Source organism: Astyanax mexicanus, chromosome 18 (assembly GCF_023375975.1).
Source record: "Astyanax mexicanus isolate ESR-SI-001 chromosome 18, AstMex3_surface, whole genome shotgun sequence".
Classification (NCBI taxonomy): domain Eukaryota; kingdom Metazoa; phylum Chordata; class Actinopteri; order Characiformes; family Acestrorhamphidae; genus Astyanax; species Astyanax mexicanus.
In genome coordinates this window covers 2,467,980-2,518,616 of record NC_064425.1, presented here as the reverse complement: position 1 = coordinate 2,518,616, position 50,637 = coordinate 2,467,980, and the positions used below count along the sequence as shown (strand labels likewise).

General features: G+C 36.1%; 2 protein-coding genes across 2 annotated transcripts; one reads left to right on the top strand and one right to left on the bottom strand.

Moving 5' to 3' along the window:
- Positions 1-4,781: 4,781 nt before the first annotated feature.
- Positions 4,782-49,477, top strand: hepacama (hepatic and glial cell adhesion molecule a). The gene is made up of 7 exons (XM_022675133.2): positions 4,782-5,051; positions 22,013-22,351; positions 23,547-23,828; positions 42,080-42,173; positions 44,016-44,071; positions 45,323-45,399; positions 46,314-49,477. Exons 1-7 carry the CDS (start codon positions 4,967-4,969, stop codon positions 46,641-46,643), a joined length of 1,263 nt encoding a protein of 420 aa, XP_022530854.2. The 5' UTR covers positions 4,782-4,966; the 3' UTR covers positions 46,644-49,477.
- On the bottom strand, positions 25,178-30,967 carry LOC125782614 (A-kinase anchor protein 1, mitochondrial-like). Its single transcript, XM_049467212.1, has 2 exons — positions 30,830-30,967; positions 25,178-26,638 (listed from the first exon to the last, which is right to left on the bottom strand). Exon 2 carries the CDS (start codon positions 26,564-26,566, stop codon positions 25,343-25,345), a length of 1,224 nt encoding a protein of 407 aa, XP_049323169.1. The 5' UTR covers positions 26,567-26,638; positions 30,830-30,967; the 3' UTR covers positions 25,178-25,342.
- Positions 49,478-50,637: the final 1,160 nt, after the last annotated feature.

Genomic DNA, 50,637 nt, shown 5'->3' with positions numbered 1-50,637 from the left:
AAACCATGGCTAGATCTTTCTCTCTCTCTTTCTCTCTCTCTGCTATCCATCGTGTTCTCCCCATAGACCACTGCTGACAGCAGCCCTGTCTGGCATCATCTCTCCTCCACGCACCGACCACTCTCAAACACACTTAAAAATACACTGTTTTCTCCGAGATCTCCACAGAACATCACCTTCACTCCCACTGCAGCTGTACAGTGAGTGAATGTAAACAGTGTAGAGAGTACATTCTGTTTAAATCAGATACAGTGTCAGGAACAGACAGTACAGACTGACAGATTAGAGTTATATTCAGCACATGCTGTGTGACAGACACCTCTATTACAGCCTTTAAAAGTTGTGCGTCGACTTTGTTGCATGAAAAAAAAAGCATTGTATAGCTTTTACCAGCAGTAATTCCTACAGTCTTATTCCCTCTAGTGGACGTTTTGGTCTCTTACACAGCAGATGAACCCAAATGAACTCAGTAGTGAGCAAATATGATGCTTTTCTTATATTTTATTTATTTATTTGAGCACAAATCAAAGAAACCATATATTAAATATACTATATATTGAATGCTTCACTATATTTGTTCAGTTTGTTTTTATGATGACATGGACTAAGAGATTACATGCAATAAAAATGAATCGAGCACTGTTAGATATATTATTTTTATTATCTTTTTTAATATCTAATAACCAAACATCTTCTTCTCACCTTTTCATCTACTATTTAGTTTCTATTTATTCACTGTTAGTCCTTGTGCAATAATGCTGGTCACACCCTATCATAATCATGACTCCTCTGACCTTATCTTAGTATTTTTTAGTATTTTTATATTTTTGTATATATATAGATTTATTATTATTTGTTTATATATTTTCCTGTCCTGTTTCTCTATCCTTTCCTCTATGATGCTGTATCATTGCAAATTTTCCCATTGTGAGATCAATAAAGGATTATACTATATTATCAATCAAAAGATGTTACGTTGTAGTAAAACATCTACAGATAAAATACAGATTCTGTACTTTAGTATGGTAAAACTTTTAGTTTACTTCAGGGAATATACAGCTCTGGAAAAAAAAATAAGAGACCACCTAAAAATGAGGAGTTTCTTTGATTTTATCAAATTGAAAACCTCTGGAATATAATCAAGAGGAAGATGGATGATCACAAACCATCAAACCAAACTGAACTGCTGGAATCTTTGTACCTGGAGTGGCATCCCAAAGTTATCCAAAAGAGGTGTGTAAGACTGGTGGAGGAGAGCAGTGATTAAAAACCAGGGTTATTCCACCAAATATTGATTTCTGAACTTAACTTGTTTTCTTTCTGCATTGAGGTCTGAAAGCTCTGCATTTTTTTTTTGTTATTTTAGCCATTTCTCATTTTCTGCAAATAAATGCTCAATTAAAAATCAGCTATTCCACTGAACAAAAAAATAACTTAAAAATTAACCAGTGAAACAACTGCAAACACAGATCGTCCAATTAGCCCAAGAGCAGGTCGTTGGATGTCTGAAGAAGTCTTCAGTAATCCAGAAAAATCATCACAGGACTTACAGGTCTCGGAGAAGATTTCTCCAGTTGACACCAAAGTGCATGCACACAAGTTTCAAATTAGTTCATATTAGTTTATATCAGAGACTGTAAAAAAAGATGGACGCCGTGTCGCTAGTCTGCGCAGTAGAGACCAGAGGAGGGAGAAAGACTGTGGAGAGCTCCTACTCATTTGAATAAACCCGCCCCTGAGGGCTGCCTCGAGGTCACAGGCTGACGGTCTGTTATTGGTCCCGCCCATAACCAGCCCTTTTACAATAACCACACCATTTTTGAATAGAGCTGAATAACGTTTTAAAAAATGAATTCTGTGGGGATATAAAAATTTGACAATATAAGCCGAGGTAACACTAGCTGCTGCATTTAAATAAATGAGGTAAAATTACAGTATATTAGAAAAAAACGTGATTGAAAGTTGTCTGTTTTGCCACTGAAACCTATGGGGATGGGTGGGGTTACACGGCTTTCTGAAACCGAACAGCAGGGGGCGCCCGACCTGTGGTGGCTTCACTTTTGAGAGACGATGCTCTGTCCAGCTATACACAGTCTATGGTTTATATTAAGTAGGTTAAAAAAGATTAAGGTCTTCATGGGTTGTCCTATGTGTTTCTCACGTGACTTCTCTTCATGACTGTCCATCTCTGTTTTTATGGATTTCTTTTTTGTCAAACTAAATGTAATAGTTGGAATTCTACCCCTGCTGACCTTCCTCCTGCGGTTTCTGTGACTTTATTTGATTGAGATCTTCACAAAATGAAAAAAACACAGAGGGAGACTTTTATCCTGAGTAGAAAAGCCAAGGCTTATTGTGTGTGTGTGTGTGTGTGTGGCCAGTGTGAAGGTGAAGGGGGGGGGGGGGTCTGCATTGCTCTCAGATCTCCACTAAAGCCTTGATTCTCTGAATAGAGGCCTCTTTAGCTACGCATGAGCCGCACACTCAGTAAAAGGCTGTTTTTGCACTCGACTCTCGCGCCGTTCTCTTACACAGTTCTACATTTCTCTCTTCATTGAGCTGCTGCTGAAACTGTAGTATTGGTTAAGCTGCATTTTGCCATTTCCACACACTATTCCACACACTTTCTCAGACTGAACGTCAGGCCAATGTCAGAAACAACAACAAGAACTGGAATTGCAGCACAGTGACATCAGCTCTCAGACAGACATCATGTGATGGCAGTGGAAACAAGTGTTAGCCACATGTCTTATGTCGCACGGAAAAAGTGGAAAAATGATGCAACTTACATTCAATTAAGCAGTAAAAACTGGAGCTGAGACACAATGAAGGGAGTTGCTTTGATGCCTAATACTGATATCTTGCCTATGAGCTGTAATAATGAAGGTGAGATATAAGAACTATATAAATCGCAATTATAAAAGGAGAAAACCAGTGTAAAATTGACTTTTGTTGTAGTAAAACATGATAAAGAGTACTAAACTTTGTTAAATAGCCCACCTCTGCTCTCCTGCAGCTTTCTGAGATCCAGTCATTTTGTGCTTTTTGCCCAGCACTCTTTACAAATCACTTTTTACACCGTTATTCAGGCTCAAAGTAGCTCAACACCTCATTTGTAGAATCCAGAGAGTCCTGGCATTTAAAGCAAGGCATTAAGAGCTTTAAAACTGCGCAAGAAACGTATTAAAAACACTGTTTACAACCTCTGTAGTGCCCGGATATGTAGATAACGCTACAGGTTGTAAACAGTGGTTTTTAATGAACTTCTTCAACACTTTTAAAGTTCTTAATGCCTTGTTGTCAGAGCACTCTGGATCTCTGGAATATAATCAAGAGAAAAATTGATGATCACAAGCCATCAAACCACCAAGCTGAACTGCTTGAATTTTTGCACCAGGAGTAAAGCAGCATAAAGTTATCCAAAAGCAGTGTGTAAGACTGGTGGAGGAGAACATGATGCCAAGATGCATGAAAACTGTGATTAAGAAACACAGTTATATATATATATATATATATATATATATACAAACCAACATACTGTGACGACTTGGACCAAAGAATAAAGGTAACTTGCTCTTATTGCCTACAACACAGGGGCCTGGCATATACACATATGCATATACTTGTGCATATGCAAGTATATAGTGTCAGGAGCCTTATGGGAAAGCTGTATGAATCAACACGAAGTGAGAAAAATGCTCTAAGAAACTGAACTGTCTCTACTAAGGGGTCTTCAGGGCAAGAACTCAGGCCCACTTACAGAAGATAAAAGCTACATGAAAGAAAGCTAACTCCAGCATTCTTTCAGTTCACATAACAGATCTCCTCATAACAAGAGTCCTGGATGAATAGACCTGCTGTTAGTGAAAAACACCCCCCCCCCCCTTACTAATAAACCCCCCAAATCTGCCCCATCTTTACTGCAGCAGCCCTGCCCAGTCCCCCTCTTAAACAATGTTTTTCACATTTAACTTTAAATGTGGAATGAAATGAAAACAAGGAATGTAAAAAAAAAATACAGCTCTGGAAAAAACATGAAGAGAGCACTTCAGTTTCTGAATCAGTTTCTCTGATTTTGCTATTTATAGGTTTATGTTTGAGTAAAAAGAACATTGTTGTTTTATTCTTTAAACTACAGACAACATTTCTCCCAAATTCCAAATAAAAATATTGTTCAGAAATCAATATTTGTTGGAATAACCCTGGTTTTTAATCACATTTTTTTTCATGCATCTTGGCATCATGTTCTCCTCCACCAGTCTTACACACTGCTTTTGGATAACTTTATGCTGCTTTACTCCTGGTGCAAAAATTCAAGCAGTTCAGTTTGGTTTGATGGCTTGTGATCATCCATCTTCCTCTTGATTATATATTAACAAACTTAACTTAAACTTAAAGTTAAGATGAATGAATTTAAAATTGTATATACAGTATTTACAAAATGATGACTTGATTGAGTTAAGTTAAGCCAATAAATATATTTTTTTCAGTGCATCTCATAGGAAAAATAGACTTCCTAATGCATTTACAGTTTATATGAAGTGCTCTGAGGTTTGACAGATGAGACACTGCTTAATTTCTCTTGTTTAAAAAAGTGAAAAGTGCTGGAAACAGTGGGCAGCCCAGTGGAAGAGCCGCACCACAAAGTGTGGTGTCACACTGGCTCATCCTGTCTCAGCTCAGTAGTGACTTATTCAGAAAGGACAACTCACACACAAACGTCATTGGATGAAGACAAACACACATAGAGGCGCCCCTGAAAAAAGATGAGCACTGTGCAGAACCTTAAGCACACACACACACACACACACACACAGTCAGAGCTGCTCGGGCAGGGGTCCTGAGAGTGGGGTTCAGAGCAGGCACAGTCCGGTCTGGCAGGAAGGGTTGTGTGTTCTCAGCGACGTGCCTGGAGTAGCCAAATCATGCTGGTTGCGGGGGAGAGAAGCCCAGCGCTGCTCGCAAGATGAAGAAGAGGCAGCCTTCCTCCAAAGAGGCGGCCGTTTCTTCACTTTTCCAAAAACTCGGCCTCCTCATCTTCTTCCTGGCAGGTAAGTCAAGAGCAACAAAAAAACATCCTCAATACTTCAGCAGGAGGAGGATAGAAAAGAGAGAAAAGGAGGAAAAATACAGGACAGTTCTGCTTTAACTGTGTGTGATTCTGTTTGCACTTTTTCTGATAATAATAAAATTAAACTTTCCACTTTAAATTACAGTTTTCTACAAAACTGTGAGCTGTCTTCAGATTCAGATTACTTTATTTGTGGGGTCAATTCACAGATACATGTGCGCTATTAGATGTAATGTTCCAGCATCAGTGCTTTTAACCTCCTAGGACCTGGCATCCACATGTGTGGACATCACATTTTGGATTGTCTAGACCAAAACATTCAATTTTGCTCTACAATGTCCTGGTGTCCTCATATGAGGCCATTATAGGGCTGCACAATTGGTCTTGCTCTCTCTGGGTGGGTACAGTAGATGGCGTTCTTTCTCCTATTGAGTGGGTTGGGTAATTGGCCTTTTAAACTGGGGTGAAAAAAATAGAAATAAAATTATTTAAAAAAACACCTTTAAAACTAATTTATTCACATGAGGTCTGCCCTGAGATATTATAACATGAGATACCAGAACATGCATATTGGTGAAGCGGAAGTACAGTAGATGGGCGTGCACTTCTGCAAATCTATTATTCTTAATAGGATTTTTTTTTTTTAGCAAAGTTAAAGTTAAGAGGATTATCTGATAATAATAAACATGAAATTTTCACTTTAAATTACGGTTTACTGCAAAACTGTGAGCTGTTTTCAGATTCAGATTCAGATTATTTTATTTGTCCCAGAGCAGCCATTCAAAGGGCATAGAGAATAGCACACAACAGAGAATTGCACACAACTTCCTTCAGAAAGTAACTCACACAGTATACACAAACACATTCACAGAGACGGTGCATGTGCACTATTAGATCAATGTACCAGGGTCAGTTCTTTTAACCTCCTAGGACCTTGATTGACTAGACATTTTAGATTGTCTAGACCACAACACTACATTTTGCTCTACAAAAGCCTGGTGTCCTCTTATGAGGCCATTACAAGGCTGCACAGTTGTCCTTGCTCTCTCTGGGTGGGTACAGTAGATGGCGCTCTTTCCCCTCATCACTCCTAGGGTGATGTGGATCAGCACAAGGCTGCATCTGTGAGCTGATGTATCAGAACCGAGTCGCTGCACTTTCCTCCGAGCGTTAGCGCTGTGATGCTACTCGACAATGCTGCATCAGAGTGGATTGGGTAACTGGCCTTGTAAATTGGTGAGAAAATAGGAAAAAAATTGGAAATAAAATTATAAAAAAAACACTTTAAAAACGAATTTGTTCACATGAGTGCCCTGAGATAGAATAACATGAGATACCTGAACATGCATATTGGTCAAGCAGAAGTCCAGTAGATGGGCATGCATTTTTGAAATAGGAAAAATCGTATTATTATTTAGTTTAATTTAGTTTTAGCGAAGTTTATAAGAAAACTGTGCATCCATAATAAAAAAAAAGAGGGACAGAACCTCTAGGTCTTGGGCATGAACTAAAATGAATAGGAGTGAATGAGAGGAGTTAGGAATGAAATAACGACCAACAGATGAGTGCAGGTCAGTGTAGTTGTGTACTAGAGATTTAGAGAGTTACCTGTAGTGAAGAACAAAAGAGACAAAAATAAATGAGAGTGAATGGGAGTAAAGAGGGATAGAAATAAAGCGACAAATAAAGAATAGTGTGGATTAAAACCACTTTTAAAACAGGTCTTGCACTTTTGCAACTCTTTTTTTTCCTTAATAGGAAAAATCTTAGGATTTTAGCAAAGTTGTGTCAGTTTTTTGAAAGAGGAACTATATTCTCGGCTGTTATTGGCTAATCTTCTGTTCTAAATGTTCTGAATGTGAGTTGAGTTCAGAAAGGATGGTAAATACAGTGTGATGGTCTTCTGATCTGTTGGTCAGATGGAGTAGTTGGCATGTATTTTTGTGCAGAAAATACATTAAGCAGAGAGCATATATCTGAAGCCTGGCTCTGACCACTACCGTTGTGCCATTGTGCTTAGCGTTGATTAGCAGAATCAGTGGGCCCCACTGTCTACCACCCCCCAATCACACAAGAGCGTGGCTCTCTCCCAGCTGCCCCCCATTGGAGGAGAGCAGGCCCACAATCCTGGCCTTTGTTAGCTCATCTTGGCACGCCGTGAAGGCTGAGGACTGTTACCAGGGTGATCGAGACATGCCACGCTGACTCGCTTCACACAGTCCTGCCATGACGGGGTAGAGGAATGGCCTTTTTTATCTGCTGCAACGTGCAGAAGCCTCGGCTACGCGCTGCACTTACTTCTTCTAATCCAGGGGTATTTCATTAGAGTTCAGTACAGTCCAGTTAATTCCCTCCAGTCCAGTTAAAATTTCCTCTGATTCAGTGCTCTCTCTCTCTCTCTCTCTCTCTCTCTATATATATATATATATATATATATATATATATATATTTTTTTTATATTAGAACTGGAAAATCGTAAATCGTAATCATAATTGAGAATTGCTCATATATTTGAAGAATATTGGGATAAAAAATTATAATAAATAAATATTAGAACTGGAAAATCGTAAATCGTAATCATAATTTTAAAAAAAGCTCATATATTTAAAAAAAATATTGAGATTTTTTTTTATATCGCCCAGCTCTAATAGGCACTAGAGTAGTAGAGTAGAGTCGAGTACTAAAGATTTTATTTTTTCGAAAAGTAGTTCAAATCCATTTCAGATATCAAATACATATTATAGCCCTAAGTCTTCCTTGTGTCTCTGATATGTGGTTGGGAGTTGCAAGACAAATTCTAAGACAAAGTAGTTATCTGAATTGGTGATATTTGGTTGAAATAAATCTTTAAATCTGTAAGTAGTTATCTGAATTGGTAATATTTGGTTGAAATAAATCTTTAAATCTGTAAGTAGTTATCTGAATTGGTGATATTTGGGTGAAATAAGCCTTTAAATCTGTAAGTAGTTATCTAAAGTGATGATATTTGGGTGAAATAAGCCTTTAAATCTGTAAGTAGTTAGCTAAAGTGTTGATATTACGTTAAGGAGCAGTAAGTCAATCAATTCGCTAGGTGGCAGTGTCGCGAAAACATAGGGTCCTAGAACTGCGGTCCTGAAACTACTGTGGTCCTAAAACGGCAATTTCCGGGTCTGCTGATATATACTATTGAATTTTTCTCCTGAACAGGTAAGCTAACAGGCTATAGCTAATTCAATCAGGTAATTTATCACCACCATCACCACAAACTATACATGAAAAAGTGCTGAGGTTCTGAAGTGTGCGATTATTTCACTCACGGGAAAATTGACTGTTAAATTCAGGCTTGCGTGTATTTATATTTAAATGAATTTGACCTGAATTCACCTAAATGCAGTCCGATAAATGCAAACGCAGACAGGTAAGGTTAAATTAAGATAATATATAATAATATAATGTTATAATATATTGCTGTAATTTAAAAGATATTTTAAAGCATTGTAAACTGACTGTCTTGTATTTTATAGTTTTATTAAAAAAGAGTATACAATAACAGTTGGCACTCCTAAAATTGAAACTAAATAATTAAATAAATCTCCCCCAAGCAATAATTGTAAACCCATATATTTTCATATTTTTGTGTTATACTTTGTATATATTGGAACAATACAAAACAACGCAGAACAAAAAAGCAAATTTGACATAATTTCACACAAAACTACAGACAAAATGGGCTGGACAAAATTACTGGCACATTTTAAAAAAGTGAATAAAGAACTTTGTTTTTTTAAGCATATGATGCTTGTTTAACCTCACTTGTAGCAAGTGAGGGCAATATACAAATCAAACCTGAAACTACAGTTTTTGGAGTTTTGTGTGTTTTTACATACTTTATGCCTTTTTGTCCAATACAAACACATGAAATGAACATTTTATTCAATATAAATGAACAGATCACAGTTATAAGGCAAATCCATGTCAGAAAATTGTAGAAAAAACATGCTTATGCACACAGTATTTGTTAATTATTATATTGAGGATTGTTCTGTATTGGCACTAAAAATCATCTGAATTAATTTAATCAAATTAACAGAAAAATATTTTGTAGAAGGATTGGCTTCTAAACTACTTTTAAACTCAATAAAAAATTGCACTCACTCATTTAGCCATAAATATGTATAATTTTAAAATGTAATTAATTTATCATGATTTCTGTCTTCTTTTTCTCTTTTAGTGACTGACTTTTATTAATGTTTTATTTTATTAATGAATATTAATGTTAGTTATGTATTACATACATAGTTATTTAATTTATAAGTTATAACTAGCTAACCTAGCTTTAATTTATGTTATAAATAACTAGCTAACCTAGCTTTAATTTATAAGTTATAAATAACTAGCTAACCTAGCTTTAATTTATACATTATGACTAGCTAACCAAGCTTAAATCTTCAAGTTATGACTATCTAACTTAGCTTTAATTTATAAGTTATATCTAAGCTAACCTAGCTTTAATTTTAAGTTATGACTAGCTAACCTAGCTTTAATTTATAAGTTGTAACTAGCTAAACTAGCATTAATTTATAAGTTATAACTAGCTAACCTAGCTTCAATTTATAAGTTGTAACTAGCTAAACTAGCATTAATTTATAAGTTATAAATAACTCGCTAACCTAGCTTTAATTTATAAGTTATAACTAGCTAACCTAGCTTTAATTTATAAGTTATAAATAACTAGCTAACCTAGCTTTAATTTATAAGTTATGACTAGCTAACCTAGCTTTAATTTATAAGTTGTAACTAGCTAAACTAGCATTAATTTATAAGTTATAAATAACTCGCTAACCTAGCTTTAATTTATAAGTTATAACTAGCTAACCTAGCTTTAATTTATAAGTTATAAATAACTAGCTAACCTAGCTTTAATTTATACGTTATGACTAGCTAACCAAGCTTAAATTTATAAGTTATAACTAGCTAACCTAGCTTTAATTTATAAGTTATAAATAACTAGCTAACCAAGCTTAAATTTATAAGTTGTAACTAGCTAAACTAGCATTAATTTATAAGTTATAAATAACTATCTAACTTAGCTTTAATTTATAAGTTATATCTAAGCTAACCTAGCTTAAATTTATAAGTTATAACTAACTAACCTAGCTTTAATTTATGTTATAAATAACTAGCTAACCTAGCTTTAATTTATAAGTTAAAATAACTAGCTAACCTAGCTTTAATTTATAAGTTACGACTAGCTAACATAGCTTTAATTTATAAGTTATAACTAGTGTTGTAGAAATGAAAAATGAAAGGTGGGTTCGCTCCCACCTCTCGCCTTGGGCTACAACTCCCTTACGCGTTCGTTGAATAGAGGAGTCTAGACAGATGGAGTGAAGTTAGAAGCAAAACAAGTATTTATTACTGAATTCAGGAGAACATACAAACACGGTTACGACCGTCCAGCATACGTTCTGAACCTCTAATGATCTGACTCCATGTATATACCAAAAATGACGCGATATCTGCCGATGAGGCGTTGCTAAAAATCATCTTATGTCAGCATGCATGGCGTTACGTGTTAGAGCTCAAGATTCGCTAGTGTATGGCCTTGAGAATGAGTAGCCAGACAGCACGGCTTTGTTCAGTAATTAGACAGTGTTGCACTCCCCGTGCGCATGCCCTCCTCAATTTGACAGGTGGAGGTCTTCACGCGCACAGAGAGAAAGACCGTATTGTTTGTCCAAAAGTCTCTGTATTAAGCGAGGTCATGCAAAATGCACTATCTGCTGATTTTGTAGCTGTTAGTGAGAAAAACATGCAATCACACAATGGGTTTCAGTGAGGTGTCAGTGGCTCGTGATTGTCAGCCATATAATAGGTCTATACGTTTATGTATCATGTGGGTTAGTTGTCAGCCTAAGGCCTGTGTTTAGTCACATGCTTGTTAAAAACAATGCTTCACTATATACGTGAAGAATATGGTGGTTAATGGTTAGTTTTCTATCTAAAATGTGTGTAGTAATAAAATGGTCAATATGGTGTTAATATAAATGTGTGTAATAATAAAGTGATCAAATGTGGTGTAAGTATTGGTTAATGCATACAAAATACAGGGTTTCACAGATGATTATGTAATTTTAGATACAAGATAAGTAATCATGATTGTGAGATACTTGTCAATATATTCAAGGTAAAACAAGGTTTCTTCGTAAGATTTCCCACAATTCCCCCTTTCGACGTATCAAACAGATACGTCGACAAACCGTAATTCCTCCAAATCATGTATTTACATATGTTCAACACTTGAAAACATGTGTATGAACATTTTACTAAAATGTGAGAGCGAAAACCTGTCGCGGCAGCCTTCCAACCTATTTTGACAGGAAAAATTCTCTCACAGCCCCTCTGCCACCCAGGCGGCTAATGAGATGAACTCTATCAAAGGAGGAAGTGACATCATAACCTTAAAGTCATCCCCAGACTAGGTGATTTCCAGCATTTCCTCTTGCTCTTCCTCACACTCCAGTATAGGTCGGTTTATCTGTAGCTCTAACTTTGATCCATCCCACAGGGTCATTACCACTTACATCCACCCGGACCCCTATGAAAAATGATTTTTCCCCATTAGGATCAGATTGCCACTCTAATGCAATGGTTATCAGAGTATTTATCGGACCATTATCCCTTCGTATGTTAATACTATTCCAGTTCTCCCGCTCACGAGTCGCCCAGCGTTCGCTTGGATCCCAATTAACATGCGTTGACCTAATTACGGTTTCCCACTTGTTACAAGGTCTGGCCTTGTAAGCTGTTTGGTCGGTGTTATGAGTGATTCTCATGAAGCTGCAGGGAACATGTTCATGACAATTTTTTTTTTAAATCAGTACTTAATTCACAAAAACTCCGATATTGTGTGTAAAGCAAATAGGTAGTACTGTATGGATCAATTGTTCATATAAAATTATTTTTATATAAATTAAATAAAAAATATATGGAAATTCACATTACCGTTATGTGTCCGTACCCCTTCTTTCTAATTTTAAGTTAAACCATATTAAAAGTACTAAGCATATCGAATCAATAAAATAGATTAAAGTCATTTAAAATATCACCATTTATACATAATATAAATATTTTTGGTGTTGAACAAAAAATGTACTTGATTTTAAACAAAATAACTGTGTCCGAACAATTTTTCTCATTACCGTTTCATGATTTTACCCCCCTAAAAAATTACACTGTGCCTTGAAATTGATCAGCTATCCCATGATGCATCACGTCAGAGACAAGCTTCAAAATGGAGATAAGATCAGTTGGTCACTATTCTCTCCCTTTGAGAAATCTGTGTTAATATTACTAAAACTGTCCTCAATTACACTGTGTATTATCATTACCGTTATGGTTTAATACTCATTCTTTGACAGCTGGCAAAGTTATAGGTTGTTAGCATATTAGCATTTTAAGTTATTTGTGAAATTAGCTAAGAGCATCTCATTACCGTTTAGTTGTGTTTTCATTCCCGTTATGGATCTAAAATGTTAATTGTTTTAAATGTTTCACATCTTATCATAACTTTTCTTCATTTTACTATAGTATACCCCTCACCTGTTGTCCCCATGAGGTTTTGATCAAACATATTCTAAATAATTTTCATTAATTAAAAAAGTAAAAGATATTTTACAAATGTTGTATCGGTAATGAGAGTTGCTTAACTATAAATAAATAAATAAAAAGATCAAAGTAAGTGTCAAGGACTGTGCTGTTAAGTTGATGGGATTTTGTTGTGGAACTATTAATCAAAAATTAATCATCAAAAAATGTTTTGAACCGGTTGATCTAGCTTCGTCATTTACTGTAACGGTAATGAGAATTATTCTGGATCATATAAGATTCAAATGATAATAAAATTCTATTTTAAAAAATATATGAAAAAATAAACAATATAGTAAAATACACATTCTATTTTAGCTTCTCAACTTGAAAAAAATGCTGCAATGAGGTGAAAAACCTTTTTATGTTAATGTGAAGGTCTTCGTCAGAATCCCCCTTATGGTTACACTTAAGATTATCATCACGGGACCAACACAAGTACACCGCTTCCCCCTTGGACCCCTGCTTACCACAAGTAACCACGTCGCATAAGTTCACTGTCCATATTGTCATCTCACCCCAATATTAGTCTAATTCTATACCTCCCAAGCGCCTGATGCATTTTGAGTTAGGCTGATTGATGGTTGATCGTTTGGTTCTATTAAGCTGTGTGGGCTGGTCTTTAGCTGTTGCGTTTGTCGGGTGTACGGTTGCTGATGTGTTTACAATTGTTCCCTCTACCGTTGTTAGTTGTTCTTGTTTTGAGACAATGGTCAGTGTTATTATCATTATACCCACGAGGGCAACTGTTATTATTATCTGGAGCCATATTGGAATAACCAGAGGAAATGCTGGTTCGTTATAGTGTCCGTACTTTGACCTGTCCCACCCCCTTTTTCCGTACCAAGCAAGCCATTATTAAACCATAAATGTGTTTTCCCTCTAAGTTTCCCAGTATTTAGTAAACTTATTATCTATAGCTCTATATGTGTAAGTGTTAAGGTTACAGAGTGTATATATATATATTTTTTTTTTACAATTTCGTTTTTTCAAGAGTCTTTCGGCCACCTGTAAAGGAAAGCAATGTTCAGTACAACCTGTAAAGAAAAAATAATGTGTTCCCCCCCTAATTTAGCAAATCACAGTTTATAACCCTATATGTGTAAATGTTAAAGTTGCAATGCGTGTTGTTCGTTTCTTCTTTCTTCTTGTTTCACGGTTCTGAAGGTAGACTACCTTGATGTCTGCAATATCAATGAATGAAAAGTATGAGTTGGTGTGTGATAAGACTATGTGTGTTTTTTAATGAGATGTGTTTAAGAGTCTCTGTATGTAGTGTACTTTGACGCAATCGAAACGTTGTTGAATGAGTCACTCCCTCAATTCCTCTCCTCGGTCACAGCCATGCTGTGTGCTGTCTGCTGCTGTGCTCTGAGAAATCTTTTCTCTGCTGTGGCCAGGCCAGGCCCGTGCTGCGGGGGCTCTGCTGCCCCTCCTTCCTGCTTCTGGTGCTGCGGGGTGAGTGTGCTACCCCTCCTTCCTGCTGCGGGCCTCCATCTGGGTCAGACGATTCAGCTGCTGTGCTCACCGCTCCCTCTGGCTCTCTAAGCGATCTCTGTTGTTGCACAGCTGTAGAACCCTCGCCTGTCAGTTGATCTGCATACGTTGTTCTCTCAGTCACCTGGAGAGGCTCAATCCAGCCAGGCTCGTTCCCCTTTCGTGCGTAGTGGCGGAGGAGCCCTCACTCTGTGTCTGTACTGGTCCACCTTTGCACCACGTTCTCCTTCTCCCCCTGTGTAAACAGATCTGAAACGAAACTTTTGTATTTGTTATAATCATGTTTAAGGTTCACTATTCATTTTGGAAGTTTTTAAGGCGTCCTCCGTGTCTCCTTTCTGCAAGTTAAAATACATGGTTAAAATACATTTATCACACTTGACTTGAGCTCTAATTTCCCCTTGGAAGTTAATTATTTCATGTTTAAATTTTGTCTGTGCACAGATTTAAGCCCAATTTTTGTTTTCTTACCTTCCTCAGTTGTCCTGATTTTCAGTTATACTCAATCATGATCTTTAATGTCAAAAGCGCTTTAAATCCCTAACTTTTAGGAATTTTCAATTTTAAATTGCAACCTTTAATTATCATCACCATTAATTACTTGCTTTTACCTTCATTTTGTTCACATCCCTTTCCCTTTTAGTGTAACTGCTTCCCTGTCACACCAACCAATCTCTTATATCCAAATTAGATCTTACAAACACTTCCAATTTGCACGCCTAAGTTTATCACCAGACACACACTATGTCTCATGCATGCACACACACAAACTTAAACACGTCCTCTCTCACAAACACTAACCAAGTTAAAGATCACACACCTCAACTCTGCAGCATCATTGTACAGACCATATTTTACTGCTTCACAGCACAAAACTGCTGCTTTAAACGCACCTGCTGTTAAGCCTCCCACTTAAAGCTTCCTTTAGATCTTCTCATATTGTATTGGTAATACTATATAGATAATAGATAAGAAACAGACACCTGGAAATACATCTGAATCATGTTTTTTATATAGATCGTAATGATCAGCTGCTCTATTTTCCCCTCCATATCCACACTGATTAATAGAATATCAGGGCCCAAAGTTTTAAACTCAAACAAACTACACATAATGTGGCTTCTGTCTCAGGAATGGTTCCATATTGATGTACTGGGCTTTCTTGGGTTACTTTTGCTTGGACTTCAGAATTACTGTTTGTGGCTATATTATTTTACCTGCCACTTTAATTTTCTGTGGTGTGTTATTTTACCAAGAAATTATGTTTCTGACTTTTTCAATTCCCAAGATTTTATTAAGCCTTGATTTCTAGTTTTAGTTGATTTTATTAAGTGCTTTAAGAATTGGGATAAGTGGAACGTGATTATTTTTCTCTGTATCAATCGTTCCATTATAAACAATAATATTCGCAATATTAATAAACACAGATGTTATGCTTTGCTTTGTCCACGTTATTTTAGCAAATAAAATCCAAACAATGCTTTTACATTTCCTGATAAATATTTTCAATATGTATTTATGCATATACAATGCACAGCAAATTGCTTTTCACAATTATCAACAATACCTCTATTTCCTTAAACGATTTATCAAGCCTCACACATTGTTTTTCTTGTTCAAAAAAATGGCTTACATGTTGAATAGTGAAAGTTAATTTTGTGTCTACATTTCATATTTTAAAGTTAGGATTGAGTTTGTCTTAAAAGCTAAAACTTTTACAATATTGCTGAAAGTAATTGCTCATCCGCATAGTGGTTGTTTTAAAACCATACTTTAAAAAGATAAACAAGCTAAAAGTTTAAAAAAAAAATGCTCTACGTCTATAAAATAATGATTGGTCAAAAATTTTTAGTAATAGTGGTGAGGGATGAAAAAGGTAATAGGTTTAAAAAGTCAAGAAAAAAGGTAAAAAATAATGGCTGGGCGAATAATGGTGGTAATAATGGTGATCTATTTACATCTCCCCCTTTTTCTGAAACAGAATTTCTGTTTCAGAAAACTTAACACAAAATTGCTCTACCCTCTGTTGTCTTTCCCCTGTCCACTGGGCTGGTCTACCCTGCACAAGCCTCCACTGACACACACCCCATCACTCCATTCATCCACTCACTCTCCCCCTGGGCTGCGCTTCCCTTCCACGATGTTGTCTCCGTTTTCTGTTAAAATGCATGTGGTGGTCAGATCGAAACTGTGCCTGCCTTAGGTTGTCCCGTTGTAGTACGTTGGGATCTTACCCGTCTTTGGCTAACCAGCCTAGCCCACTGAACCACACACAGCGTAGCAGCACTGTTTAATCAACATTCAGTGCCGTAGTGCCCCCGCAGGGTACAGTTAGGGAACGCAACCCCAGGTCTGTCACACTGTCATAAACGCACACTCTGGTGTTTACCGTGAAAGCCTGTGCAAGGCACCAAGTACCCATGGTTCATTATTTGTTATTATTGTATACATATTTTATTTATTACCATCATTATCACCCCTTCTCTTCCACTTAATTTAGCTTAAATTATTTGCTTTGATGCCACTGCTCAGAAATAGACCCAAAAGGGTGCATGTCAATGAATTATTAAGAGTTGGCATCTGTACCTTAAAGGTGTACCACAAGGTTAAATTTCGGTCCAGTTGTATTTAATATATATATACATAAATTATAGTGCTGGCTCTGCTTCTCAGATTGCAAACTTTACCATTATGCAGATGAAACAATTTTATATTGCTTAGCTGATTTTGTTCATGCTACAGCCAGAAAATTATGCATTTGTTTTATAGGTGGCATTGTATAAGCATGAAAACTAAATTTATGGTGTTTTCCAGATCTCTTTCTAGTCTAATTTAATACTATACAGAAAGAAAGTAAAGCAAGTTCTTCATTGCAGAAAGTAAAGCATATCGAAAGCAAAATAGAAAGCTCATGTTTTCAACATTTGATTATGTCTCCTTATCAGAAAAATACCAAATTCCCTGTAGCTTGAAATAGATGCAACACTGCATTTCCTTAAAAAATAATAATAATAATAATAATAAAAATAAGGTTTTTCCTCACTGGTTTCTGAAATCTACTATCGCTCTTAAGATAATCAAAATATTAGCATAGACGGATATCCATGAGATCATAGAGAAATTAGATATTACATCTGTCTTATATAAGTCACATTCAGCTAGCACTGAACTCAGATCAGTCTGAATAAGAAAGGAATAGTAAGATAATTGACTAAATCACCTGATAGCAAAAGCTGTGTTTTGAATGGCACACTTATTAACACATTCACTATTCACTATGTAGAATTTTTCTATTTATTGAACTGATTATTTAAGAATCAAACAAGAAACCATGTTTATTCGTCCTGCTCTGAGTACAGCTTATACAGCAGTACTGCATGGCATAGTATATTTTGGAATTTCTAGCATACATCTTCTGTACAATATTATTATAATATAATTTAATTAATAGTGAACTATGTGGGGAAAAATGTACTGCTAAGATTCGACAGAGCGTTGTAAAAATGGCCAATCCAAATTGCTTAGTATTAACGATTCCGAAACAGCCACACACCTTCATTATTTTCATTATTAGATTTGCGTCCCTGTTAGGTTAGGGCCCCCAAGATATAGTCTAATACCCAAAATTAAGGTAATTATGGTCCTCAATTCTGACTCTCCTTTTTCTTTTTATTTTTATTTTGTATTTGTGTTGCTAACCAACCCCATAATCCCTTTATTAAATTCTCTAAATTCTCTAATTATCTATCCAGTCACACACTATTATTCAACAACTTAATTATTAATATTAACCTTCCCCAACCTTGCTTACATTACAGTACACTGTACTCATGATTGGGCATTCACAGTTTCATATTTTCATTTTAGAACTGTCTTATAACCTATGCATATATTATATTATATTATAGTTATATGTAACATCAGTCACTTTCGTAATCTATGTCATCGCACTTTACTCTTTTATGTATTGAATTATTTATGATTATTAGTAATATCTACTGCACTGCTCCGTTTACAGATAGATCTTTACCTTGTATAGTTAGGTTTTGTATATCCGTATATTTATATATATATCTATATTCCCATACAAAAGCCTTTTCCCCCTGTTCACCTCTGTCCTCTATTTCCCTACTGAACTGATGTTCTATTTTCTATATCTCACAAGTGTTAATTCACAAATAGCCAACAGTCTAAAGCCAATAGGCCGGACCAACTCCACCTACTTCACCTTGGACTCCTCCCCTGCAGTGGGACTCATCCATTCCTATTTCGTTTACACACAAGAGTTCGTACACTGAACCAATCACACCGCTCACACAGTTCCACACACAGTCTAACACATACGCACACACATTTCAGTAGCACTCACTCTGTGTCACACACACTCTGACGCATACGCACACACTTTTGTTGCATTCAGTCTGTCTCGCTCACACTGTAACGCATACGCGCACACTTTTTCCAGTCACTGCCACACACACATTTTCTGTGTCTCCGTCAGGAGAACTGGACACAGACGCTTTCACACAGACCGGTACACTTTTTAATTTTTATAAAATGAATACGAAAGCCTGCTACAGGCCCGGGAGATCCCTCAACCGTATTAAATAAACCCGTAAAATAAAAAAGAGCCTGCTACAGGCCTCGGGAGATCCCTCAACCGGATTAAATAAACGTAAAAATAAAGAAGAGCCTGCTACAGGCCTCGGGAGATCCCTCAACCGGATTAAATAAACACGTAAAAATAAAAAAGAGCCTGCTACAGGCTTCGGGAGAACCCTCAACCGGATTAAATGAACGTAAAAATAAAAAAGAGCCTGCTACAGGCCTCGGGAGAACCCTCAACCGGATTAAATGAACGTAAAAATAAAAAAGAGCCTGCTACAGGCCTCGGGAGAACCCTCAACCGGATTAAATAAACGTAAAAATAAAAAAGAGCCTGCTACAGGCCTCGGGAGAACCCTCAACCGGATTAAATAAACGTAAAAATAAAAAAGAGCCTGCTACAGGCCTCGGGAGAACCCTCAACCGGATTAAATGAACGTAAAAAATAAAAAAGAGCCTGCTACAGGCCTCGGGAGACTCCTGCCTCTACCGGCTTATTTACTCTTCCGAATTAAAAATAGAGAGGTCGGAACAACATCGACCCGAGCAGGCACAACTTCTGCTCTGTTAAACCGAATTAAAATAGATATCAGTCTACTCTGGCTTGTTTACGAGCGGATCAATCTCGAGGTGAGCGTTACACCTGGCCTTTAACCGAACTTCTCGTCAGAAGCCGGTGGGATACGCCAGCATCCAATCCGTAAATTCAAAAAGAGCCTGCTACAGGCCTCGGGAGAACCCTCAACCGGATTACACCAGGAATAGGCCCAACTTCTATTCCCATTTAAATAGCTTGTTCTGCTGTCTGCTTCCCTCCTGGACAGCAGCCAGGCCGCCGCTCCACTCAAATTTAGAAATAACCAATATGCAGAATTTGATAAAACCGGCTCTGCTCACCTTTTTAGTAGAAGTTCGGCCGTGAGTGGGTTGGCGTCGGATGCTGCCCTACTGTTAGACTCTTTGGGGTCCAAAATGTCGGGGTCACCATCTGTTGTAGAAATGAAAAATGAAAGGTGGGTTCGCTCCCACCTCTCGCCTTGGGCTACAACTCCCTTACGCGTTCGTTGAATAGAGGAGTCTAGACAGATGGAGTGAAGTTAGAAGCAAAACAAGTATTTATTACTGAATTCAGGAGAACATACAAACACGGTTACGACCGTCCAGCATACGTTCTGAACCTCTAATGATCTGACTCCATGTATATACCAAAAATGACGCGATATCTGCCGATGAGGCGTTGCTAAAAATCATCTTATGTCAGCATGCATGGCGTTACGTGTTAGAGCTCAAGATTCGCTAGTGTATGGCCTTGAGAATGAGTAGCCAGACAGCACGGCTTTGTTCAGTAATTAGACAGTGTTGCACTCCCCGTGCGCATGCCCTCCTCAATTTGACAGGTGGAGGTCTTCACGCGCACAGAGAGAAAGACCGTATTGTTTGTCCAAAAGTCTCTGTATTAAGCGAGGTCATGCAAAATGCACTATCTGCTGATTTTGTAGCTGTTAGTGAGAAAAACATGCAATCACACAATGGGTTTCAGTGAGGTGTCAGTGGCTCGTGATTGTCAGCCATATAATAGGTCTATACGTTTATGTATCATGTGGGTTAGTTGTCAGCCTAAGGCCTGTGTTTAGTCACATGCTTGTTAAAAACAATGCTTCACTATATACGTGAAGAATATGGTGGTTAATGGTTAGTTTTCTATCTAAAATGTGTGTAGTAATAAAATGGTCAATATGGTGTTAATATAAATGTGTGTAATAATAAAGTGATCAAATGTGGTGTAAGTATTGGTTAATGCATACAAAATACAGGGTTTCACAGATGATTATGTAATTTTAGATACAAGATAAGTAATCATGATTGTGAGATACTTGTCAATATATTCAAGGTAAAACAAGGTTTCTTCGTAAGATTTCCCACACTAGCAAACCTGGCTTTAATTTATAAGTTGTAACTAGCTAAACTAGCATTAATTTATAAGTTATAAATAACTAGCTAACCTAGCTTTAATTTATTAATTATGACTAGCTAACCTAGCTTTAATTTGTAAGGTACAAATAACTAGCTAACTTAGCTTTAATTTATGTAATAAAGAACTAGCTAATCTAGCTTTAATTTATGTAATAAAGAACTAGCTAACCTAGCTTTAATTTATAAGTTATGATTAGCTAACCTAGCTTTAATTTATGTAGTAAAGAACTAGCTAACCTAGCTTTAATTTATAAGTTATGATTAGCTAACCTAGCTTTAATTTATGTAGTAAAGAACTAGCTAACCTAGCTTTAATTTATAAGTTATGATTAGCTAACCTAGCTTTAATTTATGTAGTAAAGAACTAGCTAACCTAGCTTTAATTTATAAGTTAGCTAACCTAGCTTTAATTTATAAGTTATAACTAGCTAACCTAGCTTTAATTTATAAGTTATAAATAACTAGCTAACCTAGCTTTAATTTATAAGTTATAAATAACTAGCTAACCTAGCTTTAATTTATAAGTTTTAAATAGCTAACCTAGCTTTAATTTGTAAGGTATAAATAACTAGCTAACCTAGCTTTAATTTATAAGTTATAAATAACTAGCTAATCTAGCTTTAATTTATAAGTTATAAATAACTAGCTAACCTAGCTTTAATTTATAAGTTTTAAATAGCTAACCTAGCTTTAATTTGTAAGGTATAAATAACTAGCTAACCTAGCTTTAATTTATAAGTTATAAATAACTAGCTAATCTAGCTTTAATTTATAAGTTATAAATAACTAGCTAACCTAGCTTTAATTTATAAGTTTTAAATAGCTAACCTAGCTTTAATTTATAAGTTATAACTAGCTAACCTAGCTTTAATTTATAAGTTTTAAATAGCTAGCGTAGCTTTAATTTATAAGTTATAACTAGCTAATCTACACAAAACGCTACTATGAAATGTTTCTGGTGATTAGTGTAAAACAGTAAGGCTGTTATTTTTTGTTTTATTATTGTCTTTCACTTAAACCACATTGGGTAATGTTGTTTAATGTTTTTAACTTAATTTACTATCTGCTGCAGACAATGGAGGTTAAGGAAGAGTTTCATGTGCAGCATCATAAACAACTCAGAGAGATCTACTGTATTTCACAAAGAACAAGAAAAAGTGGATTTTAGCGGAAGGACAGCTTTAAATATGCTTTTTTCACATAATAATTGTGTTTTTTGTATGTTCTTGTGTTTAGCTGTCAGTGGGGTGAACATCACAAGTCCCAGCTCCGTAATTCGAGGAACTCTAGGTGGCTCAGCCCTGCTGTCTGTCAGCTACACCAGCACCAGCTCAGACCGGCCTGTTATCAAGTGGCAGCTGAAGCGGGATAAGCCGGTCACCGTAGTGCAGTCCATCGGCACGGACATCATCGGGAACCTGCGGCCTGAGTACCGCGGACGCATCCTGCTGTACGAGAACGGCTCTCTGCTTCTCAACTACCTGCAGCTATCAGACGAGGGGGCTTACGAGGTGGAGATCTCCATCACTGATGATACTTTCACCGGAGAGAAACACCTCAACCTCACTGTGGACGGTAAGCAGAGAAAGAAAGGAATTAATTTACAGCTTCAGTGAAGCACATCAGTTCACAGTTCATTCGAGCTCAATATAAATAAATATTGTGGGGACGACAGAAAAGTGTCTATGGTGCTACTTACCTTCTATCGTCCCTATCGCTTTTACAGTAATTTAATCAATTATTCATGCAAATATATAAAGTAGGCTACGATGAAATGTATTGGCGTGGTCACTTCGCATAAATGTGGTTTTGCGACATGACGCCTTTGTTATTTGACGGACACTTTAAAAAAATGTTAATTGAGTTTATTTTCATAACTCAATTTAAATACCTATGTAATTTTTAAAATATTAGCTACTGCATCTACCACATCTGTTTTCATTTGATACATATATATTGCTGCACTAAAAGGTAGTAATTCTCATTTGTGAATTAAAGTTTGGTTTAATGTCACTTTGAAATAAAGTTGGGAAAAAAAAGGAAACAATGATATTATTTTGTCATATTTTTCGAAGAATAACTGAAAACATACTCAAATGTGATTTATCATGATATATATCGTTATTGTGATATTAAATTTTTCCTATATCACCCAGCACTAACCTCAATAGTTACAATTCTTATTTTATGGCCCAGTCTGCTCCAACTGCAGTTGATTTAAAATTAGTTCACTTAGATTTTCTACATTCAACTGTAATTGCAACTTTTAAGTGTAAAATAGATAATGGTAGAAAACACCTTACATAATATGTCACAATTTCTACTATAAAAATATATGAATTTCTGCCACAGAAAAAAAGACCACACCCTTATCAAAACTACTAGTGCATCTCAAAACATTTTAATATTATTAAACAGTTATCTCCTACCTGTACAAATTGTGAGGTTTTATCTTGTAAGTGAGGCTAAACACTGGCATCACAAAATGATTTAAAGGTCTACAGAGTAACATAAAAAAAATCTATATTTCTGTTTTACTTGAGTCAACATAAAGATGCCCTCTAAATAAACCCCAATTATTATTACTGTTTATTTTATATTTAAAGAGTCGCTCTGCTTTCCTCCAAGCATTAGCAGTGTGATGCTAATCTGCAATGCTGCATTAGCAGCAGTTCAAAAAGAGGTGGAGTCTGACTTCACATGTGTTAGGTAGGGTAATTGGCCCTGTAATAACTGTTTAGTTCTAATGAACCGTATTTTACTGTTACAGTGCCCATCTCCAGACCGTTTGTGCACCTAGTGGCCTCCTCAGTGCTGGAGCTCACTGAGTTCTTCACACTAAACTGCACTCACGAAAGCGGCACCAAGCCCACGTACAGCTGGCTGAAGGGCGGAAAGCCTCTGATCAATGACTCGCGTCTGCTCCTGTCACAAGACCAGAAAGTCCTGACCATCTTGCGGGTCCTGATGCCCGATGATGATGTCTACAGCTGCATGGTGGAGAACCCCATCAGCAGCATGAAGAGCTTCCCTGTCAGACTCACTGTCTACAGTAAGTGACTTTAAATCTTCAACTTCACCTCCCCAATAATGCAGTAATTTATTTAAATACATTTTAAAAATGAAGCGTGATTTATAAAATACCACAACATAGCAACAAATAACATGAAGGTATTTTTAGAACCCTCTGTTCCGTCTGATAATTTGTGAGGTATTGAGAAAATCATATTGAATGTAAAACATGGTGGAGGTAGTGTGATGGTCTGGGGCTGCTGGATAACTTGCTGAATTCTGCTGTTTATCAGAAAAACCTGGAGGAGAATATCCGACCATCTGTTCTGTAGTGACCTCAAGCTCAGGCATACTTGGGTTATGCAGCAGGACAATGACCCAAAACACACAAACAAATCCACCTCTGAATGGCTTAAAAAAAATACAGGTTTCGGATTGGTCTAGTTAAAGTCTGATTGAGATGCAAAATTGAAAAAACGCTACTAAAATCTGTAATATTATTTTAAATATTAGTTGATAACTGATCTTTTTTTTCATATGTGTGTTTGTCATATGTATAAAATTCAGACATTGCACACATCATTTTTTTCTTTGCTTTAATTCCTTATAGCATATGTGTACCCCCCAATGTCAAACCCACTCCTACTCCTTTTTTTTTACCACAGCAGTCTGGGGGGTGGGTGGGTGGCTATATATGTTGGTGGGTGGGTGGATAGATATGTTAGTGGGTGGGAGGATATGTTGGTGGGTGGGTGGATAGATAGGTGGGTGGTTAGATAGATCAACCCACTCACCCATTCACATACCCACCAACCCATCTGTCCCCTCACCCACTCACCAATCTATCCACCCACCCACCCAACCATCTATCCACCCACCCTTCCATCAAAACACCCACCCATCCATCTATCCACCCACCTATCCACCCACTTACCCACCTACTCATCTATCCACCCACCTCATCCATCTATCCTCCCACCTATCTATCCACCCACTCACCCATCCACCTATCTATCCATCCACCCAACCACCCACCCATCTATCCACCCACCCACCAATCCACATACCCACCAACCCATCTATCCACACACCCCATCCACCTACTCTATTTATCCCACCCACCCTCCAACATATCTATACACCCACCTATCTATCCATCTGTCCACCCACCCACCCACCCACCCATCTATTCATCTATCTACCCTCCCACCCACATATCTATCCACCCATCAATCCATCTATCTACCCACACACCCACATATCTATCCACCCACCCAACTCAAGTTTATTTTACCTCAAGTTTATTTTTTTTGTCAATTTTTATATTTTATTCACTATTTTACATTTTCTTTTAATTTAAAATGATTCACTTCAATCCAGAGATTAAGATATTTTATATCTTTTTTATTGATCTTTTCTAATAGACAGTTATCTCAATTCAGAAAAAAATATCGAGATATAGTTTTTGATCCATATCGCCCAGCCTTACTGGCCGATGTCCACAATCTCTGGTTGGTCCTCGCAGGTCGATGGATCCTGGAGCTGTGTTTTTGGTCATTCACGTCTCGGTGTGTAAGGTGGCAAATCCACATCAGATGTTTTGAACCACTCTATAATCATGGCTGCAGCTGTGCCGATTTGCTCCTCTTTACCATCTACACTAATTATCTCGAATTCTTCAGAGCTTGCCGGTGTTATAATATCTATCTTGGCTCCAGATTTCTTCATTAAGGACTTCAAGTTGCATCCCCTAGGCCCTATGATGCTCCCAACCAGACGCTTTGGCACCCTTGCCTCCCACACAAACTTGTCCACAGTCTCTGGTTGGTCTTGGCTGGTCGATGGATCCTGGATCTGTGTCCTTGGTAATCTAGGTCTCGGTGTAAAAGATGGCAGATCCAGTTCACATTTTTTAAACCACTCTGTAATCATAGCTGCAGCTGTGCTCATTTGCTCCTCTGTTCCGGCAACAAGAATGATCTTGAATTCTTTAGAGCTTGCCGGTGTTATAATATCTATCTTTGCTCCAGATTTCTTCTTTAGGAAGTTTATGTGCCGTCCTTTCTGTCCAATGAACCTTCCAACCAGAGACTGTGGCACCCTCACCTCCCACAGTAAACGGATGGAGCTCTTCTTCAGAGGCTGGCACTTTTTGACAAACGGCTTCTCCTGGCAGGTCGATGGGTCCTGGGGCTCCTGGAGCTCCTCGACCCCCTCACTGCTCTGAGCTGGCTGGCTGATGTCCACAATCTCTGGCTTGTCCTGGCAGGTCACTGGATCCTGGAGCTCCTCGACCCCCTCACTGCTCTGAGCTGGCTGGCTGATGTCCACAATCTCTGGCTCGTCCTGGCAGGTCACTGGATCCTGGAGCTCCTCGACCCCCTCACAGCTCTGATCTGGTTGGCCGATGCCCATAATCTCTGGCTCGTCCTGGCAGGTCGATGGGTCCTGGAGCTCCTCAAACCCCTCACAGCTCTGATCTGGTTGGCCGATGTCCATAATCTCTGGCTCGTCCTGGCAGGTCGATGGGTCCTGGAGCTCCTGGAGCTCCTCGACCCCCTCACAGCTCTGATCTGGCTGGCCGATGTCCACAATCTCTGGTTCGGCCTGGCAGGTCGATGGGTCCTGGAGATTCTGGAGCTCCTCGACACCCTCACAGCTCTGCTCTGGCTGGCCGATGTTCACGATCTCTGGCTCGTCCTGGCAGGTCACTGGATCCTGGGGGCCCTGGAGCTCCTCGAAACCCTCAATGCTCAGATCTGGCTGGCCGATGTCCATAATCTCTGGCTCGTCCTGGCAGGTCACTGGATCCTAGAGCTGCTCGATCTCCTCACAGCTCTCCACAATGGCCTGGACTTCTTCTAAGCTATCAGAGACAGGTGCTCTGGTCGCGATGGACCGAGCACACTGTTCATCTTTCTCTGTGAGCTCTGAAAGCTCTACAGTAGAAACAGTTCCGTCTTTTGTCTCAGGCTTAGAGCTACGTGAGGTGTACCACCACCACAAGCACCCAGCAAGTGCCAGCGCACCTGGAACAACCAACGCTTTGAACGGTAGAGACATTTCTCGACAATCGAAATCCCGAACCTCTCTCTCGAACGCTGAACCGAACAATGCTAAAAAACTCTAGTGCGTCTCTATTTATACTGTGCGCCTGTGATGTCATCACAGTTAGAACTCGAAAAGGACCAATAAGAGTGCTGATGACATCACTGTTAGAATGTTAGAACATTTTGAACAATCGGAATGCTAATGACATCACTGTTAGAATGTTAGAACATTTTGACCAGTCGGGCTGCTGATGACATCACTGTTAGAATGTTAGAACATTTTGACCAATCGGAATGCTGATGACATCACCTTTGGGACACGCAGGCTATCGAAATGCTGATAATATTCAAACATTTTAAAGCACACAGTAATGCTGTGTCTAAATACAATAAAGAAAAACCCAACCAGTTCTCATTCAAGCCTGATTATGGGTCCCTTCAAGGGCCATTAAGGGTGCAGAACTTATTCTTAGTCCTTAGTCCTGGAAAATATCATGCACTTTCAGAGGAGAGTGTTTAAAATATATTTGTTTGCTTTTAAAATTTTGTTATTTATAGGTATATGTTTAAGCAAAATGAACATTATGTTTTTATTCTATAAATTACAGACAACATTCAAACCCTGGTGAAAAAAAAATATACTTAATTGTACTTAAATCATATTGACAAACGTCTAAGTATGCTGTAAGTATAGTAACAGATTGCTGTACTTACCTAAAATATATCAAAAGTACATTAATGTAATGCTTTTATCAGTACCACTTTAAAATAAGATTACCTTTATTAACCCTTGTGTGGTGTTCGGGTCTGTGGGACCCGTTTTCATTTTTCATCAAATGATACTAAAAAAATATTTTTTCTAACTCAAACTCATTGGCATTGGCTCATTTTTTGTGAAAAACATATATCAAAACACATTTTCGAGAAAAACACACTGTACACCCCCCCCCCCCCCCCCCCCTACACATTTATATTACATACAGTATGTTTGGCCAAGGGCTAATAAATATTGCTTCATTTGTAAATTTGAAACTAAACAAATGTTCTACTCATATCTTGAGTTTAATTCATTTTCTTTTACATTTTATTAAAAAATAATAAAAGGTAAAGGCCAAATATTAACCATGTAATCAGTTTATATTGCTTGCAATTTAGGTGAAGCAAGCATGTGTAAAGCATTTTAATGTAAAATTAAAATTGCTGAATTAACGACAAGTAACAAAGTAAACGAGTAACAAAATTTGAACACCACACAAGGGTGAAGGGGTTATGAATGGTTTATAAAGGAGATTATTAATGTTTATTAATTAGGCTGCAAATACTTTAAAACTCATTAATAAGAAGTTAATGAATAAATAACAACATAGATTAAAAAAATGGCAAAGTAGTGATTCCACACTCATTTCCACTGTCAAACCTCAGCTATCTCTAGATAGTTTTTCATCAATCAGCATTAAACTTGTCATATTAATATATTTGTATGTATGTTTAACTATTTACTATAAATTAAATGATTAAAAAACAAAAGATCACTGTTGCCTTTTCAATTAATGTGTTGTATCTCCTTATCAATGGTTTTAAGGCATTTACAACCTAATCAACAATACTTAATAATCTAAATTATAAACCATTTATAAACCCTTTATAAGGGTAATCTTATTTTAGTAAGTGGTAACCTTTTATCAAATGTTTGAAAGTTAACTTTAACCATACTTTTAAAAGTAAAGTAAAAAAGGATTATTTTCTTCTTTATTTTGTATTTTATAAATTCTTTACTATTTATGTGTCAATTTGTTTTTATGGTCTTTTAAAATTTACTATTTTTGTACATATCTGTTTTATTCGTATATATTAAATGTTGAATATTTTAAAACAAATTGACACATAAAAAGTAAAGAATTTATATAATACAAATTAAGAAGAAGATAATAATAGTAAAAGTAAAGTAAAATGATAAGAACTGATAAAATGAATAATAATCAACTAAGAACATAAGAATCAAAATATAAAACATTCGAATAACAAAATAAAGAATAAAAATAAATTAAATAACTAAAAAATTAAAATAATAAGAAAAAGCAAACTAATAAATAAAAAGTAATTTAAAACAATCACAAGCTTTCTGATGGTGATTAGAAACTAGTTCAAAATGATTCAGTCATCTCACCGAGTTTAAACTGAAATGTTAATGTTTAATAATATAATTTGGGATGCATTAGGCTCCCTAGTGATTCATCTGCTTATATGCTTTTTCAAGTGCACACAAAATCTAAATAAGTAAATAAAAATAAATTAATTAAAATGTGTAAAGAAATAAATAAAAGAAACAAAGAAATAAATCAATACAATATTACAATAAATCAAAATACACTCACAATAATTCATATACTAAAAAAGGGTTGAGAACCCTGATCTAAAAGAACAAGAGTCTCCTACAAACCAAGTTTAAATGTATGTTCACACCATATTGAAGGCACCAGATAAAGATATTGGGTAATTAATTAATTAACCCAACCACCCACCAACACATCTAAAAAACCCACCCACCCATCTATCCACCCACCCGCCCACCAACATATCTATCTATCCATCCATCCATCCATCTTGTATGCATTGTATTATATGTAAATCAATATCGCTTTCTCTAGTTAGAAATTAGAGATTGTGAAATTCATTATTTGATTATTTATATGAGACTGATTTTAATTAATTAATCAACCCATCAACATATCTATCCATCCATCTATTTATCCACCCACCCACATATCTATCCATCCACCCAACTCAAGTTTATTTTTTATCAGTTTTTTTATATTTAATTCACTATTTTAAAATTTAAAATAATTCACTTAAATCCAGAGATTAAGATATTTTATAGCTTTTTATTGATCTTTTCTAAAAGAGTTACACACACACACACAAGCACACAGACTGAAAGAATGATCTCGTAGTTTTAATCTCTTGTAGTCCTCATCGTCGCAATGGTAATAATACCGGTCTAGGTGTGTAAGACGGCAAATAATATCGAGATATAGTTTTTGATCCATATCGCCCAGCCCTACTGGCCGATGTCCACAATCTCTGGTTCTTCCTGGCAGGTCAATGGATCCAGGAGCTCCTCAATCTTCTCAGAGCTTTGAGATGGCTGGCCGATGTCCACAATTTCTGGTTGGTCCTCGCAGGTCGATGGATCCTGGAGCTGTGTTTTTGGTAATCCATTTCTCGGTAGGTAAGCTGGCCAATGTGCTACAGATTTTTTAATCCACTCTATAATCATGGCTGCGGCTGTGCAAATTTGCTCCTCGTTACCATTTACACGAATGATCTCGCATTCTCCAAATCTTGACGGTGATAGATATATCTTGGCTCCAGATTTCTTGAATATCCTGTGCCGTACTTTCGGTGCACCGAAACTCCAAACCAGACCCTGTGGATATCCCGCTTCTGCCGCTGTCATAATATCTATCTTGGCTCCAGATTTCTCCATTAAGGACTTCACGTGCAATCCCCCAGGTCCTTTGAACTTCTCAAGCAGAAGCGTTGGCAGCCTTGCCTCCCACATAAACTTGCCCACAGTTTCTGGTTGGTCCTGGCAGGTCACTGGATCCTGGAGCTCCTCAACCCCCTCACTGCTCTGAGCTGGTTGGCCGATGTTCACGATCTCTGGCTCGTCCTGGCAGGTCAGTGGGTCCTGGAGCTCCTCGATCCCCTCACTGCTCAGATCTGGCTGGCCGATGTCCACGATCTCTGGCTCGTCCTGGCAGGTCAGTGGGTCCTGGAGCTCCTCAACCCCCCCACAGCTCTGATCTGGCTGGTCGATGTCCACAATCTCTGGTTCGGCCTGGCAGGTCGATGGGTCCTGGAGATTCTGGAGCCCCTCGACCCCCTCACAGCTCTGCTCTGGCTGGCCGATGTTCACGATCTCTGGCTCGTCCTGGCAGGTCACTGGATCCTGGAGCTGCTTGATCTCCTCACAGCTCTCCACAATGACCTGGACTTCATCTAAGCTATCAGAAACAGGTGCTCTGGTCGCGATGGATCGAGCACACTGTTCATCTTTCTCTGTGAGCTCTGAAAGCTCTACAGTAGAAACAGTTCCGTCTTTTGTCTCAGGCTTAGAGCTACGTGAGGTGTACCACCACCACAAGCACCCAGCAAGTGCCAGCGCACCTGGAACAACCAACGCTTTGAACGGTAGAGACATTTCTCGACAATCGAAATCCCGAACCTCTCTCTCGAATGCTGAGTTTTTTAACTCTAGTGCGCCTCTATTTATACTGTGCGCCTGTGATGACATCACTGTTAGAACTCGAAAAGGACCATTCGGAATGCTGATGACATCACTGTTAGAATGTTAGAACATTTTGACCAATCGGAATGCTGATGACATCACTGTTAGGCTGTTAGAACATTTTGACCAGTCGGAATGCTGATGACATCACTGTTAGAATGTTAGCGCATTTTGACCAATCGGAATGCTGATGACATCACCTTTGGGACACGCAGGCTATCGAAATGCTGATAATATTCGAACATTTTAAAGCACACAGTAATGCTGTGTCTAAATACAATAAAGAAAAACCCAACCAGTTCTCATTCAAGCCTGATTATGGGTCCCTTCAAGGGCCATTAAAGGTGTAGAACTTATTCTTAGTCCTTAGTCCTGGAAAATATCATGCACTTTCAGAGGAGAGTGTTTAAAATATATTTGTTTGCTTTTAACTGCCAAAATTAAAAATAAATAAATAAAAACTAGTAAATCACTCAATAAAAGTAATATGGTGGATAAAAACTGTAACAAAAATTAATTAATGTAAAAATAAATACATATACTTTAAAAGAAATGTCCTAATATATTGTTATTTAAGGATTTCTTTATTAACATTATTTAATTTTTCTTTTGATTTATTTGTTTATTTATTTATTTTACATGACTATTTATTTCTGCATTCATTTATTTCACGATTTATTTATTTCTGCATTCATTTATTTCCCAAATTATTTATTTCTGCATTCATTTATTTCACGATTTATTTATTTCTGCTGTCAGGTTAGCAGCAGCAGGGAGGATGTGAGGCGGACATAAATGCAGGTAAATTTATTTATACGTAAACAAACAAACAAAAACTAAACTCAAAACAAGATACATAAAGAGAAAGGACTACTGGAACTAACATAAAATAAACTATAAAACAGAAAACAAAGAAACAGCAACCTGACGGCGTGAAACACACACACACAAGACCAGACAACCACATGCTCAAACACACAGGCTTAAATACACACAAAGGGAATGGGAAACACCTGTGAACACTGATGAACGGGCGGAGCTACAAATAGAAACAGGTGGGAGCATTAAAGACATGGGCGGAGACGAGGGGAGAGCCATGTGCTCGGAGCATACAAACAAAAGAAGGGAAGAACATGGAGGCTGACAAGGGGCAGGACAAGGATGTGACATCTGCATTCATTTATTTCCCAAATTATTTATTTCTGCATTCATTTATTTCCCAAATTATTTCTGTATTCATTTATTTCCCGATTTATTTATTTCTGTATTCATTTATTTCCCAAATTATTTCTGTATTCATTTATTTCCTGATTTATTTATTTCTGTATTCATTTATTTCCCGAATTATTTCTGTATTCATTTATTTCCCGATTTATTTATTTATGTATTCATTTATTTCCTGATTTATTTATTTCTGTATTCATTTATTTCCTGATTTATTTATTTCTGTATTCATTTATTTCCCGAATTATTCATTTCTGTATTCATTTATTTCCCAATTTATTTATTTATGTATTCATTTATTTCCCGATTTATTTATTTCTGCATTCATTTATTTCTGTTTTTCCTTGTGCTTATATTATAATGAAGGGGCGTGTTTTTCACAGAGAAAGAGGAGCTGATGTGAGTAAGTTAGAAGAGTCCAGGAGCTGAAATGTGGGGGTGAAGGTCGGTATTGGATCTTCTTAGAGAGGCAGCTGCTCGCCTTCATGAAATGGATCAGAGTATGTTTTACTATCTAAGTGATCTTTATTAAATAATCTTTATAAATCTCATTCACTAAACGGCCACGTTCAGACCAAGTTCTTGAGCGCTAGGTAAATACATGTAAAAGATAACCTGAATTAGCGTTATGCTAGCACAGGGGTACTCGAGCTCCGGCCTGGATCCAAACCTAAATGAGGTGGACTAAGCATATACCTTACGTGATCATAGTCCAGTTACGGAGAGAAAAATACTTAGATATGCAGTACAAAGAAACGTTTAAAACCAGTAAACCAAACTTATTATTGGATAATAATTTGATTTACTGGTTTTATAGGACTCCAAAATGTGGTTTATGCACAACCAAATAGACATTTTTTCTAAGTTTGGTATCCAATTACACCAAAATGATACAGTTATATTCTGTGTTACTCTCGTCACTAATAGTGTGTAATGTGTTCTTTAAGGCTGTCTTGGTGGCATTGGATAACAATTTGATTTGCTGGTTTTATAGGATTTTGAAATGTTGTTTATGCAAAAACAAATAGACATTTTTCCTAAGTTTGGCATCCAATTACTCCAAAATGATACAGTAATATCACTTCAAACATATATCTGGGATACATGAGAATAAGATCTCTAAGAATTTAGTGCTGTGATATGATAACCATTGATTTGCTTATTTAATAGCTCTCCAAAATCTCCAAAACGTTACACTGTTCTACAGATAAGCAGTGGTCTTTCTGGTGTATATTTGTGGATTAGACCTCGTTAAATTATATTTATTTGGGTGTAAAACTAGTTTCTGGTCCATTTTAAGTCTCTGCACGAGAAGCGCTTCAGTCCCTGCTCCTCCGGGTGCGCTGTGCACGCTGCTACAGTAAAACACGGTTTAGATGCGCACTCGAGTTTTCGGTGTAGATAGCGCGACCGAGCGTTTTCTAAGTGCAGATGGCGTGACCACAGTTGAATTTAGCCTACTGTTAGGAAAACGTTTCTTTGTACTGCATATCTAAGTATTTTTCTCTCCGTAACTGGACTATGATCACGTAAGGTATATGCTTAGTCCACCTCATTTAGGTTTGGATCCAGGCCGGAGCTCGAGTACCCCTGTGCTAGCATAACGCTAATTCAGGTTATCTTTTACATGTATTTACCTAGCGCTCAAGAACTTGGTCTGAACGTGGCCGTTTAGTGAATGAGATTTATAAAGATTATTTAATAAAGATCTCTTAGATAGTAAAACATACTCTGATCCATTTCATGAAGGCGAGCAGCTGCCTCTCTAAGAAGATCCGATACCGACCTTCACCCCCACATTTCAGCTCCTGGACTCTTCTAACTTACTCACATCAGCTCCTCTTTCTCTGGGCTTGACTGCCAAGCCGGTATGTGAAAAACACACCTCTTCATTATAATATAAGCACAAGGAAAAACAGAAATAAATGAATGCAGAAATAAATAAATCGGGAAATAAATGAATGCAGAAATAAATAAATCGGGAAATAAATGAATACAGAAATAAATAATTTGGGAAATAAATGAATGCAGAAATAAATAATTTGGGAAATAAATGAATGCAGAAATAAATAAATCGGGAAATAAATTAATACAGAAATAAATAATTCGGGAAATAAATGAATGCAGAAATAAATAAATCGGGAAATAAATGAATACAGAAATAAATAATTCGGGAAATAAATGAATGCAGAAATAAATAATTTGGGAAATAAATGAATGCAGAAATAAATAAATCGGGAAATAAATGAATGCAGAAATAAATAATTTGGGAAATAAATGAATGCAGAAATAAATAATTCGGGAAATAAATGAATACAGAAATAAATAAATCGGGAAATAAATGAATGCATAAATAAATAATTTGGGAAATAAATGAATGCATAAATAAATAAATCGGGAAATAAATGAATGCAGAAATAAATAAATCGGGAAATAAATGAATGCAGAAATAAATAAATCGGGAAATAAATGAATGCAGAAATAAATAAATCGGGAAATAAATGAATGCAGAAATAAATAAATCGGGAAATAAATGAATGCAGAAATAAATAAATCGGGAAATAAATGAATGCAGAAATAAATAAATCGGGAAATAAATGAATGCAGAAATAAATAAATCGGGAAATAAATGAATGCAGAAATAAATAAATCGGGGAAATAAATGAATGCAGAAATAAATAAATCAGGGAAATAAATGAATGCAGAAATAAATAGTCATGTAAATAAATAAACAAATAAATCAAAAGAAAAATTAAATAATGTTAATAAAGAAATCCATAACTAACAATTTATTAAGACATTTCTTTTAAAGTATATGTATTTATTTTTACATTAATTAATTATTTTTACAGTTTTTATCCTCCATATTACTTTTATTGAGTGATTTACTAGTTTTTATTTATTTATTTATTTTTAATTTTGGCAGTTTTGGTCCTCCATACCCTAGTGTTTCATCTGCTTATATGCTTATTAAAAACTAATGTATTTTACATACAGAACAAAATAAATATATTAAAGAAGATGAGCTGAAAACATGTAGGACTTACGAGGCTATTTTTAAAATGTAAGAAGTAGAAAATACAGATAATTGTGTGAAAATATAAGAAGTAGAAGTAAAAAGTCACCTAGAAAAATAATTACTTCAGTAAAGTATAGATAACCAACATTACTTAATTACTTAATGCCTCTGCAGGGTAACATTTGAGAGAAGCTATGACTGTAACAATACTAATACCAATAGTTTAAGTACTTTCACTTGGTAACCATTAAGAATGTAAAATATTTTACCTGTTAGGCCAGATTTCAACCAACCTCAAAACAAAATCACAAATAAGTAAATAAAAATAAATAAATTGAAATGTGTAAAGAAATAAATCAAAGAAACAAAGAAATAAATCAATCCAATATTACAATAAATCAAAATACACTCACAATAATTCATATACTAAAAAGGGGTTGAGAACCCTGATCTAAAAGAACAAGCGTCTCCTACAAACCAAGTTTAAATGTATGTTCACACCATATTGAAGGCACCAAATCAAGGTGCAACCATGGTTCTAAAGTCCATATGAATCACTAACAATCACTTTATTTGGTTTAAACTAAATTAATTCATTTTAAGGCAGGACCCTATGTTTTCACGACACTGCCACCTAGCGAAGTGCTCGTGGATACGATGGATTACAGTCCGAATGTGAGTTCGGAATATGAACCCAGTTTTATAGCCTAAATTTAATGTATTAAAATGTTCAGATGTTTTGAATTAGACATCAGTGCAATCAACACAGCATGTGACTGTACACACAGCCTAAAAAGTCCCTGGATTTTTGTGAGCGTGTGAATTTTAATAGTTAATTTTCCGATTGGTTAGTTAATAGTTGAATTTTGTTGGATTCTGTCAGAAACCTGTAAAGAACTCTTTTATGTGTTTTACACATTTTTACACATTTCCTTAACTATAATACTGAAATACAAATAGGTTATGTTTGTACCATAATTTGTGAGGTATTGAGAACATATCCCACCCACCAACATATCTATCCACCCACCCATCTTTTTATTTCATTTTTATTTTTTTCATTGTTTTATTTTTAATAGTTTTGATATTTGATATATATGATTTTATATCTATTATTATTTATTTTTATTTTTGTATTATATGTACATCAATATTGCTTTCTCTTTGTGATATTACATATTCAATTATTTATATGAAACTGATTTTTAATTAATTAATTAACCCATCAACATATCTATCCACCCATCCACCCACATATCTATCTGTCCACCCAACTCAAGTTTATTTTTTATCAGATTTTTATATTTAATTCACTATTTTACATTTTCTTATAATTTAAAATGATTCACTTTAATCCAAAGATTAAGATATTTTATAGCTTTTTTATTGATCTTTTCTAAAAGACAGTTACACACACACTCATAAGCACACAAACTGAAGGCTTGATCTCGATCTTCTCAGAGCTCTGAGTTGGCTGGCCGATGTCCACAATCTCTGGTTGGTCCTCGCAGGTCGATGGATCCTGGAGCTGTGTTTTTAGTCATTCACGTCTCGGTGTGTAAGGTGGCAAATCCACATCAGATGTTTTGAACCACTCTATAATCATGGCTGCAGCTGTGCCGATTTGCTCCTCTTTACCATCTACACTAATTATCTCGAATTCTTCAGAGCTTGCCGGTGTTATAATATCTATCTTGGCTCCAGATTTCTTCATTAAGGACTTCAAGTTGCATCCCCTAGGTCCTATGAAGCTCCCAACCAGACGCTTTGGCACCCTTGCCTCCCACACAAACTTGTCCACAGTCTCTGGTTGGTCTTGGCTGGTCGATGGATCCTGGATCTGTGTCCTTGGTAATCTAGGTCTCGGTGTAAAAGATGGCAGATCCAGTTCACATTTTTTAAACCACTCTGTAATCATAGCTGCAGCTGTGCTCATTTGCTCCTCTGTTCCGGCAACAAGAATGATCTTGAATTCTTTAGAGCTTGCCGGTGTTATAATATCTATCTTGGCTCCAGATTTCTTCTTTAGGAAGTTTATGTGCTGTCCTTTCTGTCCAATGAACCTTCCAACCAGAGACTGTGGCACCCTCACCTCCCACAGTAAACGGATGGAGCTCTTCTTCAGAGGCTGGCACTTTTTGACAAACGGCTTCTCCTGGCAGGTCGATGGGTCCTGGAGCTCCTGGAGCTCCTCGACCCCCTCACTGCTCTGAGCTGGCTGGCTGATGTCCACAATCTCTGGCTCGTCCTGGCAGGTCGATGGGTCCTGGAGCTCCTCAAACCCCTCACAGCTCTGATCTGGTTGATCGATGTCCATAATCTCTGGCTCGTCCTGGCAGGTCGATGGGTCCTGGAGCTCCTCAAACCCCTCACAGCTCTGATCTGGTTGGCCGATGTCCATAACCTCTGGCTCGTCCAGGCAGGTCGATGGGTCCTGGAGCTCCTCAAACCCCTGACAGCTCTGATCTGGTTGGTCGATGTCCATAATCTCTGGCTCGTCCTGGCAGGTCGATGGGTCCTGGAGCTCCTGGAGTTCCTCGACCCCCTCACTGCTCTGATCTGGTTGGTCGATGTCCATAATCTCTGGCTCGTCCTGGTAGGTCGATGGGTCCTGGAGCTCCTCAAACCCCTCACAGCTCTGATCTGGTTGGTCGATGTCCATAATCTCTGGCTCGTCCTGGTAGGTCGATGGGTCCTGGAGCTCCTCAAACCCCTCACAGCTCTGATCTGGTTGGTCGATGTCCATAATCTCTGGCTCGTCCTGGCAGGTCGATGGGTCCTGGAGCTCCTGGAGCTCCTCAAACCCTTCAATGCTCTGATCTGGCTGGCCGATGTCAACGATCTCTGGCTCGTCCTGGCAGGTCGATGGGTCCTGGAGCTCCTCAAACCCTTCAATGCTCTGATCTGGCTGGCCGATGTCCACGATCTCTGGCTCGTCCTGGCAGGTCGATGGGTCCTGGAGCTCCTCAACCTCCTCACAGCTCTGCTCTGGCTGGCCGATGTCCACAATCTCCGATTCGTCTCGGCAGGTCACTGGATCCTGGAGCTGCTTGATCTCCTCACAGCTCTCCACAATGGCCTGGACTTCATCTAAGCTATCAGAAACAGGTGCTCTGGTCGCGATGGACCGAGCACACTGTTCATCTTTCTCTGTGAGCTCTGAAAGCTCTACAGTAGAAACAGTTCCGTCTTTTGTCTCAGGCTTAGAGCTACGTGAGGTGTACCACCACCACAAGCACCCAGCAAGTGCCAGCGCACCTGGAACAACCAACACTTTGAACGGTAGAGACATTTCTCGACAATCGAAATCTCAAACCTCTTTAAACGCTGAACCGAACAATGCTATAAAACTCTAGTGCGTCTCTATTTATACTGTGCGCCTGTGATGTCATCACAGTTAGAACTCGAAAAGGACCAATAAGAGTGCTGATGACATCACTGTTAGAATGTTAGAACATTTTGACCAGTAGGGCTGCTGATGACATCACTGTTAGAATGTTAGCGCATTTTGACCAATCGGAATGCTGATGACATCACCTTTGGGACAGGCAGGCTATCGAAATGCTGATAATATTCGAACATTGTAAAGCACACAGTAATGCTGTGTCTAAATACAATAAAGAAAAAAACAACCAGTTCTCATTAAAGCCTGATTATGGGTCCCTTCAAGGGCCATTAAAGGTGTAGAACTTATTCTTAGTCCTTAGTCCTGGAAAATATCATGCACTTTCAGAGGAGAGTGTTTAAAATATATTTGATTGCTTTTAAACTTTTGTTATTTATAGGTATATGTTTAAGCAAAATGAACATTATGTTTTTATTCTATAAATTACAGACAACATTCAAACCCTGGTGAAAAAAAATATACTTAATTGTACTTAAAACATATTGACAAACGTCTAACTATGCTGTAAGTATAGTAACAGATTTCTGCACTTACCTAAACTATATCAAAAGTACATTAATGTAATGCTTTTATCAGTACCACTTTAAAATAAGATTACCTTTATTAAGGGGTTATGAATGGTTTATAAAGCAGATTATTAATGGTTATTAATTAGGCTGCAAATAATTTAAAACTCATTAATAAGAAGTTAATAAATAAATAAATAAATGACAACACAGATGAAAAAAATGTCTTATTAATATATTTGTTAGTATATTTAATTATTTACTATAAAGTGAATGACTAAACAAAGAACAGATCACTGTTGCCTTTTCAATGAATGTGTTGTAACTGCTTATCAGTGGTTTTAAGGCATTTACAACCTAATTAACAATACTTAATAATCTAAATTATAAACCATTTATAAACCATTTATAAGGGTGGCATTATTTTAAAGCGGTACTCTTTCATCAAATGTTTGAAAGTAAACTTTAACCATACATTTAAAAAAGTACATTAAAGTGTATTTTAAATAAATACACTACTATGAAGTACACTTTCATTTGAATGTAATTCAGTATACTTTAAAAAATACATATTTTCACATATACTTTTGTACATTTTAAGTAAAGTGTGTTAAAAACAACTGTTACAGTCGTTCACTTAAAGTACAATTTATCATGCCAGGTCCTAGAAGGTTAAAGCAATTGTATAACAAAGTCTTATTTGACAAATTGTGGCATCTATAGCTTAACTCCATGTTTCCCAGTACCTGAGTTGTAATATTAGCTTATTGATAAGTTGTTAATTGGTAACTTCAATAAAAGCAAAGTGGCTGAGATGTTTCTACTAGTGTGCAAAAAAAACTGAAAAAACATGAAATCAGACTGAAAATTGGATTACTCAGAGTTTAATCCTTGTTTTGGTGTATTTTTTTGGTGTTTTTGTGTATTTTTTCTCTGTTTTTGTCAGTTCCTCTTTTTCAGGTCTTATAACACAGTAATTATATCAGACAGACACATGCCCTGATCTCTTTTACTCCAGAAGACATACGGCTGCTCAAAAATATAATCTTTTAAAATGTAAAAGGAAGCAGAATTGTTATATTTTACTGGAACTGATCATGTTTTGGTAAAGATTTACCAAGCGCCTGTTTCTTTTTTTAAAAACTTATTTCAATAAATAAACATTGACTTTAAATATATTCACACCGAAGATACCTTTTTTATTTGTTTTTTCTTGATAATCACACCTCTAGGATACATGTAGATACTAAAAACCTGACACTCAGAGCAGCCTATACCTTTCAGTATTTTGATCATGTCCAATATGGCCAATAATATTTCAACTAATATCAAAACTCATTTACTATACTAGCTATTTATTTTCATCTGCTTATATTAACAACAACTGTTATAATAAAGAGTTATTCCACAAAATGATGAGAAAAACTTTTTTATTTAGGACACACAATGAAACCATGTACAAAAATGTACACTTTTTATGTCTAAATAAGTAAAAAAAATTAAAATGTGCAAGTAAAATTTAATAAAAACTATATAAAGTAGTGCGCACATCATACTTAGCTTTAGTTTGAGAAAAGCAGGTAGTTTCACACTTTTTATGTGGACACAATTTTGGGTCATTTACTGATATTATGTGGTTTAAAACTTCATCTAAATACTGTATGTGTGAAAAGTCTCTTTTTCAACACTTTAAGGAATCAGTGGCGATGATGATGTCATGCAATTTATTCAGAAACCTGGGAGTGAATGTTAATGCAACTGATTATGTGTTTTGAGCAAATGCATAGAGTAATAATGGAAGTATGAAACAATGAACTTTGAAGGAAATTGTATTTTTTGGGTGTTTCCCAATGGATTCTTGCAGATGCTTTAGAAAGAATAAGTTCTGCCCTTTCTAACCTTATATGGTTAATGCTGATGCGTAAAGACCCCACAGTCCAGAACCAGCACTAAATCCTGTGGGGTTCAGCATTCAGTCTGCTCACTTTGCCCTTTATAAAGCCCCCAGGTGCCCCATTCATTACAGCCCCCAAGAAACCTGGCAACCAAAGCAGACAATTGGGTCCTACTTGATGTAGTCCTCCTCCATACTGTGGCCCGGCTCTTCAGAGTGCATTGTAACCTGTTCAGTAGAGGTGATATGATTTTTCACCAGCACTGAGAGATATAGAGCTCTCAGTTTCTCTGAATCAGTTTCTCTGATTTTGCTATTTATACGTATATATTTGAGTAAAATAAACATTGTTGTTTTATTCTATAAACTACAGACAACATTTCTCCCAGATTCCAAATAAAAATGTTGTCATTTAGAGCATTTATTTGCAGAAAATAAGAAATGGCTGAAATAACAAAAAAAGATGCAGAGCTTTCAGATCGAAGTTTATATTCATAAAGTTTTAAGAGTTCAGAAATCAATATTTGGTGGAATTACTCTGGTTTTTAATCACAGTTTTTTAATGCATCTTGGCATCATGTTCTCCTCCACCAGTCTTACACACTGCTTTTGGATAACTTTATGCTGCTTTACTCCTGGTGTAAAAATTCAAGCAGTTCAGTTTGGTGGTTTGATGGTTTGTGATCATCTATCTTCCTCTTGATTATATTCCAGAGGTTTTCAATTTGGTAAAATCAAAGAAACTCATCATTTTTAAGTGCTTTCTTATTTTTTTTTCCAGAGCTGTACATATATATGTATATGTCTGTGTGTGTATGTGTGTAAAGTGGCACATGTTTGCCGAGCATGAGAATAACTCCATGACAACAGACCTCCTGCTTTTCTCTCCTTGTTTCTGCAGGACGGAGTTCTCTGTATATCATCCTTTCCACCGGTGGCATTTTCTTGCTGATAACCCTGGTGACGGTGTGTGCCTGCTGGAAGCCCTCCAAAAAGTAACCTCTATTCTCTTCTTTTACTTTTTGTTGCCTCTTTAGAAGAACAGCAGTTGAATTGTCTGGGTCATTTTACTGTGGTTGCAACCAGGTTGAAGTTTTTGAATGTTTGGTGATGTTTTATGGCCAAAAATAAAAGTCTCCACCTGGATTTAAGATTTAAGTAAGTAAATGATGTGGGGTTCGTTGATGCAGCAGTTGGTCTGCAGGTTTAGGTTCAGCAGCAGTATGTGCTGAAAGAATGAGGTCAGCTGACTACCTGAATATACTGAATATAGACCAGGTTATTCCATCAATGGATTTATTTTTTCTTCCCTGATGAAAACGGCCATATTCCAAGATGACAGTATCAGGATTGATGGGGCTGGAATTGTGAAAGAGTTCAGGGTTCAGGGAGAATGAGATCATCATTTTCACACATGGATTGAGAGAGTTCACCACAGAGTCCAGATCTTAACCTCATTGAGAATCTTTGGGATGTGCTGGATGGAGAAGAGCTGCTTTGTGCAGTGGTCAGACTCTACCATCATCAATGCTGCTGCAAGATCTTGGTGAAAAATTAATCCAGCAACACTGGATTGAATAATAAATAATACATCTTGTGACTTTGCAGAAGCTTATTGAAAAAATGCCATAGTGAATGCATAGTGAACGCGTATTATTGGCATAGTATGAGCAGGGTTCACACGGTCATGAAAAACCTGGAAAATTAGGGAATTTGAAAATAGCATTTTCTAGGCCTGGATAAGTTTTGGAAAAGTCATGGAAATCTGTTTCCGTTTATCGATGGAGAAAATCTATTTTAAGCTGATAAATACATAAGCCTACACAATGGAGCTCTCAGGATCTGACACACTTTTTATTATTAAAGAGTGTTTTAGTTGATTTTTAGGTTTTGTTGTCCATGTCTGCACTGATTTTTAAAAATCGTATGGTCATGAAAATGTATGGAAATTTATTGGTTAAAATGTGTATGAACCCTGTATGAGGCATATTGATATTTTGCATGCTAACATTTTAAAGCATACTACCTTAACAAGTAAAGTAAATGTGGGTTAAAACTAAATTTAATAAACATAGTATATTTAAAACCTTGTGTGTCAGTCTAGCAGAAGTACAGTAGATAATGTAATTATTTTTCCCTCATTCATAATTTATGGAAAAAATAATTGGATTTTTTGAAAACTGTGTCCAATCAAAAAGCTGTATACAAGCAAAAAAAAAAAAAAATGCACTCGGCTGAACAATCTGGAATAGTTGGAATTGTTTTAATATCTAGACTGGCATCATTTGGCTGGAATTGTCCATACCAACAAAAAAAGCATATCCACATTTAAGTAAATAGTTTTTTAATGTTTTAATGTAGTGCTGCATAGGGGTGGGCGATATGGCTCTAAAATAATATCACGATATTTCAGGGTATTTTTGCGATAACGATATACTTGGCGATATAGGAAAACAGAGAAATAATTAATTCATTTCAGGAATATAGTATAAGAGTATAACAGTATAATCATAATGTGGCAAAATAAATAATATAGCATAAAATAATATAATGCAGCAAATAATATTGCAGAATATTTAGTGCATGCATATAAACTGCAAACTAAAACAATTATACAATAAATACACCTAAAGCTTCACAGTAAATAATAGACTACTTTTAAGACAAACCATCCCTATTATCACAATATGGATTTTTAATATCATGATATTTCTGTGTCACAATATATTGTATACGATATAATATTGCCCACCCTAGTGCTGCATCAAAATGATATGAGTTTAATCTGTTCTGTTTCTCCATTAAAGGCAAGTTAATCTCTTTATCTGATTCTGTAGAAAAAGGCAACAGGCTGCCAGACTAAATGAAGAGGAGGTCGATGGCAATCATGAAGGTAATCACTTTCTACATCATTCAGAAAATGTATAAAATTAATTTATTGGACACTATGTTATTTGTGTATGTACATGGACCAGGCCTGTCATGATAACTATTTTTTTTTTCAGTGATATATTGTCACAAAAATAATTACAAAGGACAATACTTTTGTTTTTTAAAGACTATTTCATGCCACTGTTGTAATAATAATATGATTATATATAACATGCTTTAAAAGAACAATGAACATTTAATTATTGTATTATATAATTATCAATTTTATAAAACTATTTCTATATATGCATATTCAATGTTTTTTTTTGTCTAAAATATGCCAAGTTATATTTTTATTTTTTCAAGAAGACACAGAGCTGAAATTGATCAAATTTACTGTCGTGCAATTTATTAAACAAATGGATAAATAATCAATCTAACAAAATTTTAAAAAGTGGTTTACACTAACTAATATTCACACTATAACTCACTTCTGTTACTGGAACTCACTGCTGTTACTCTTTACGTTTTAAGTAACTGGACTGAAAGTAACTGGAATGAGTTTGTAGCATAGAAATAGCTAAACAGCGGCTATGCTAATAGCATGAGGACACTGAGCAAATTCTATTGATTTTCCCAAAAATTGTATTATAAAAATAAACCAATAAGATGTAAGAATTAATGTAGGTAACAGGACTGAGTGTTGATATTGAGCTCCTCCTCAGTCATCGATACAATAAGATCAAATATACAGAAAAAAACTAATGAGGGAACTTAATGTTGGTCTTCCCATGATCTTCAGAAAAAAAAAACTGCAGAGGTCACTTCCTGTTGTAGATGTGACTTCCTGTTGTAGAATATTTCAGATGGTTCAGATGATCAGGGTAATGTGTTACAGTAACAGGACTGAGTGAAACCCAGGGACACAACTAACTAAAATGTGTATTTTAACTTAAATATTATGGATTTATTATGAAAAAATATTTTTAAAGCATACATGGGATTTGGAGTCAAAAAATACATCTCTGAAGGATTTTAATATTTATATTTCATGGTAAAGTTTATAGTTACGTAACACGTAACATGCTGTTTTTTTCGTGTTCTAATTTTGCGATTAGGTCAGTGTACAAAACACTATGCTTAATAATAAAATGTATTTTAAAGTTATTTTGTATGAACATTTATACATGTAATTTCCTGGGGACAGAAATGGCACAGATTCAGCAGAATATGCTGTATAACATTGATCTCTATGCATATTAATACTTTGCAGTTGCAGTTGACATTGTGCCGGGAAGAAATTATCATACTCGCAGAAAACCTGGTGGTTTGTATGTTCTGAAAGAGACGGTAAGTTAAAGAGTAAAGTTTATGATATAGCATGAGTGTTTTTACTTTATATTGGGAAAATCTGCTTTTAGCTACAGAACAGCACCAGTGAGCTAGAATTCACTACAGGACACTCTAAAACTCACTAAAGCTCACTGGAGTCACCAAATCATTTTAAACATTTAATATTTAACCACCTTCAGACAGCTCGTACCTGTTTTACTTAATCTTATTTATTCTTTTTTTTATTCTTTTAGTTATTCTTTTAGTTTATAATTTCCTTTTTATTTGTTTCTTAATTTATTATTATTATTATTATTATTATTTATTTATTATTATTTCTTTTTATAGTTTTGTATTATTGCTTTTTAACTTATTTTGATTTTCTTTTATTATTATTACTGTTTTTTATTATTATTATTATTGCTTTTATTTATTTGTATTTTTTTAGTTCATTTATTTATTTATATTTTGATTGTATTATGTAAAAGTTCATTTAAAAAGCTAATTTTAACTAATTTTTGTTGTATTAATCTTATTTTCTTTTGATCTTAATTTTTTATCAATTAAACCAAGCTTTATTATAATCATTATTTCTATTATTTTATTCTAATTCTATTTTTATTTTTTATCTATTTTATTTGTTTATTTTTTCACTGTTATTTTAAAATAATTAAATTTAGCTATTGTTTTCTTTGTCATGTGAATCCTTGTGTTCGTAAATGCTCGGCTACATTAAAAATGAGGGTTGCCCTCAATGTACATCCAAGTCAAAATAAAGGTTGGTTGATTGATCGATAGATAGATAGATAGATAGATAGATAGATAGATAGATAGATAGATAGATAGATAGATAGATAAATAGATAGATAGATAGATAGATTGATTGATATTTGTTTATTTTATTGATTGTATCTTTACTTTACTTTCTGCAGGAGTTTCCAGAAGGAGATGATGAAGCTCCATGTAGCTACATCCACCCTTTAAACACAACCCTCAGCCAATCGTACTACCCCAGCACCTTTCCACTTCCTGCCCACGCTCCCGAGGCCTACATCCACTCAGGAAGAAGATACCCCAGCACCCCTGTCCCCTCCCCCCCCACCACACCTCACTCTCCCACCCCCACACCTCCAGCATCCTCTCCAACACACCTGGCCAGCCTACCACGGAAGCCCCGCCCACCTGCTGCCAGCCCCACCCCTTCACACACTACAGAAGAACTGCCCATCACACAGGAGATGGCCACTCATAGTCGTATATAATCAGCAAGAGGAGAGAGAGACAGACAGGCAGGTCAAAACAGCATTACAGATCACAGACAAAATAATGGAAATACCCAACAAACACAGCTCTGAACATTTGTTGTTTTATTCTATAAACTACAGACAACATTTCTCCCAAATTCCAAATAAAAATATTCTCATTTAGATCATTTATTTGCAGAAAATGAGAAATGACTGAAATAATAAAAAAAAGATGCAGAGCTTTCAGACCTCAAATAATACAAAGAAAACAAGTTCAAATTCATAAAGTTTTAAGAGTTTAGAAATCAATATTTGGTGGAATAACCCTGGTTTTAATCACATTTTTTTTCATGCATCTTGGCATCATGTTCTCCTCCACCAGTCTTACACACTGCTTTTGGATAACTTTATGCCTTATGCCTTAGGTTTTTAATTTGGTAAATTGATGTGGCTTGCAAAAAAAATCAGTGATGTGATCTGAAGTTTAAAAACTGCATATATATCCTTGTGGAAAAAAAAGTATACTTAAATTATGCTGAATTAGGACTGTACTTGAGTCATGCAATTTTATAATCACTAATTTGTTCTTTATTACTATTTGTTTGTAATTAAAATTGTATAAATTTGCACTAAATCAATACTGAGTATACTAGTCGCATCTTATTTTTGCCACTATTCAATACAGTTTGATTATATTTGTGTGAGCTGTGTCTAAATAAACAATAAAAACATATTAAAAGTCTGATTAAAGTATACATGAACCATCACATATTTTTTTTAGAAGTAACATATATAAAATGGTAAAAACAAAAACAAGATATTTAATAATTACAAGCATTAGCTGCTTAAGTTATTTTATTTTATTATACACAACTGAAGAAAAGTTTTAAACACATAAAAGGTTCATCAGCACAGTTTAATTTGTCTATTTTGCTAGCAAATTTCACCGAAGTACGGTTTTATTGCAGAAATATCGACTCCTGGGACACATTTAGCAAAATTCTAATTTTATCATAAAAAGCACCACAATAAAGTATACTTTTTAAAAAGTATACTGAAATACAGATTAAGTAAGTTAAAATGTAAATATATTGAGAAAAAGTATACTTACATTATTTGCATATAATTCAAGTACATATTATTATTATTATATTAAAATATACAACTTTTTCACTAGGGCTAGCTTTACAGAGGTGATATAATGCCACTTAGAACCCAAATTCTCCCGGAAACAAATCCTCCTGGGTGAAAAATGGTACTATTGTCAGGTGATTCAACATTTATACTTCTCTATCTGGATTCTTCTTTTAAGAATATCAAAAAATACATATCTTCAGCTGTTCAGCGTGAAAGTTTAGACCAGGGGTGCCCAAACTTTTTTTGTTGGGGGCCAGAAGGAGAAATATATTTGAACTCATGGGCCACAGACTCTATAATAAAACAAATAATGAAATATACCACTTTAAATAATACATTTTCCTGATTACTTTCATTTACACACCATTTTACTTCACTTACTATCTTTATATTTGACAGTGTTGTGTAAACTAAGATTTTTCAGATTGATGTTTTATTTAATGATGTCTCTTAATATTAAACTTCTTAATTACGGTCAACTTTTAGACTCTTTTGCTCCGTTTTTCTGCGCTAGAAATGCGCACTCTCTCCGCTTTTAGACTCTTTGGCCCGTTTTTCTGTGCTAGAAATGCACACCCTCTCCGCTTTTAGACTCTTTGGCCCGTTTTTCTGTGCTAGAAATGCGCACTCTCTCTGCTTTTAGACTCTTTGGCCCGTTTTTCTGCGCTAGAAATGCGCACTCTCTCCGCTTTTAGACTCTTTGGCCCGTTTTTCTGTGCTAGAAATGCGCACTCTCTCTGCTTTTAGACTCTTTGGCCCGTTTTTCTGCGCTAGAAATGCGCACTCTCTCCGCTTTTAGACTCTTTGGCCCGTTTTTCTGCGCTAGAAATGCGCACTCTCTCCGCTTTTAGACTCTTTGGCCCGTTTTTCTGCGCTAGAAATGCGCACCCTCTCCGCTTTTAGACTCTTTGCTCCGTTTTTCTGCGCTAGAAATGCACACTCTCTCCGCTTTTAGACTCTTTGGTCCGTTTTTCTGCGCTAGAAATGCGCACTCTCTCCGCTTTTAGACTCTTTGGCCCGTTTCTGACACCTAGCGTTCAAACTTTGAATCTCACATTATAAAAACCTGCTTAACAGCGGGCCAACTTTCATTCTATTTCTAAAATACCTCGCGGGCCGCTCCAAAAAAGGAAACGGGACGCAAATGGCCCGCGGGCCGTAGTTTGGACACCCCGGTGTAGACCTTCCTGAAGCTTGGCTCCTTTTTTTATAGTAAAAAAAAAATTACATTAAATAAGTACACGATCAAAAAACATTATTTTATATAGTATCCATTATTCTGTCTGTGTTCTGTATTGCAGTTACTGTATGAGGTGTGAAGCGGCTCCACCAGTAACTTCAGTATTTTCATGTTTTGTATATGGATGAAGTGTTTATATGTGTTTAAAAACTGGTTTCATAGTTTTTTTGTGTGTGTTTTTAGTTGTTTTTTTTTTTTTTGTCTAGATCATATTTTTAACACTGGTGTACAAAAAAAGGCTGTTTTATAATATAGATTTAACCATACACCATTTTACACAATGTCATTTTACTATAAAGATATGAAGATTTGTACTTAGATTGATTGTAAATATGTTGTAATATGTGTCTATATTACTATGACCTTTTCCTGTTTTATCCACAGTCACCCAGAGGCCTTAAAATCCCAGTAAAATGTTCTGGATGTAATTTGTGAAGATAGAATATGAGCAATAAAATTGAAATAAATGATTAAATCATTATTATCATCATCATTTGTTGAATGTAACTGATATATGGGACATCAGATGCTGTAGGATTATATTTTATTAAAACACTGAACTATTACATTATGTTGTTTGTAAAAAAAAAATGCAATTTTAAGATGGTATAGTTTTGATATTAGGATGCAAAACAGTTTTTTGTTTTTTAAGTCAAGTCAAGCAGTTTTATTGAAATTGAAATTATGTTACTCTTTTTCCCAAAAGTTACAGCAATACAATACAATTTTAAATATAAAATTCATAAATATAAAAATTATAAATATAAAATATAGCCGCAAGCGGCAATCATCGGGTTCAAGCACCAACTTGCACAATGGTGCCTACTGGAGCATTGAATGGTGATGTGTAAGAAGGTCTAATATGATTGGAGATGCCCTGTCACATTTAGAAATTATCAAGTTTTTCACCTGTTATTAATGTTGAGCAGAGGCCTTTCAACATGATCAGTGCTTAAATTCACATGTAAATCTAGTGAACTTTGTAGGATATTCATTAAGTGAGTTAGAACTAGTCAAAAGGTGTCTACATGTTATTGGTATTGATCAGGTGGCTTCAACCAGAATGTTCACAAAGTGGTATTCAGATTGACCTTTGAACCTTTGCAGAACAAGCTGAAATGTTTGACCAAACAAGTTTAAATTAACACAAAGGAGTGAATGTTCTGATGTGACATGTAATTACGAAGTTATTATAAATCTAGTTCTGAATTAAATGGCGCTTCATCAAGCACCAACTAGCACAATGGTGCCTACTAGAGCATAGGATGGTGATGTGTAAGAAGGTCTAACACAATTGGAGACATTCTGTCACATTTAAAATGATCAAAAGTCTTTCACCTGTTATTAATGTTGAGAAGAGGCACAAAGGAGTGAATGTTCTGATATGACATGTAATGTCAAGTTATTCTTAATCTAGTTCTGTATTAAATGGCGCTTCATCAGAGTGATATTGTACAGAGGTCTTTAACATTGTGAGATTACAGCAAATACTGCAGAGTTACAGCAATTTAGGTTAGAAATTCCAAGGACGCACAGATTGCTTGATGCCTGGAGAGTATTGTATGTGAAATTTTCACAAATGTTTGTAATGAACATTTACCTAGAGACTCTACAGTGTGCAGCAAGACTGAAATG

Coding starts and splice junctions, on each gene's coding strand:
- hepacama (XM_022675133.2), top strand. CDS start 4,967: ATGAAGAAGAGGCAGCCTTCCTCCAAAGAGGCGGCCGTTTCTTCACTT. Junction 22,352..23,546: donor CCTCAACCTCACTGTGGACG/GTAAGCAGAGAA, acceptor TTACTGTTACAG/TGCCCATCTCCAGACCGTTT. Junction 45,400..46,313: donor TGTATGTTCTGAAAGAGACG/GTAAGTTAAAGA, acceptor TACTTTCTGCAG/GAGTTTCCAGAAGGAGATGA.
- LOC125782614 (XM_049467212.1), bottom strand. CDS start 26,566: ATGGACATCGGCCAGCCAGATCTGAGCATTGAGGGTTTCGAGGAGCTC.